Source organism: Semicossyphus pulcher, unplaced genomic scaffold, assembly GCF_022749685.1.
Source record: "Semicossyphus pulcher isolate SPU_LCO1_2020_fin unplaced genomic scaffold, fSemPul1.0.p SCAF_12, whole genome shotgun sequence".
In the NCBI taxonomy this organism is placed as follows: Eukaryota; Metazoa; Chordata; class Actinopteri; order Labriformes; family Labridae; genus Semicossyphus; species Semicossyphus pulcher.
This window is the reverse complement of record NW_027211626.1, coordinates 16897469-16968654: the sequence shown is the minus strand read 5'-3', so window position 1 is coordinate 16968654 and position 71186 is coordinate 16897469. Positions and strand designations below refer to the sequence as shown.

The 71186-nt window shown below is 40.8% G+C and overlaps 5 protein-coding genes and 1 non-coding gene across 9 annotated transcripts in view; 2 read left to right on the top strand and 4 right to left on the bottom strand.

Moving 5' to 3' along the window:
* The window catches only part of bean1 (brain expressed, associated with NEDD4, 1), a 21111-nt gene extending 20739 nt beyond the window's left edge, over nt 1-372 (top strand). The window contains exon 4 of the mRNA XM_069659327.1: nt 1-372. This exon is cut by the window's left edge and continues 19 nt beyond it. Within this exon, the coding sequence (XP_069515428.1) occupies nt 1-372 (372 nt within the window).
* Nucleotides 373-11721: 11349 nt separating this feature from the next.
* Nucleotides 11722-17577, top strand: LOC138588996 (transmembrane protein 41A-B-like). The gene is made up of 5 exons (XM_069659258.1): nt 11722-11861; nt 15511-15661; nt 16853-17014; nt 17119-17257; nt 17342-17577. The coding sequence occupies exons 1-5, from the start codon at nt 11722-11724 to the stop codon at nt 17575-17577; spliced, it is 828 nt and encodes a 275-aa protein (XP_069515359.1).
* A 3723-nt stretch (nt 17578-21300) lies between these two features.
* On the bottom strand, nt 21301-35293 carry gpr155b (G protein-coupled receptor 155b). The gene is made up of 20 exons (XM_069659185.1): nt 35220-35293; nt 34466-34680; nt 33526-33673; nt 33226-33355; nt 32952-33130; nt 32669-32821; nt 32409-32476; nt 31857-32028; nt 30245-30400; nt 30048-30131; nt 29746-29869; nt 29541-29625; nt 28720-28807; nt 28256-28478; nt 28055-28132; nt 27581-27735; nt 27183-27278; nt 26542-26606; nt 26291-26425; nt 21301-24558 (listed from the first exon to the last, which is right to left on the bottom strand). Exons 2-20 carry the CDS (start codon nt 34621-34623, stop codon nt 24006-24008), a joined length of 2850 nt encoding a protein of 949 aa, XP_069515286.1. The 5' UTR covers nt 34624-34680; nt 35220-35293; the 3' UTR covers nt 21301-24005.
* Nucleotides 35294-35859: 566 nt separating this feature from the next.
* Nucleotides 35860-35941, bottom strand: trnas-cga (transfer RNA serine (anticodon CGA)). Its single transcript has one exon. It is a non-coding gene; the product is annotated as a tRNA-Ser (tRNA).
* Nucleotides 35942-36510: 569 nt separating this feature from the next.
* On the bottom strand, nt 36511-61393 carry wipf1b (WAS/WASL interacting protein family, member 1b). Of its 4 annotated transcripts, XM_069659267.1 has the most exons (11): nt 61256-61393; nt 56490-56627; nt 52537-52644; nt 43334-43436; nt 42932-43061; nt 42433-42618; nt 41461-42181; nt 40907-41007; nt 40345-40569; nt 38633-38746; nt 36511-38105 (listed from the first exon to the last, which is right to left on the bottom strand). In XM_069659267.1, exons 4-11 carry the CDS (start codon nt 43391-43393, stop codon nt 38053-38055), a joined length of 1590 nt encoding a protein of 529 aa, XP_069515368.1. In that variant the 5' UTR covers nt 43394-43436; nt 52537-52644; nt 56490-56627; nt 61256-61393; the 3' UTR covers nt 36511-38052. The 4 variants fall into 4 exon arrangements, with proteins under 4 accessions (XP_069515368.1, XP_069515366.1, XP_069515369.1 ...); XM_069659265.1 differs by lacking the exon at nt 56490-56627; XM_069659268.1 differs by lacking the exons at nt 52537-52644; nt 56490-56627.
* Nucleotides 61394-63581: 2188 nt separating this feature from the next.
* On the bottom strand, nt 63582-66664 carry ciao2b (cytosolic iron-sulfur assembly component 2B). The gene is made up of 5 exons (XM_069658657.1): nt 66443-66664; nt 65506-65585; nt 64518-64643; nt 64304-64349; nt 63582-64150 (listed from the first exon to the last, which is right to left on the bottom strand). The coding sequence occupies exons 1-5, from the start codon at nt 66567-66569 to the stop codon at nt 64050-64052; spliced, it is 480 nt and encodes a 159-aa protein (XP_069514758.1). The 5' UTR covers nt 66570-66664; the 3' UTR covers nt 63582-64049.
* Nucleotides 66665-71186: the final 4522 nt, after the last annotated feature.

Genomic DNA, 71186 nt, shown 5'->3' with positions numbered 1-71186 from the left:
CCAGGCTCGACCCAGATCTACCTACCTACAGATGACCCGCCCCCTTACTCCCTATTGGACCCCTGTCAGAGAGGGGCCGAGCAGGAGGAGCAGCCTAACTACACCACTCTGGATCCATCTCCGTACTGTGGAGGGACCTCGGCCAGCGCCGCCTGGTTCTCTCCCTCCCACTACCCGCTGGGACTCCCGGAGCAGGAGCATCAACACATCGCATCCATCTCCTTCCCGCTGGAGGCCGCGCCGCCTTACGAGTTGGTGCTGGCCGAGCAGGGACAGCCCCTCCCTCTCATGCCATGTGACCTTTATAAACACCAATCAGAGAGCGGGGATGATGGCAACTCCCGGCAACAAGGGACAAACCAGATCTTGTAGGACAATTAATTTGCTTGTTTCACCTGCGCTGTTGGTCGTCCCCAGTTGAGTTAAATAAACACTTGTGACGCGGGGGCACAAAATGGGCTGTTAGGAGCAGCTGTGACACCAAACAATGGACACGAAATGAGATGAACACATCAGTTGCTAACAGCTCAGTGGACTGAGAAGCAGCCGGGACTCCTGTTTTCAACAATTTAACCACAGTTTGTTCCTTGTCAAAAGAAAATAACACTGATTGGGTCGACCTGTAAAGTTTCTTGAATGACAACTTCTTCTCTTGTCGTTCCCGATGATGATCCCTTGGACTCTCCTCTATCCAGTAACAGCACCATTGTCTGGTTTAGTTTCACCATATTTTGACTGTTAATCTCTCCTCCCTGAGAGTCATGTGTCCTATTTGGATTGAGGCGGAGTTACTGCTACAAGAAGTTAACATCTAGTCGTCATTGGATGATGGCAAACTGAAGAAAGACTGAGTGTAAACGATATCAATGTGGTATTTAGTGTAGATTAAGGTATACACAAGCACACAGAGACCCCTCCCACCTTGATTTCCAGTCTCTGTTGTGTGTTCTGTAGCTTCCAATGTGTTGGTCGTATCCTAGTGGTTACAAGGATGAGAAGAACAGTGAAACTCCAATCTGTCCATTTGTTTGTTTACCATCTGCCATCACCAGAGAGGTGGTCTCAACGTGTCCACTGTTGTACAAATTGTCATAACTCTTTCTATCAAGGGCTCTGGTTTTAATATCGATTCTGTAACTGGACCCAAGCAGCAAATGTAGCTCCAAAGCCCTCCTCCCGCTGAGGTTGGCTCAATGCAACAAAGACGTTACACATTAAACTGTAGACCTTGAGGCACTGTTCACTGGGGGAATGGATGCTTCTGCCTTTGTCGTTTGGTTTAAGCGTTCGTGGAGGTTTTTTCCGTATTGCACTAAAGCTGTAAAAACATTCTTAGTTAGCTTCTGTGACTGGACGTGTTAGCTGAATTATGTCACTCATCGGCTATTGGACAGAAATCAAGGATAGTGTTAACATGTTACCTGTGGCCACTGCTCCCTTTAGCTTCTACTACATGTGCAAACCACTTATTAGAGATGGGAGGTTCGACTCTTTTTACTAACTTGAGTTTGTTGGAGTCACTCACTAAAGATAGTCGGATTTTCAAGCCTCTTGAATCACTTGAGTCCGAGCTTGAATCCCCCACCAGCCCAAGCACCCATAGAGCATGCACACGGGAGACTTCCATCGTCCAGTTGGGCTAACTCCCGGTTTAGCACTCCGCTAACATTAATGGAGATTACATTTAATCACACAGCTCTTCTCGACTTGATCGATTTTGGACCTAATTGAGGCTTATACAGTGGTCTCGCCTCAAATTCGCAGTTTGCAGTAACTAGTAGCGGATAGGAGGGGTGAGTCGGTGAACGAGCTGGTGGAGATAAGGACTCGTGACTCTCTTGTCAGTAAAAAGAGTCGTTGACAGGAATAAGGCTGTATGGCTTTTTGAATATTGATTAATCTTCTAATTATTTCCTTCAATAGTTCATCTAAACATTTTAAAGACATTGAATTTTAAGAGGAAAAATGATGCATTTATACTGAACACATTCGACAGTGAGTATTTTGACTAGCCAGTATAGGGAGCAGGATATACATCACATTGTGCAAATATAATCGTATGTGCAGAGGGGTGAAAGAGGGCATTGGGGTGTTTGTGTTCAGCCCTGGCTTCACAGCTTCCCGTTCTGTTTAAGTCATGAACAGACATGTTTATGAATAATACACACAAGCTTGCTGACATTCATCGAGAGGTTTCTGTCGTCTAACCTTAACTAAAGCTTTACCATAGTTTAGTTAGTCCACTAAGGCCACCATAAGGCCACCATAGATCCTGTTACATCACCTCAAAGCTCTCAGTATTTTATATCAATTACCTTCATTTTGTCAAAGATGGGGAAAAAAGATAGAGAGGTGTTTGAGCAAGAGTTGTGTTAAAGGAAACTCTAAGGGGCCTGTAGATCACCAGTTATTGAAGCATTAAAGGCTGAGCTTCAACAACAATGCAAATGTTAGTTATCATTTTGGAACAATCTGTTGAATTGGGTTGTTAATTTCTGTTTATTATTTTTAAAAATGGTCCTTGCGTGATATATTTTGTGTTCGAAGATGTGCCTAATATCCCTCAGACTGTTAGTTTGAACACAGTAGCCATAATATGATAAATTCAATGCAACTAATCCGGTGCTTTGCACTGTTACATGTTCAACTCTGTCATGAAGTATTGGTTTACTGATGCCATGTGTGGACAAACTTCTCATTAACTCTTAAATATGACAGTGAAGCTGATCAGATTTGTGTTGTTGCTGCACAATTCTCACTCTTAGTTGTGTTGCAGCTTTACTGCTGACGATTCAGCATCAGTTTGTCAATTTCAACAAAACATTTGATCAACTTCTGATAATATTCTGGTGGACAAACAATCTGTAAAGTAACTCTTTAACCACACACACACCCTGATTTTCATTGTTTACTTTGTTTTTCTTATTTTTGTATCGATTATTTTTTGGGGCTTTTCACCTTTATTGTAGAGGACAGCTGAAGAGAGACAGGAAATGTGGGGAGTAAAGAGTGGGGGTTGACATGCACCAAATGATTGGCAGACCGGGAGTCAAGCCTGCAATCAGTGCGTCGAGGACTGTAGCCTTTACACATGGGGCGCCTGCTCTACCAACTGCAAAGTTTGGGAAATGTATTTTTTAGCTGTGACCTGTGTACCCCACAATTTCAGTTTCCAAACGGTCACTTAAACTATTTTAAACTTAATAAATTTTTAAGAAAATGTAGGTGATGCCAAATAAGCCAATTAGTTATTTAATGATAATTATTAATGGTAAGAAAAAGTGTTAGTAGAGTTTGATTGGTCGCCAAGTCACGAGATGTAAAAGACTTTAAAGAGCCTCACCTGTCATGCAGACAGGCAGACTAATGCCAGGCGGACGGGTATTAATGCGTTACATAATACATAAAGTATTAAAGCTTTGGGTATCAAGGCCTGCATTAACATGTCGCCACAAGAAATGGACAACAAACCTCTGCGTAGTTTGCTTTTTGAGGAATAAGAAAATGATGACAAAAACTTCTAAAATTCAAATGATTACTTGAAGCTTTTATTTTGAAATCCATTCCTGATGAAGCTTTTATGTTGAATCTGCAACAACTGATTGATTGTTTTAGGAGTCACTTATCTCTAATATTAGAAGGGGTGTAACTAAGTACTTGATGTGCTTGTAGTCACATGAAAAAAATCATATGAATTTATGTGTTGAATGTACAGTATCAACCCAAATTCTCCCTTGATGTTTGTTAAAAATGCCATTTGGCCCCATTACATTTGCAGAGCTTTACCCAGTAAACACAAAGGTTTATCAGGACCTACCATGAAGCAGAACTACCATATGACCTCTAGCTTCTGAATTGACCAAATTGTTATAATCCACTCCACAAATCAGTCACCTGAAAGCGTGCTCCTGGAGGCTGAATAAGAAGGAACACCTGGGTTTACTTTGCTGTTTTTGTGAGGAGTATCTTGGGGCTTGATTAGATAAGAGGAAAATAAAATGTAATGTTTGTCAGGGTTGTCAGTATTATAGTATTTAATAATTAAAAACACTGAGAACTGGGGAGATGTATTTTCAGATTGCTCTAGTCCAGCACATTTGTTTCCTTTCCCTCAGCTAGCATAGCATTGTTTTGTGGCTGCAATCTGTGTAAGTAAATGGTATGTAAATGTCTTACGTGTGTATCACCTCCCATCTCTCCTCTCTTTCTTTTTGGTCGTCTTTCAAGACAACAGACTTCATGTATATATTAGAAACTACGGTCAATAATGTTTCTTTATGTTCTATTCTGTATTAGAGGTTTTGTTAAATATTTTCTCCTGTAGAGAAGAATGAATAAATCTGAACTCTTATATGAATCTGAGTGAATGGTTTGAGAAGATATTAATTCAAGAATCAACCGGAAAAAACATTTACACCCGCATACAACACAACACAACAGGGAAGACCAAATTACTTGTTATAAAGATTCCGTAACAGCCCCCTAACAAAGCTCAGCTGTTACTCAGCCTGTATAGGCTACCTTTACTCTGAACCAAACAGCGCCATCATATTGGTGTCCCAGTGTGTGTGCTCCGGATTCGGGCGCCGCCATATTTGGATGAGATGGTGGTGCTGGAGAAGAGTGAGTGGCTGGCTAACGCCAAGTTCTCAAAGCTAAACAGTCTACACCCACTGTAAATTCATTAGCTGTGAATGAGCTAGCTTACCCTCGTGTTTCCCACAGAGCGAGAGTGGTGGCTAGCTAGGGAGCTTGTGGAATGTAGCAGACTTGCCGCTGCTATATCAGCTACTGGGGCAAAAGTATCAATCACATAATATTAGAATTTCACTCACCGAAAAAGCGTGAGACTTCTTCAGCTGTTGCCATAAACAACACAGCAAGCCATATCATTTGCCAATTATTACATGCGAAGAAAAGGCAGCCACACAAACAGAGAAGGGTTAAGTTCAGTGACTGTGTGGCGGGAGTCAGCCTCAAGTGGACCCTCGAGAAACTGCAGTTTTTTGCACTTCCTGTTGGCTTTATTCTTAACGCCGGATTTTCCTGCTTTGCTATACACAGTATTGTAAAAGCGAAAGAGGCGAGACATGCTAACTTGATCTAAATCAAAGTGACCACAAATTTACAATTCAATTTACAAAATACTTAAACTGCGAGCAAAGACGACTGTAGTGCTCGCTAGAGTTAAATATGGTAAAGCAGTTTCAGCTAGCTAGCAGCTGCCTGCTAGCTGTAGCTAACATGAGCCCGAGGCACACATAACAGAGGTAGTTTACTTTAAGCTAACAAAGCTCACTTTCAGTATCATTGCAGCTCGATCTTCCTCATCATAGTCCTCATTATCCTTTGGCGACACGATGTCTCCACCACATTTGCTTTCACATTTTTGAAATGAGCTGTCTGATGGACGCCACCAATCATCTGCTCTCCCTAGTTTCTCATGATAACTAAATTGACACAGTCCAAAATTAGCTGATTAGAAAAGAAAATACAATATTATAGAAACGACAAAGTGTCGTTAACGCTGGGGACCAGAGGACATTGTTTTCCTTCATGCCGTTAAGTCTTTCATACTGTTGAGTTACAATGGTGTTCGATAGCGGTGGCTAGCTCCGCTAATGTAAACATCCACACTCCAGGCACAACACTGAGACAGTTGTACGCCTGCACCTTTCATTGTTCTGAAGAGGATTAGGCAAAACCAATGCTGAATGATCCAGCTGGCCTCTTGCTTGCTTTTACAAACCAGAGAACACAGAGGAGGTACTTTTACAGATGAGACAGGCCGACAGAGAGACAGGGGAAGACTTCTGCGGTTGTTTGCTGAGTTGTTTCATTCATTTATTTGGCCCTAGCTTTCCTGATGGTTAGGTACAGTATTGCTTTTTAGCAAGAGTCCAGCTGGATCATTCGGTTTTGATTACATTAATCCTCTCAAGATAAATGATTGGTGCAGATGTGGAGCTGTCTCAGTGTTGACTTCAAACAAACCGAACTGTCCCTTTAACACAAGGACTGGGAGGAGCACAATGCAAACAAGATCACTTGCACGTTGTCACTTCTCATAACGGCTCTTCACTCATGTTTTGTGTTGGCTTTGTTCTACGTACAGTCATAGTGTTGCAGGAAACCATTTGCCTGAAGCTAGAAATGTACCTAGAGCAATGTTCTATACAGCCTTGTGTTACCTGGATCCATGTATGACTGTATGGCTTTTATATATGCTTGAAACTAGAAAGACATGAAATACAAAATTATAGCAGTTAATATCACAGAATGTGCAGCAGAGAAGTTTACAACATGTAAAAGCTTTATCATAGAAGTCACTGACTCAGCTCAATTCTGTGTATCTTATCTTTAGCTTTAAGTGTCAGGTTCAGTTGTTCAAATGGTAGACCTATCGCTGCATTCACATGCTTCATGGTCCCATTTCCAAGTAGTTCTCCTTTCAGCTAAGGTGGCTAGACTGTATAAAAAGATGGACCACCTGACAGCTCCCTAAAGTGAAGCCAAAACATCTCCATCGCCCCCTGCTGACTGGCTGCAGTATAGGTCATAAAGCCCGCCTCCTCCATGTTAACAGATGGGACATGAATCAAACTATAAAATCAAAATACACGCAAAATAAATGTCCATCTCAAGATTGCAGCGCCCGCCATGGGGGATATTTTGGCATCAATTTCGTACAATGAGAGCAGATGGAGACACGGCGTCCATCTATATATACAGTCATTGATCTCAACAGATTCATAAGCTAGCTGTTAAATATAAAATGATAAAATTAAATTATGTCATGTTTCTGTCTAACTATCAGGTATGTACGCAGCGCAATCTGGGAATCATGATTGGACGACTCAAAAAGCTCCCCGTATGTGATTGTCATGACTGGATGACTGGCTGTCAGTCAAACTCCTCGCTATGGCAACACGCAACATCAAAACCCCTGGCTACCTGATGTTTTTTCACCAAACAGAAGCCTCATCAGTCATACTCATTACTACTCAATACCGTCTCAGACCAGATCATCATGGCTGCTTCCACATTTTTGTTAATTCATTTAAATTTTAAGGAACATTCATATATAATGAATGTGTTAGCAACTCATACCGATTTTATAACATTTAACACTTCAACACACCAAAGTTTGCACTGCAAGTTGACACAGATGTTGCCTAGGACCAGTTCATCATATTTTATAACTACTGGAGCAGTGAGGATACAGTCATTTCATACTGGAGACAAACTGGTCACGTGTGCAGTGTGAAGGCTCTAACCTGTAACCTGCACTGCTCAGGCAGGCCGTGTGAATCAGCAGAAATGTGTTTTTACCAGTAATGCTAACACTTGAATGCAGGGTTTAGTGAAGCATTTTCATTTTGGTTGCATGTTCACAGGTTAGAGCCTTCATTCTGCCTGCTTAAGTTACACGTGTCACGTACCAATCTTTGTCCTACATGGGCGTAAATGAGTCTGCACTCTTGTTTACATTTAGGCTCAGTGGAACAAGCTTGCCCGGTGGAAGCTAAACATGAGCACGGACTTCTACACAGTAGAAGCATTGTACTTGGTGTTAAAGACCATAACAGGATGTGTATCCGCCTTCAGCATCAGCTTGACTTCATACAAGCGGCAGGTTTTTAAGCTTTTAATTTGAGACAATTACATTTGTGAAGAAATCACATTACTGGTGCATGAATTACATACAATGTCTCAAGTAATTTCAGGGATTATCAAATACACTAAGAAGTGGAAGTAGCCTTTTGGTTTAAAAGTGAAGCCAATGCGAAAATGTCATGAACATGCATTCTTTCAAACGGCCAACAGAAAGGGACCCTACGAAGATTTGATTTGTTTGTAAGTAACCAGACAAGAAAATAACCTCACTTCTACTGACTTAGTCCTTTCTTGCATGTTCAAAACTCATAAAATGCAACACCATTAAAAAGCTTTGTCAGCACTTGAACTCCACAGTTTCAAAAACAAGGCAGGGTATATGTACTTTCTACTGCACTTGAACAAAACTAGTACCCTCCTGAAAACTGACCGGGTGGGATTGTTAAGATTCTTTCGACACTCGGCTTAAGACCTGACAGTCCAGTATATAAGTCAGTCACAGCTGAGACACCGTAAACAGTTGCTGCAGCTGAAGACGAGCTTACAGACTACTGCTGCTGAGTTCAACAGCAGAGGTGAGTTATTATTTAAAATCTCTTTTTAACTTAACTGAGAATTAAAATGTATCATAAAATGAAGGGCTGAAGACTCTAAACGTGACTGTTCTTTTGTAGAAAATGAGAGCTCAGATTGTGCTCCTCCTCTTTGCTCTTGTGGTCGGGCTCAACGCGATGCCGACTGGTTCTCTTGGGGATCACAAAGGTATTCATGTGTGTCACACTCCTAAACTTAATCCGCTTAAGTCAGTAACACTTAAAACCTTAAAACTTTATAGATCTTAAACATTTATAGATTTATCACTGACATTACCTTTTCCAATGTTTCAGTTAAATCAGAGGAAACCACCACACCAGCAATTTTGGAGAATGATTCAACCAACTCGTCCGTACAGGCCTCAATGCCCAACGATGACTCCCCAGCAGATGATCATTCATCAGTAGGCGATGACTCCCATGGTGATGATCACTCGTCAGTAGGCGATGACTCCCATGGTGATAATCTCTCGTCAGTAGGCGATGACTCCCATGGTGATGATCACTCGTCAGTAGGCGATGACTCCCATGGTGATAATCTCTCGTCAGTAGGCGATGACTCCCATGGTGATGATCACTCGTCAGTAGGCGATGACTCCCAAGGTGATAATCTCTCGTCAGTAGGCGATGACTCCCATGGTGATGATCCCTCGTCAGTAGGCGATCACTCCCAAGGTGATAATCCCTCGTCAGTAGGTGATGACACCTCAGAAGATGACCCCATATCAGAAGAAGATGACTCCGTGGAAGGTGACCTCTTGTCGGAAGAAGCTGACTCTTTAGAAGAGGAACTCTTGTTGGAAGAAGCTGACTCTTTAGAAGATGAACTTTTGTCGGAAGAAGCTGACTCTTCAAAAGATCACCCCTCGAGGCTCGACGAAGAGTCCCAAGGAGACGATCCTTCAACGCTTGGAGATAACTCCACAGGGGATGATTCCATGTCAGACGGTGAGGACTCCCAAGGAGAAGATCTCTCAAAACAAAAGGATGGCCCAGAAGAGGCAGCTGGTGATTAGATGTCTTGAACATTACTTTAATGTTGTTTTCTAAAAGTCCTTACCTGTAATTAGAAATGTGGGTAGACGCAGTCTCTCTATTTGTCTCTGTGCTATTGCTGCATCCAAAGGTCTGTACTATGAAGCAGGATTTGCTAATAGTTTTCAGTACAAACAAAGCAGTTCACTACTTATCATGGTGTATCACTATTGTAACTTATACTGCACCTCTCACTTGCTCCGGGGCAGATTGTTGTGTTACAAGATTAACCTTTAAAAAAGCAAGCCGATCAGCTCTCTTGAACCTGGTGCTTGGTGAGTGGATAGTGAGATAGAAGAGGGGGCAAGAAATAGTGGGATTTTTACACTGTTGAGTGTAGTATAGTTGTACTTATAACATATGAACGTAAGGCAATTTACTGCTTTGAATGATGTTTTTATGTCTGTTTAAACCCGCCTGAGCTTCAGCCAAAAGAAAAGGTCTAATATTGTCGCACTTGCTAGAAGAATACATCTGTAGAATGGCATCCCCTGTGATGTTCTGCACTATGTTAGGAGTGTGACATCAGTATTTGAATCAATTTCCTATTCATCTAATGTTATATTGTTTTGACTGACCATTTAAATAATATGTAAATGGTAAATGGAATGGACAGCACACATTCACCCTTTCACACACTCGTTCACACACCGATGGCAGAGGCTGTTATGCAAAGTGCCAATCTGCCCAATCAGGATCTAACTATTCATACACATTCGATACACCTATGCCTATGCCTTCGGGAGCAATTTGGGGTTCAGTCTTGCCCAAGGACATTTTGACATGGGTTGACATATCAAGTTGATAACCAGCGTTGTGTGACAGTTAAGTGCGATCGCAGATGTTAGGGTTAGTGACGCCAGAAAATTTAAAACATAGCCTCTGTATTTTCAACTTGCTTTGTAGAACAGGCCCCGGATCAGATATTACTATTATTAAGACTTTATGTTCCCTCTGCAAATTCATAATCTGAATGAAAACTGACAGGTTTCAACTGAACATTCAACATGTTCTTTTTAACATGTCAAATCCCCACCATGCTAACAAATGTTAATTTACTTGCTTAGACTAGCTCATCTTTACAGCTCCTCAACATGTTAAAATCAGGGTAACTTTTTTAAGTTGGTGGTTGATAGTAACACAATGTTCTCATTTTCTTTTGCAGGAGATGATCAGAGTCCATGAGCGTGAAGAGAAACAGCTTTTAAAACCTTCCCTTATTCCCCTTTTAATAAACAGATATACCCATGATGACATGTCCATTTGCTGATTATGTTTTATATTTTTAAAGCATTAAGAATGTGATTTATTTACTGTACATTTGGGTGTCCAGGGCTCATGGACTGATAGGGCACCAGAAATGCAACTGCTGATGTTACACATCACGTTATGTTGCAAAGAACTTTTTCCACTGTGCAAATAAAAGGCAAGTTTTTTTTTTAACTAATCCACCCTGAAGAAGCAGCATTTTAAGTAAAACTTTATTGTATGAAATGCCAACATGAAATTGGCTTTGTTTTTAATCTTGCCTAAATCAAATAGTACGCTTATGCATTCAAGACAACCACACACCTTTCTAAAGATAACCTTATTTATAATGTAAAATCAGTGGTGGAACGTGCCTGTTAAAGTCATATTTTGAATGCAGGGTCTTCACTTGCAATCGATTGCCTTAACACTTGGTTGTCTTTTCTTTTAATTAGTAAAAAATGTCCCAATGACTCTTTCACCACTGTGTATAATGTAATTATGTTGTTTGGTCTTCTTTGCCTTGTCAGTATCACATGTTACTGTGTTTAGAGATTAATTTGACTCTGTTAAACCGTATTGTCCTACAGAAACATATAAACCAAAAAACAGAGGTATTTATTCAAATGAAAAAAGAAATGAAAATCTGTGAAGGCAAGAAATTAAAAAAGGGATAAACTACCACAAAAGTGTGCAAGGAGGTCTGTCTCTGTTTTAAATACCAACTGCTTGCTGTCTGGATCTTTATAGATTACCATATGGCCTGTATTATGTCTCCCTCTAGTGGTACATTCGTGTAAGTTTGCCAACTGTCCTAAACAGCAGATGTAGCGCCTCACACAGAGAGCGTTGAGTTATAATAATCCTGTTCAAGCCTCCCTTTTTGGGGGTGGATTGTTGAAGATAATATGAACTGGAAAGTGTAACAGTATGACTTTTATCTGATATATGATAGTGATACAGAAATATCAACAGAGTGTTTCCCCTCGGCCTTAAGAAAGTTGTTATTCGCCGGGCTGCCATGTGATCTCTCAGCCGAACTCAGCCAGAATGTCAACCGTCATATGTAGCCCGTTTCCCGGTAAGTGACACCCCCCTTCCTCGGTGTTGTCCAACTGAACCACAACACGTCGACTGTTAATGCAGCTGGTGTTCCCCTTCTCTTAAAGTCAGTCTGAGAGTTTCCATAGGAAGTTAACGGTGTCAGAAGTACTCAGCGGGGAGCAACATGCGCTCCTTAGCGGGACTGGCTGCCATATTGGCGGCGGCAACTGTCTACCTCTACCTGCTGTCGACCCATCTTCCGCCGGGACCGAAGCATGTCCAGCCGGACACCGAGGGAGAGGACGAGGTGGTCCAGGAGTACAGGTACGGGCAATGGGAAGGGACATTGCAACTTCAAAAACAGAATTGAAACTTGTCGTTGGAAGACACAGAAGAACAATTTCCTGCGAATTTAACGGCTCAAAACTAAAATAAAAATAATTAGTCTTTGTATTAACTGCTATTACTCATTCATTTAACATTAATCTCAGCTGAATTCAACACGATTTTACTCTATATTGTATTGCAGTCTTTGGTAATTAAAAGTATCAAAAAAATTACATATTCTGCAATTTTACACTTTTTTTGATAGCTATTTGGGTAGCTATATTCATATCAAAGCTTTAATTAGCTGAAGATTGGCGCTATTTATAAAACAAAATGGAATATATATAATAATATAATTAAATGATCTCTTCTTATAATGTAAGCTGCCTAGCAAAATATTGAAAGTTCAAGTTTAAATACACATTGATACATTTATAATTACAATCTGTCTGTCTGCCTCTCTCTCTTCCTCTCTCTCTCGCTCTCTCTCTAGCATATATATGTATATGTATATATGTGTGTGTGTGTGTGTGTGTGTGTGTGTGTGTGTGTGAGACACATTAATTATGTCTGGTTCAATCAAAGACATTTTCTCTCTTCAGACTGTTTCATTTGTTCTAGTTTTAAGGCTAAAGCCTTCAGAGAAAATAGCAAAAATACAGGGTCAAAAATGTTAGATAAATTCATGCCCTGAAGCTGCAGAATCATTGTGACCCTTCAGATTTACTTTGAAACCCCCTTCCTGAACTCCTGACCCCCCAAATTTGAAGCCACTGGACAAGTGACCTATCAGCTGTGTTTACCCTCCTATTTCCCTGTGCATGCTGGGATAAAATCCCTGTGAGGGTGAAGATGAGTAAAGGCAAATAGTAAATAAATACATAATACCAGTAAAATCAGCTGTGCTGTTGGACTGGATTGCATTACTCCTCAAACTGCGCTTGTGTGTTTTAAGTGCTTATTATAAGTGTGTCTGTGTGAGTCGTGTTAGTGGTATGTTGTAATGTGCCAGACAGTCAAGTGTGAGGATGTCTATGGATGATAGAATAACGCCGACCAAGACTCTTTGAGGCCAAGAGTAGGACCCATGTGTGTTTGTGTGTGTGTGTGTGTGTGTGTGTTTGCACCCACTAAACTGATAGTACTCAGATTATACTGTTACTTATCAAGACATTTAAACATGGCCAAAGTGCACCTAGTAAAGTTACATTTGTTTGTGCAGTTATGCGTGTGTGTTTCTGTTTGTGATAGTGCAGTCAAGTCGTCTTTATTTATTACTAAAGTCTGTTTGAAACTTAACTAGGTTGGCTTCTGTAGGATGGTCCTTAAATCAAATCGAGAGTCAAAAAACAAGTCAGATAATAGGAACAAAAAGACATTTTTTTTAAGGCAAGTAGATGGGACAGACTTAGTCAGATGACCTCAGTGGTCTGATAGTGAGGCTCATATTGGCTTAGTTATATGTTTGGTGTGATGCACCAGGGACATTGATGTCACCCATAGCAAAGCCAGGACCACTATGGTAAAATTAAACTACCTCTTTTTTTCTTTCTTTTACGTATCATACTCTTTTGAAACATCATTTAGTACTTAGTCTTTCCCTCCAGGATTTCCAGCGGCTTCTTCTGTGATTGTTTCGGCCTAAGAGGCCGGATTTCTTGTCATAAGTGAACTGTTCTTCTGACATCACTTCTGGTCGATTTCTGTGAAAAGATCCCAAAGTAAACAAACATGTTACAATGTTACAATTTCATTTAGCAGACGCTTTTGTCCAAAGCGGCGTACATCTGACAGTTAATACACCACAAGCAATGATCAAGACAGGAGGGAACGAAGTCAGTAAGCGCCAACAAACAGCTTCAAGTGCAACCGGACACTGGTGCCGACAGCCAGTGCACAGGGCTTAATTTGTTTTTTTGTTATTGTTTTTATAATAATCATCATCAGCAAAATCAACAAGGTCAATATAGTCATCATCATCATCATGAATATCCTAATCAAGATAAACCACATCCTCACTGTCGTCATCATCAGTAGCATCAATATCATTAAGGTCAGAGGTGTTCATAAAGAGCTGGGTCTTTAGCTTCTTCTTAAAGGTGGAAAAGGACTCTGCGGACTGAATAGAGTTGGTAGCTCGTGCCACCACCTGGGGACTACTGAGGAGAAGAGTCTAGTTAGTGACCTAGGGCCCTGTTGTGATGGGAGTACCAGGCGGCTTTCAGTGGCGGAGTGTAGTGGGCGAGACAGAGCGTGACAGAGCCTGCACCAGCAGTTGTGTTGCATGCTCTGAAAGGTAGGGTCTGATCTTCCTGATGTTGTACAGGGCAAATCGACAAGACCAAGCAATCGATAGTTAGTTCATCTTTTAAGCCGTTTATCTGTATCCCAGCCTCTCAAATGTAAGAATTTGCTGCTTTTCTCAGTTTTAAAGCACTAAAAATGAAATCATCTTTGAACTGTTACTTTAAAAACTACTAACAAGAAAAATAGTTGTTTTCAGCCTTAGTTGGTTTTAAACTCTCCCAACAGATAACCTGATACTAAGTTCTTAGTTGTGATGAAGTGACTTCAGAGTTAAACCCCCTCTCCTTGGGGAGTTTTTCCTGTATATTAATACTGGTGTGTGTGTGTGTGTGTGTGTGTGTGTGTGCGTGTGTGACATTCATGTTCGTCATGGGGTTATGTGTAAGCGAAATTAAAAGTGCAGACGATGACACATTTCCCTCCTTAAATACTGTACATACATTCATGCAGCTTTACGTATCAGAGCACTTACACGTCATTAACCTGCTGACCAATGAGAGAGGAGAATGTTTGTTCACTGACCAATAGGAGCAAGGAATGCTGAAAGTCAGAGCAGGTGGTAGAGGAAGTCAGCATCTTAAGTTTCAGGGGAGAGGGGGGGGGTCCTGAGTGTGTGTGTGTGTGTGTGTGTGTGTGTGTGTGTGTGTGTGTATGTGTGTGTATTGAGGAGTCTTCCTACCCTCTGCTCAAGTCTGCAGGCGGCCTCACTATTTCTGTCCCTCAATCAAATGTATCCTGTTACTGTCCCCCTTGCACACGCACAAACACACACACGCACACACACAATCACACGGCCTACACACTTTTTCTATGATGCGATTTCTCCTTTTCTTTCTCTCTATAGTGTGTTGAAATTTGCAGAAATATTTTGTTGTACTAATGTGCCACATAAATATAGCTTTACTTACTTTCCACCTAAGAACTTGCTTCTCCACAATGAGACCTGTGGGTTATTAACGGCCACATTTATGGGCAGCTAAAAACGTTTTGCAGATATATGTGCATCTGGTTATATGTAAGAAATTCCAGCACAGAAAGTCCAAAGTGTAGGTTTAAGGTCATTTGTAAACATTGTCACTATTAGTTCCCATCACCCATATGGGCCTGCAAAATCCAGTGCTCCTTGGGCTGTAATGAAAAAAATTCTGACAGATGTAGGAAATCAAAACAATGAAGGAAGCTGCAGGTCAGGGGAAACCAGGCAGAACAAAAGTTACATTATAGCACTTCACAAAATAGCTAATGGACACTAGACATCAAAGACTGGCATGTAGGGGCTTCTGAAGGATACTTTTTTGATTTACAAAAACGTTTTGTTCTGTTGTGTCTTTCCATCCAGGCTGAAGTTCCCGTCAGACCTGGATGAGCTGCGGGAGCTGGCTGAGACGCTCAAGTTTTATAAAAGAGAGCATCATCGCTACGTACTGCTGCTCTTCTGCAGCGCCTACCTCTACAAACAGTCCTTCGCCATACCTGGCTCCTCCTTTCTGGTGAGACATGTCAATCAATCTATCCATTTCTATTTAAATAGAGCCATATCACAACAATTAAGACACTAGAAGAGCAGGTCTAGACCACACTCTTTGTTTTATTAGTTACAGCGAGCACTTGACAACAGTTTTAATGAAAAACTTTCTTTTAAATAGCAGAAACATTGAGCACAACTAAACAAACTGGTGAATAGCCATCTGCCGTGACAGGATGGGCAGAGAAAGTGTGATAGCAGGAGAGAAAAAAGAGAGAGTAGGATAGTAATGAACTAATAAATAGACAGACAGACCTACAAACAGCAACAAAAAGAACAATATAGTGACTTAATGCTTATAATAATGGTAGAAATATGACTTATATAAGCTAACAACTGCATTAAAGATAATTTGAGTATAACTGATAGTAATAATTGTAGCAGTATCGAAATTATTGCTGCCACTGCTTCAGATTTCTATAACGTGTCCCGAAGTTGCAATCAATCACACATGAAGTTGTGGCAACCAAATAAACAACAGCGGGACCAGTTTACTCCTCACACTCTATTCTAACAGCAAAAGAGGGTCTGACATGGGACGCTCTCTGTCCACACACAATCATATGCAGTTCTGTTACGCAATGTAAACAATCCTATTGTGTATCTCTGTATGTCCCTACTGTAAATTCATTTGTCGCTGTTTATAAAACATATAAAAGGTGCAGATGTCATTTGGTTAAAATCAATCGATCGTTTTAAATGCTACGTCATTAATAATGCGTGGTTCATGTGCTGTGAGAACTGAATTGCGAAAGAAAATGTTCAACCCCCCCAATCCTAGAGGAAACACTGCATTGACAAGTAAAGTTGAGTATCATCTGCAAAAACATGTATTTATAGAGTGTTTCCACATGATAGAACATTAAAAAAGCATAGTAGGTGAATAGAAGAGGTCCGAGCACTATGCCTTGTGGAACTCCATGGCTAATTTTGGCATTCATAGAGGACTTACCTTAATTAACATGTTCAAACAGAGATCAATCCGATAAAAAGGATATAAACCAGCTTAATGCAGTTCTTGGACATTACTTAAAGAGATGATAGGCTCAGTGTCTGTAAAACATTGAACAGTTTTGCCTGACTGAGTTCATTTTAGAACATAGCCGTGGAAACAAGTAATTTCCCTCATTCCTTAAATTGCTTATCCGTCCTTCAGAACATGTTGGCCGGCGCGATATTCGGGCCGTGGGAGGGTCTGGTGTTAGCCTGCCTGCTCACCACTTCAGGCTCCACATTCTGCTACCTGCTCTCCTCAGCGTTTGGAAAGCAGTACGTGGTCCAGGTCTTCCCTGAGAAGGTGGCCTTGCTGCAGAGGAAGGTATCGTAGGCGTCTCTGTTCAGTATCTTGTCTACTTTTCCCCTCATTTTCTTTCACATCTTTGTCCGTCGTTTTTTATCCTCCTTCTTTCCTCCCTCTGTCAGGTGGAGGAAAATCGTAGCAGTTTGTTCTTCTTCCTTCTTTTCCTTCGTTTCTTCCCTATGACTCCTAACTGGTTCCTTAACATCACCTGTCCTGTCCTCAACATCCCTATGCCTATTTTCTTCTTCTCTGTGTTCATAGGTGAGACTACACACACACTAAAAACACACACACACTAGATACTGCCACAAACACTGATCACTCAGCTGTTGCTTCCTCCTCCAGGTTTGATTCCCTACAACTTCATCTGTGTCCGCACGGGCTCCATCCTCTCTGAGATCTCCTCTCTGGATGATATCTTCTCCTGGGGGACGCTGGCCCAGCTCCTGGCCATCGCCCTCATGGCTCTGCTCCCTGGAGCGCTGATCAAAAACTACAGCAAAGCTCATCTTAAGGTGGATGGCATGGACAGCAACGGTCCCAGCCCGGCTGAAATCAGGCGGGACCGGAAGAGACAATGATTGTGGTATAAAAGAGGAATAGTCGGGTTTGGGAATAAGATGGAGAAAAACTGTCTCCACTGGTAGGCATATGACCTTCTGTCCACTTCAGCCTTGTGATTTTTGGAAGGTCACACCAAAGGTTCCTCATACTTGCAGTATGATCTGTTCTGGAAGTTTGGAAGTGTACTGAGGTCATGTTACGCCAGACTTTAAGGCTACAGTTTCCTACAGATCTCTAATACACAGAGCCAAAGTGTTCTTCTGAGATGGGCCCTAAGAAGCCTTGGATTTACAATGAAATAATGTCTTAAATGTTGCGGCTTAGTGGTTGCTCTTGAAAGTGCTCAATAGTTGAAATTCTGGGCAAATACTGTGATTATGATTGGGGTTATGGTGATAGCGCAGCTTGAAGATTCGAGTCTGGCTGATTTATTGGTGGCTGATATCAGCCTATAACAGATATATTGGTATCGGCATATATGTTTTTGGATTGGTGCCTATATGAGATTGTTTTTATGGATTATATAATGAACAATACAATGCTTGAAGTCCTTTAAAAAACATGATGTGGCTTGTCCAATAGAACGTGTGTCTGTAGTTTACAATCCCTGTCAGTTGGGTCCTATTAAAGAGTAAATCACCCGTATCTAACATTACAGATTATGTGTATTAACCAAGGACTGTATATAAAGATGTACGACGCTTTTCCATCTGCTCTCATTGTACGAAATTGAAGCCAAAATAGCCCCCGGGACGGGCGCTGCGATCTTGCAATGGCGATGTCATTTCAGCCAGAGCTGCGCTGTAGAGATCGGCGGGTGGAGCCGCCATAGCCAAAACACACTTAAATTCCCTAAAGAAACAGCAAAGATCCGCACGTCTGCGTGTTTAACAGCAGAACAGCTTCATTGTGTTGGTCTGAAGCAGACGTTCACAGATATGTAGACTTCAATGACCGTAATGATTGTTTTAGTTACGTTTCCTCTCGCCGTTCCTCCTCTACTCTGCTAATCCGGAACAGATCGGCTGCAGGAGCCGGATTGGTCAACAGAGCTGTCAATCATCCTTGTTACAGCATCAAATAACTAATTAAAAATTAACTTTGACGTAAATCACCATGATAAGAACTAGCTATTATGACAGAAACCCTGTTTGAGAAAAATCTATTTGGCGTGTATTTTGATTTTATAGTTTGACTCATGTCCCATCTGTTAACATGGAGGAGGCGGGCTTTATGACCTATACTGCAGCCAGTCAGCAGGGGGCGATAGAGGGGTTTTGGCTTGAATTTTAAGGGGGCTGTCATGCCGTCCACCTTTTTATACAGTCTATGGTATTAACACAGAGAAAGGACACCCCTGTTTTACAGTCTGCTGTGGTTTAATAAGATCAGACAATCCATGTTTCTTTTCCTTACATATGTTTACTCGGTAACTCAGTTTGCTGTCGTTACTGCTTCAGGGTTTGCATGGGCTTTTTCAAAGCACATTTTTGACTTTAAAATGTCTCAAGATTGAGTGTGTGTCTATCTTTTCCTTAAGCACTTAAACATATGTCTTAATGTAGCTGTGGCTGAATGATCACACGTTTTTTTACTGTAAATCTGTGCAGATCGCCTCAGGATGGTCTCAACAAAGAGAAGATTCTGCTCCTGTGAATATGAGGCCTTTTACTGAGTTTGATGTTGCCTATAATGTCTGTCGCCATCAGTTTCACTGATTTAGTATTAAATAGTCTGATTAAATAACTATGTATTTTTAGTTTAGTTAAGTTTAGTTTATAGAGACTGTATATTCTTGTTAAAAAACACAATCACCGGGAGCTACTTTTTGAGTTTCTTCGCATTCTTGCAACATCCTCCGTCCTTGACAAAAAAAGCTTTATATAGACCTGGATTATTTACTGTATGTGATATTATTCAGGCGTATACAGGTGAGGTATTTCAGTAATTACCTCACTTCAGAATGATTTTTTGTAAAATGTATATGTAGTATTTTGGATTTCAAATCGTATACTGTAGCTTGACAGTAAAGTGAGGATTTCTACAGTTACTGAGTGGAGTTACATTGTGTCCGTCAGTAGAGCTGCTCTTCACACAAACAGAGAAAACATGGCTGTTGAGTGTCATGAATGTCAGATGCCAAAGTGGCAGACCTCCCTGACAGCTAAATAGAATAAATTCAAGAGGTTTTACCCCGGTGTGCCGCAGAGGCAGTGTTATGATTTCATAGGCAAGGGCATGAATGTTAATGGTGTTGGGGGGTTTGCAGGATTTTGTGTTGGCACCAGGATGAGAGGTTTGTGCTCTCCTCGTTTTTGACCAAAAAGCAAGTTAAAGAAAGAACGACTCATGAGACAACATCATAAACAAAACTTGGTAAATTCATTATGTAGTGTACAATGCTGATTTCTCTGTTGAATGTGAATAAATGTAATAAACCTGTGATTTCTGTTCACTGTTGCTTTAACTGGGCCCTCTTTCGGTTTTGAATAACCATCAGAATCATCAGGGCCCAGTTGTTCAAAGGTAATCTGATCAGATTTAATTGGATAGGATCAAATCTTAAAAACCGGTTGTTCAAAATAAAAAAAAGGATTATGTAATCGGATAAAAGCAGGTAATCCAATCTTGGCCATATCCAGATAAAACCTCCAGTTTGTGTTGTTCAAAACCTTTGAGTAGGATTGGGATAACTTTGATCTAAACAGTCAGGATTACCCTGATCCAAGCAGAGAGGTGGATTCTGGATTTCAGGAACTGAATGTGATAAAACTTTTCAGTAGGTCAAACAAAACACAATTTTTACAATGATGTTGATGATTTAGACATTTTAAAAATATATGGCTCCTAAATTTCTGAATGGCTACCATTCCTTAGTTGATGAGGTAGACTTCAGGTTGAGAAAAAAATAAAAGTTTTCATCATCATAAAATATTTCACCAAAAAGCTGTTATTATCAAACATAAAATATTCAAATAAAAGCAACCGTCAGGATCTTTTATTTTATGTGGATTTTGGCGCCCCCTGTGGATAAAGTATGATGTCCCATTGAGAGCAGTGGTAATCTCTATTTACAGATTCTACATAGTAGAATCGAAGGCAGGGACGTGGATTTCCATGACGGCAAGTCTTTCTGTTTGAACCACGCTTGTAGTGCGAGTAATATTAACTGATCACGTATCAGCAGGGTGCAGCGTATGCAAGAAAAACAGTCCGCGAGGAGAGCAAAAGCAGGCGAAATGCAATTCGCTGTAAAGCCGTCCCGGCTCCCATCAGTGTGATCTGTGTGATTAATAAGAAGCTTAATCATCGTCTCAGCCGATGGGATCCGAGATTGGAGCACTGGTAATCCAGATTTGGTAATCCCTAAAGGTCTGTATCTGGATAAGATCGATCCAATCAAATTTTTTTCTTTGAAAAAACAGGATAAAAGTAAGATGGATTATCTGATACTGAAAAGAGTGTTTCCAAATCCATATCATTCTTACGATAAACCTTTTGAACAACCGGGCCCAGATTAAAATCAGAATATGCTCGTGTAGTAACAAAGTGAAACACCTCAGGTTCTGGATGCAAACGGTAGTTTATTTGTGCCTTTCTCGTGGTCACACAGTCAGTGATCCTGATTGATTTACAGCAACACGTTTGAAACAAAACATCCACAGTTACAATGATCCTCTCTACCGACAGTTACACCTCATACTAAAATCTCTCGTTTACTTTACGCTGTATTGAACTCACACACACACACACACACATCACACAACACATTTTAGTTCATGCACACAAACACACACACCTTCACATTGGCACAGGCGGGCACTCGACTCATACTAACTCAGTAAAAACAAGGACCTGGCGTAAATTGCATGAATAAAGTGTGGTGACAGTTGGAGGAAGACACAAAGATAGACATATATGCACATAGGTCATTTGTGGGAGGCTTTTGATGAAGAACAGAGTAATACGGCTCAGGTGAAAGGTCAATTAGATATCCAAAGACGTTAAATGTAAACATAGAAGAAATGTTATCACTGGATCGACTTCACCACGAGCAAGGCAACAAAATATCAGATCATTCTGACATATGTGCATATATCACCATCCGTCCATCTTCTTTAACCCTGCCAACACAGTAAACTTCAAATCACAAACCGGCAGCAACATAACAGGCAAACAGCTGTAGTGTAGCGAGTGCTTCAGTACACCTCAGTAGTGGTTCTGACCTCGAGGGCTCGACTCACAAACTTTATTCAAGTCGGTCAGTTTTTTCATACAATGGCATAGTTTAGGACTAAATCATGACTGTCAGTCTTATCCAAATGGAACAAGATGACATGAAAAATTCAAACATAAATATGTGTTTTACATAACGGGCTCACTTGTATTTTAAACATTACTTCAAAAGAAACACTTGAGGTTGTAATAGGCTTAAGGAGTGTATTCAGAATCAGTCCCCAAAAAACTAAAATAAGTCATGAATAGCAGCGCACCGATCTGATACTGATATTAGATATCGGTCTGCTGCTGACGCAAATAGCTAGATTGAGTTTAGTTGGCAATGGGACAATCCAGGGTGGATCTTAATTCAATGGTTAGGTCTTTGTTTCAATGTCCTGTGTCCCAATTCAGGGGCTGCAGCCTTCGAAGGACGCGGCCTACTGAGGATGCGACATTCATAGCCTGCGTAGACCGCTAAAGCAGGACTGAAATGAGACGGTCTGGTCTACGGAGGATTTCCTGTTTGCGTCACCCGCTGTTCCGCCCTTACCCTTGCGTCACCAAATGCCGCTCCTATCGCATAGCAACAGGTAGCTAGCGGGCTAGCTAGCATAACTAACGACGAGTAAGTTAAGCTATTGTTTTATAGATAATTTGTTTCAAGGCCCCTTTCGTTTTTTAAATGTGTACTGCGAGCTATACGATTGAGTAAACATCAAAAACGTTAACATTTAAAAGTGTATTCCTCTTCTGCCTAAGAGTACGCCATCTTGTTTGAATTGGCACGCAATGCATCTCTGGATACGCTGGGCTCCCGAGGATGCACCCGACGGACCCTTCACAGGCTGAGAAAAGGAGGACACATTTGTCGGCCGCATCTGTAGGAGCCTTTGAATTGCAGCCCCTGGATGGGGACACAGCTTACATCTTGCGTCAAAGCCCAGGAATGGCTTTTGGACTTAAAAGTTGTACTGGTGCATCCCTTACCGAGACGTAGCTTGAGTTCATGTCTGGCCTGATCTGAATTTTAAAATCAAGCTAGCGCCAGGTTTGTCAGGAAAGGCTTCTGTGCTCATTCTTCTGGCTGAATGAATCCAGACAATCAGTCCCAAACCGAAAAAAAATCACACTGACAGCAAAACAATCACACAATGCAAATGTAACAAACATCTTCCGCAGCATCATCACAAGACGGATACCCAGTGAGCTGCATAAGTTAAAAAAAATGTTCTTCAGTCAGTGCAAACGGTTCAGTGCTGAGCAGAAGTCCGTTCTGCTCTTCGTCATGCAAGTAGTCAACATGGACCGGAGTGGTTAAAAGACACAGCGTGCAAAATATCAAATGCTGCATTAACAGGCAGATTCATGATGATGTGAGAGAAAACATGGCGACATGAAACAGAACGAGCCGGAAAGAATGCCTTTGATTTTTAGTGTGCAGCTCATTGGCTTAACTTACTATCTACGCAGATATCACTGAATAAAATCTATATTTAAAGTAATAATCTCGAAGATCTCTGTTTCGTCCTCTTTGGCGGCACCTATGGCGATAAACAGTAACTGCAGGAGCACACTGCCATCGGCTCAATCACCATTGTGTTTCCTCATTCTGCGATAGCGTGACTTAACAGGCTTTCTTTAAATGAAAATCTTCGAGATTATTACTTCAATGAGAACAGAATGATGCTAACATCTTTAAAACACTTGAAATTTGAAACCTCATTAAGAAGTTCCCCGGCTCACAGCTATCCAGAAGAAAAGATGATTAAAATCAAAAGGCTAAAATCCAAGCTGGCTCAGTTCAGAGCAGTAAAACTATTATTACTAGGGGGTCCCAAAGGAGAGAGAAATACCACTAGGGAGCGCTTGTTTCCTCATCTTTCTCCTCTGATTGCTTTCTCAGCTGTTTCCACAAAACCCTTTGGACAAGAAAGCAGCAACAATCAACACTAACCTTCAAACATACCACGAAACACATTTGTCATATTTGCCACAGACATGCACATTATAATAGATCAAATTGGCAATAGAGTAGCTCGATTCTTTCAAAGAAAATACTTTTTAAAGAAAGGTTGTGGCTCTGTTTCATAGACTCCAATATATGTAGCCTTTTCCTAGCTAGTATCAAGTGGTCGTTGGAAAAACTGCACCATAAGGCACTTCTACTTTGGCTTTGACTCTCAACCATAGTGGTAGCCGTTTGGTACCTCCCCCTCACTTCCTCTCACATGCTCTGCGACCATCCCTCCCCTCTCTCTCTCCTGTGTGTGAAGTGGTACAGCAGGCTGGGTTCATCCCTGAAGCTGCCCTGACCTGCCAGGTGATCTATGACTCCTCCCTGCTGAAGTCGACCGCCATACAGCTGAGCCTCGGCTCGCCCGGCGCACAGGCCCCGATCTACCAGCCAGTCCACCAAGTCGTTGCCCCAAAACGCACTCTCTGAACGGGACAGGGGATGCTGCTGGAGACGGGGTGAGCTGGAGCTAAGACCATGCTGGTGTAGGTGGTGAGGGTCAGCTGGGTCATGAGTTTGGTTGGATTGAAGCGGTGAAATCTGCCCCTCTGAGTTGGAAATGTGGGCTTGGGTGTTATTCTTAGGCTCAAGCAGGGGTCCGGATGGAAGTGGATATTGGTCGGAGGAATCAGCTGGATTCTTCGGCTCATGGTTCAGTCGCTCCTGAGGATCCTGATGCGAATGCAGGTGCTGGAGCTGATTTGAGGGAGAATGTCTCAAAGGCCCCGCCTCCTCCTCCAGTTCTCCTCCTCCTGCTCCAAACCTGTCATTATCAGAGGAAGGATTCACCTGTCGAAGCGCTCACACTCTCCCCTGAGCCACTAGGGGGTGATGGAGATTAAAGGAAAGGGGGAAGGGGCAGGCAAAGGGAAGCATTGAGGAAGAAAGAAACGTGAGAGGAAGGAAGGAAAGGGGGAGGGTTTAAAGAAGGGAAAGAAGTGTTAGAATTAAAGAACAGAAAAGTAACCAAGAATCCAAAACATCTGGAAACAAAGTTTTAGTTAGTAAGGTCTTTGAGTAGAGTAGCTTAATTTCCTTCCCAACTCCAAAAATATTATAAGACATCAAACCAAAACATTTTTTAGTTCAGCTAATTTGCTCTTTTTCATCCTTAAAGGAGAAGTTCTGTATTTTTAAACCTGGGGCAACTGCGCCCGATCAAAGTACGTCAACTAAAAGTGCTTGTTTTTGCCGCTGACAGGCTCAGATTGTTACTCCAACATTAAGGAAAGTCTCGCTCAAGGAGAAGTCTCACTCTGAAATCTCACGGGTGCTGAGATGTTACCTGAACAGGACGGTGGAAACATGAGTTAGAGTTGGAGAAGGGATTTGGTAGAGATTGTTGTGTTGGTGTACAGAAAGCGGAGGTTTGTGTATTTCTTTCATCCTCCTCTGCCAGTTGCCCCCCCCCTCTCTCTCTCCTCGTTCTCTCTTCAATTTCTATGAGCTCTTCATCTGTATACTCTGGCTCAAATAAATAGGGACGGCCATCGAATTCAAATGTCTCATCTTCATCTTCATCTTCATTGTATTTACAATACATTGTTCACTTCTCTTATTAGCTCTGTACATATATCTTAGAGTACACTTGTTTACTTACATACTTTTTATATGCCCTTATTGTAACGTTGCACTTTCCACTTTGCTGCTGTAAAATGTCCCTGTTGCGGGACAAATAAAGGATTATCTTATCTTATTATCTCATCTCATCTTCAAAATCAGGTTAACATTCAGCCATGGCTTTTGAAATATATTCTTGCTGGCAGTCCTCTACGTAAACAAATCCTCTCTCCAACTTTAACTCACGTTTCCACCACCCTGTTCCGGTAACATCTCACCACCCACAAGATTTCAGAGAGAGACTTCTCCTTGAGCAAGACTTTCCTTAATGTTGGAGTAACAATCTGAGCCTGTCAGTGGCAAAAACATGCACTTTTAGTTGGCGTACTTTGAGCACAATTGCCCCAGGGGATTATGTTGCAGCCATTGTGGCTGGAGGACATCTACTGGACCGATTCCAAACATTTTTGTTCCTATGAGTCATTTTGACGAACACATTTGTAAGAATAGGGCCCAGGTTTAAAAATACAGACCTTCCTTAAGAATTAGACTATTACTAAAGCCTGATTGACAATGACAAGGTTCAAATCTTAACATTGATCATGCTTGATTGATAGAGAACGTCAGCAACTGCAGCAGAACAGTTAATCAGAGAGATAACGTGCAAAGAGGATGCAGAGAATAATCATCACAAAGTCTGAGGGAATCAAAGTAAAACAGTGATACAGTCAAAGATGGAATAAAATCTCCATTGTCATTCGTTTTCGACAGGATTAACTCAAGTGCATTTCCCCTTTTAAAGTAAAGAATAAAACATGCACTAAATATGGACGAATTAAAAACAAAGCACATTGATTCAAATCTTCAAGTGAATATTAACAAGGTTCTTCGATAGAGAATTCAAAATGTACTGTCACACGGACCAATCATTTTACCTGCGTGTGTGCACAATATCTTGCACACATTGGTCTTTGTGGTAGCGGACAAACTGGGTACAGGTGAGTCTGACATCCTCTGGTACACCTGAGGGACTTAAATCATCCTCTCTGCCCTGCCACAGTCCTAGAAACCTGACACAGACATAAAGCATATTGTAGTTCTGTCGGTTGTGATTATTTGATCTCAGAGGAATGTAGAAACCAAAATAAACACTTCAGACAACGTGCCGATCATCTGGAAGTCTCACCTCTTTTTAAAGGGCAGGATGATGAGGTGTCTGTCCAGACCGAAGATCCCAAATGACAGGAAACCCTGGGTCAAGGAGACAGAGCTTGTTTTAACGTATGAAGTTACATTTGAATTGAAGTTTTAATGTACACGCCAACGACTGTATATAAAGATGGATGACGCGTCTCCATCTACTCTCATTGTACAAAATTGAAGCCAAAAGACCCCCTGCCATCTTGCGCTGGTGACGTCATTTGGAGCCAGAGTCTGCGCAGTAGAGATCGGCGGGTGGAGCCGCCGTAGCCACTTCTGCTAACCATCATACACTGTACTTACTGAAAAAAAAACCTAGCAAATAACTAATTAAAAATAAACTTGTCAGAAAAATGAACACTTGGACGTAAATCAGCATGATAAGAACTAGCTATTATGACAGAAACCATGTTTGAGAAAAATGTATTTGACGTGTATTTTGATTTTATAGTTTGACTCATGACCCATCTGTTAACATGGAGGAGGCGGGCTTTATGACCTATACTGCAGCCAGTCAGCAGGGGGCGATAGAGGGGTTTTGGCTTACTTTTAGGCAGCTGTCATGTCGTTCATCTTCTTATACAGTCTATGGTACACAAACACATGACACATGACACAGAGTGGTACCTGTCCATAGTTTGCCACGGCACAGAAGAACTGGAGCTCGAGGTAAAGCCTTCCTGGATCTTTGTTGAACAGCCACCACAGACAGCTGGACAGGTTCTACACTCAGACAGAGACATTGACCAATCAGACAGCAGGACATTAAACGTTAGAATTTACAACTCAGCTTCCAATATTAAGTTTAAATTGTTTAAATGTGCTACCTGATATGAAACCCTCCATCACACCAGATCACACTGTCCTTTAAGCAGCGCTAATACCCATCTAGTATGTGAAGAGTGTCACCGTGCAATTTCTCCATTTTCACCTGCTGCTAATTTGCTTATCACATTCAGACATTCACAAACAAGAATAGACACACACACATGCACACACACACATAATGAGTATGTGATCCTCACCGCCAGCAGGCTGACACTGAGCAGCAGACAGAGCAGAACGTGTCTGACAGTCTGTTTTTCATCAGTAGTTTGCAGGCCGGGTGGAGGCAGGTCCAGCGGCTGCTCAGAGGAGGAGGAACCCTGCGGCTGCCCGTCAAACAGCGCCCCGCTGTGGCCTGGATAGGACATGAAACAGAACATTGATTTTCGAATCAGTGCAAATCTTTCTTTACACAATCATTTGATGTTTTTACTTTAATTTAGTTTGTTCTTTTTTTTGGACTACAGGTAAATTCAACCCAGTAAAATATGGGAGCTATTTTTAAAGTACGATTGTGTAAAATTATAAGCAATTCCCTCATTTATCAAACAAAGCGTGATTGCTTTGGTTAGTGCGTTGGCTTGGCTTCATACAGGTATAACTGATACATAGCAGGTCATGCAATAAAAATGACACTCATTGAATCAAAAGAGTAAAAGATGTGTGTCTGTTACCTGTGTTGTTTGTGTGCTCCATCTGCGTGCTGGCTATCATGTCAGGTAAGGACTGGATAGGAGAGAAACTGTGGGGGTCTGAAAAACACGACAGATTTTGGTTTTATTCAGGTGAATTTGACAGAATTTCAGAAAGCTACATTTACCGACTGACAGAGGACAGCCCGAAACCCAACACAATAATAAATCAATGGTAGTTACCTGAGTTGATGCTGCAGGCAGGTGAATTTGCTGTCAGCTGTTGTTGTTGTTGTTGTGAATCCTCCACACCACCAGAGGGCCTCAGCTCATCATTTATGCCTGTTACAGCAGCTCTGTTCAGGGCCTCGTAGCCTCTCTGCTCCCTGTCTCCCTGGCTGAGACCCATCAGAGAAATAGCACCGAGCCCCAGGCTGACTGCAAGCACCACTGCTGTGCTGATGATCTGCAGTGAGAGAGATGTCAACTTCCTGGACTACTTAATGATTGTATGTGATTGTGATACTTATATATAATTCATAATAATAGGTAAAAGAAGAGATCTTTTGAAAGATTTAAATATGACATAAACACTCAAGCACAGCAGAGAAATAAGACAGGAAAAATACAAATATTATGTAATATAATTAAATATATAAAATAAACTGTGAAATGTGATGCAGAATTGAAGCTGATGTTTATCTAACCTGAGCTCTGCCGTAGAAAAAGGCAGAATCTATGGCATCAGTCCTTTCCCCTAATATCAGAAGACCTCCGACCATAATGAAGGGAACCCTACAAACACACACACACACACACACACACGTAGAATGTTGTTCATACACCCATTGATTTTGAACGCAGTGATCCACAACAAATATTTGTAAGGATTTAAAGACCCCCTCCAGTAAAAATCCAGTGTTTAACCCTGTAAGCATCTCCATCTCCTAACCCTACAAGACATATCAGGGACAACATAAGCAGTCATCTCCACGGCTGGGCCTGTCTGCTTTTAAACTGCAGTGTATCAAAGGACAGGCTGAACAACACGTTTTCAGATTGGCAGGTTTGAGACGTCATAAACCTAAGGAGCCAATCCCGTTAATGGACGGGGTGACGCTATGCATATCATTATGTGTAACCAAGCCACCTGTAACCGTCATCGTAATGTTTGCAAACTCACTACTGACTGCTAACGTTAGGGTTTCTACTACTAATTACAACATTTCAAGCTAGCTAAGTTTCAACAAGTTGCCTCTAAACAATGGCAGAGACGTGTTTTGTTTTCGGCTATAATTTTACCAAAAGATGAATGTAGCACAAAGTGCGCGGGGACTATGCAGATTAGGGAATTTTCAATGAGGGAGAAGGAGGAAATGCCATGGGAGGATTTTTACAAGGTAATTAAACATATTTTTGCATATCAGACACAATTTATTATTACAAGCAGAGCATTTTATACGTCTTAAAACATGACTGTAGCTGGTCTTTAAATGACATTCGGAGGTGTTTCAGTGTGCTGACCTACCCCCAACCCAAAATCATGAATACTCCTGGTCTGAGCCTCAACAGATCATCTCTGTTAGTCAGAGCGAGACAGAGAGGGATCAAACCTGCAAAACAGAACAAAGCCACTAAACAGAGAGCAGCAGGGTCTGCACACTAAACACAATATAATAGTCCGATTGATGGAAACTGAGGTGTTCTGAACCGCTAACTATATACACACTTACCTGTCCAGATGTAGGTGCTGTACAGAGAGCCATAGAGCATCGTGAAGGTGATCATTTTGCCGACCAAATTTCCCTCTTGTTTCACTAAGAAGTTCCACAGGATCATACTGACACACACCAAGAACTAGAGTAGAGGACAGTACAGCATGTTAAGGAGGAATAGGACAGTGATTGTGATGAGCTTATGTGCTTAATTAATATTCCTGAATAAATAAACAGAGACAAAAAACCAAAGCGACTTATAACATAATGAAACGGTAGCTGTAAGGTATTTAAAGCTTGAGTTATGACTGAAAACTCACTTGAGCCAGGAAAAGGTTTAAGGCAAAGAGGTGGGGAAGTCTGTTAAATTTCCTGCTTAGCAACATCACCACTATGGTCCACACCTGAGAGAAGCAGACATGATCACACATTTTATCAATCTATTAGCTGGGTAATCATTCATGATGGAAGCACTGGGGGACTTGAAGGTAATTGGTTTGTGTGCTAGCGTACGTACCAGAGCAACAAGGCTGACAATGCTGATGTTGAAGCTAACGTTTTCGAGTTCTGTCACTAGAGGGGTCGGGTCCATCAGGGGGATTGTTAACAACCAGGCCGACACGTACATGATGGGTGCAGACAGAAATGTACTGATTACCATCCCTGAAGTGACCTAAAGAAAGGACAGAGAGAGACATTTTAAAACATAAGGAATTACATTAATAAACAGCGATCACATGTAAGGCAAATATAAGTTTGAAGAATGTTCTTAATAATAAAAAATAAAAAAATCTTTAGAGGGTTTAAAACTATCTGGCACTTCGTCTGACACAGCACACACACACAAAAACAAGAGGACTCTCTCCTTGCTGTCAAAATGAAACAAAATCTTTACAATGTAACTGGATTATGTAATATGTAACTGGCGGAGAAGAAATCTGGGCGTTGTCATGTTGTTGGGGACAAATGAATATTGCAGAGACAGTGGAAAGAGTTAATCGCTGGATTTCTAGCAAGACATTTTTTGTGTGTTGGTTCTTTTATGGCTTATTCCTGACATGTGACCTGGCCAGGACCCCGTTGTTCATAGATCACATAATCCAGTTTTGGATTTGATCTGGATCAAACCTTCAGTATCTTTTGATCTAAACTTTTGGGTGGGATTGGGATACTTTTGTTCCAAGAAAATCAAGATTTCCTCGATCCCAGGCAGAAGGGCTGACTCAGGGTGGATTTCAGGAACACAATGTAACACAGAAATACAGTATTTGTATCATGTTGTATAATGCACATATTTATTTACATTTAGTACTAGATTTGTTTATGTGATAAGATTAGTAGTGAGAGAAGAGTAGATAAAGTAGTCTTGAGGTTCACTTTCAGTAGAGTAAGTAAAAAAAAAAAAAAGAATTTGGTCCCTATTAAATAATCCCAAAAAGCTTGAATGAATCTGGATGAAGGAGGCTCTTCTTTTAGTCCTGATTTATGCATTTGACACAGAGTGTGTGAACTATCCCTGAAGCTCTACTTTTTCATTATGTTGTGTATTAAAGGAGCAGTTTGCCCCTGGAAATAGCCACTGTCATTCAAAGCTGGTGTTCCCTGTAATTGGCAGAAACAACAATATTTGAAATTGGCGACATAGCTGTGGAGAAAGTTGTACAAACAGCTCGTGGTTTCACCCATTCTACATTCCTACAACACCCAGCGTGCATTGCGCCCCTCCCTCTGAAAGGAACGGCCCAGCGAGAGACACTGGAGTGAAATACTACTGTTTTCCAGTCAAGGACATTGATCGCTGCAGACAATGGAGCGGTACAGAATCCGAAATACGAGAATATACCGGGGGATCGTCTAAAAAATCTTCAGGTCTGCAGTCTACATTTCAAACCTGACAATTTTGAACGAGACATGACATTGGAGGTGGGCATCCTAGAAGTGTAGTTTAGCAAACTCCCTGCTAAACTACACTTCTGCCTCAGCAGATGAGGTTTTCCAGGGCCCATTGGAGAAGCGGATAGCGTCTGCGAACTGACCCTTTAATAATATTTTTTGTCTCATCTTAACATATGAAACTTATTTCTTGCAAATTTCAGTTTAAACATGGAGTACTACATGAAGGTACTTACCACCTCTAGCTCCATGTTGTAGTGTGCAGCGTAGATTGCCACACTTGGTGCTGTGGGGAAGACTCCATATAGGAAAGCAAAGTTTGAGAGACTAGTGTGGTTGGCGCTCGTGCTGTTCACTCCTACATCCAGAATATCCACCATGTCTTTACAGACCAGTGGCATCACCAGGCTAAGGAGAGAGACAGAAAGGTTTCAACTAAACCTCATTATTGATTAATTAAGCAGTTTCGATTAACGACTGTCAGTCCAGGAAAGACCATACAGTTTTGAAATAAAACCCTGATTGCTTCTGCAATTATTCAATTTTCTGATGTGGTTTTTGTTGCAATGCAAATTATAAGTCTTTCTAAAATATAAGTATTTGTAATATCTCATTGTTAGATACACCTATACTATATAACTGTATTGTATTTTTTTGTTTCTAATAGTCTTTGTATATGTGCTGGTAACACATTTTTAAATAAAAATAATTAATATATTGTCATATACGTAAGTGAGACCATCCCATCATTGTATCACACACACACACACAATCCCGGTCCCTCTTACAGTTTGGCTGTGATGAGGAGAATCAAGGCAACCCCAGTGTCTCTGGTTAGTTTTCTCAGCTGGCCAACCTGCCACAGAAACAGTTACTCTGATGATATCTTTCATAAACACATGGTTTAAATCTGTTCAAATGAAGCTTTGTAAAATAAACTGAATTTACAGTGATCAATAAAAACAAAATATGATTAATCTTTATGTACAGTAAAGCCAGACTGTATCAAAATTAAGACGGTACAAAGGACTCAACATAACAAACTCACCATCGTGAGGCCGAGGTAAAACAAGGCTGCCCCTCCAAAAGAGTTAGCCAGACCATCTATGAACTCTGACAGCACAGCAGGGATCTGCTGGCCCAGTGCAAAGTGTCCAATGATTCCTACTATCACCATGAATACCACTGGGTTCTTCAACACCTGGAGAGGTGACAAAAAACATCTTCAAAACCCTGTGGTTATCTTCAAGTAAAAACTGATGCAAGCTCTGAGGGTGCTATTGCTTGCTATTGTTTGTAATTCACATTTAAAAAAACTGTATTTAACATACCTGTAGGACAACAACCCCTGCTATGCCAGCAGTGCTGTGGTGTGAATGGCTGGCCTGCTTCCACTTCTGCACCTCACACAGAGCAAAGCCGATGGGATTCAGGAGCATGAGGGACACAGGAGCCACTAGGTAGATGTACTGGAGGTACTCTGGGTATGTGCTCCGATATAAAGCATCAACTACAAGTATAGAGCAGAGAAAAGAGAGGGATTTATTTATTTTCAATTGGCAATTTGTATGGAAAGTGTGTATCAGTGTTTTGTGTCAGCCTCACCTATGGGGTATCCTAAAGCAAAGTCATTACTCTGCGTAGCAAAGATGGCATACAGGCCAGCCTTGCTGTATCTGCTTTCTGGACTGGCCACCATCAGAGTCAGCACACACACCAGCACAAACACTGTCACCTACACACAGAAGGGGAGCATCAGGGTCAGCTCATGCTCATTTGTAAGATTATTTATTATGGTTCCATCTCACATGGCTTCAGTATGTCTGTCCTCTAAAACCATCATAATATAATATTTATGATGTTGCATATGTGTGACCATATACAAAAAGATGCACGGACACCTACCTTAGCGACCAGCACACTCCAGAGAAATGCCCAGATGACATCTCCAAAGTCCAACAGCACCATGTTTTTAAAGAGCAGAGCTGGAAGAGCGAACTTAGACACAAAGTTCCCCAAACCCTTCTCCTGGCCATCTGTGATTATGTCTGCCCTGAAGTTAGGAACAAATAAAATAGCATTTAACACATAAAAGTCACATTGGTTTCTCATATGTCCCACACCGACCACCACGGCATACTTCGGTACTGCTGTACTTTTGGTCTGTTGTTGACTTACACACACACAGACAGGCTGCAATACACAAATGCAAAAACAGGAGCTTGACACAATTGCAATAATGTATAGAGAGGTGTTAGAGCTGCTATATAGAGCACACCCAGAGCAGTTAGGGTTTGGTGCATTGCTTAAGGGCATCTTGGATCTCATACAGCCCTCAACGCAGGGGCCCTTTGCTGCATGTCAATGCCGCACTAACTTCTTGTGCAACAGAAGTTCTTACTACGTAATAACTGTCAATTTAACTGCCACCACTACTCCCTGCCGACTTCTGTAAATAACTATTGTAATATTGTTTTTCTATCAGGCCCTTTCTCTTTTGCATTAGGCCATACACCTTATATTTTATATTTTCACTTATATTGAGTTGTTTTTTTGTATTTCTCTAATTTGGACTGTACTTTTGCGGCTACCTGGCACTATTATTTCCTTCAGGATTAATAAAGTTCTATCTTATCTTATCTCTCTTCCCACATTTCCAACTCTATTCACTTTCCTATGTAATAAAGGTAAATGAAAAAAAAAAGGACTTGAACCAGCTGGCTAACCAGTCACCCCTAATACATATATGTTATGTATTCTGCATACAGCAGAATTTCACCATGCCGAATGCATCAAAAACATAAATCAAATCAGTCTTTGTGTAACTGTTTCTGCACAACCCTACCTGCCAGCTATGTAGCCACATAATATGATGCCAAAGCACTCAAGGAGAGCTGGAAAAAGCTTGTCGATGGACATGTGGGGCACCACAGCAGAGCCCGCCAGGGCATTGTTGGATATGTTCTTCCCATGGATCAGCACGTAGTTGTTGGCAGTCTCCATTGTGACTGTGGGATGGGGGTCAGAGAGGTCAGGGGATGGCTGGGGAATATCAGCTCTCTGGAGGAAGGCAAGTATGAAAAACATACAATCAGTGGCAGCAGGAGTAAGTGAAAACAGGCAAGGAAGTAAACATTATAAGTCATATCAGAGGATGAGAAAGGTAATGTCTTCCAGTTGGAGGGAACTTAAGAGACACCAAGGCAGATTGTAGTCACATATAAAGGAGATGACGATCTGTTGGCTCAGTGAGGGTCTCAGAGTGACAAGAATCCCAATTTACTCCTCTGAGCCTGAACACAACGTTAGCTCAGTTAGCACAGCCATGTCAACCAGCTGAAGTCAATGACAGGAGATTACAACAATGTAACGACACTGTAACAAACTGAAAGTAATGCTATTTCACGTTAAACAGCTTCAGAAGCTAACTGCTTTCCATGACAGCACAGTTATGACTGCCAGGTAACCGTGAGCGCGAGCTAGCTGCATGCTAAAAACATCAGGGAGCGTTAGTTTAATCGGAGGCAAGGGAGCTATACTTATACATCTGGCACTGATATATTTTTTTGGAATGATCGTTTAAGTAATTCTGTTCTTACCTTTGTGGTTCAGAAAACCATCTTTGCTCAGAAATGAACAGGATTCATGTGTCTTTCAAGATGTTCAAGCTCGTGTTTTTGCCGTTAGTGAGAAAACCACCGCTACTGCATCTGACAGCTGCCGGGGGTGGCAACGCCCTGAAAACTGACTGGCAGGCGATTCAGCCAATCATCGCCGAGATTCGCACTACACTCTAGCTCTGATTGGTTAAAAGCGTGCAGCGAGATGCTGCATTCATGTGATAAGCGGAATGATTAAATATTTGGAGCTTAGAAGAATGTATTGTTTTATCGCAACACAGCAGCTGCAATGTCAACACCAAAGGAAATCAACTAAAGTAAAGTGGTTTGCGGTAATTTGGTCATTAATAGGTAAAATACGTATATGATATCCATTGACGCTGCAATAACTCGAGTAAATAATAATTTAAGAGGACTATAGTATTACCTCTATCGATCTACTTATACTTTTAATATGTTTTTATATTTTCTCGCTGCTGAAATAAGCATTATGTAGATTTAAACTCAGAGGAATTCTCGCTACTAGACGATTTAAGTCGATGTTCAAGATACGTGATGTTGTAACAGTTAAGAAGGACAAATACCTACCAGTGTTGCTCAAACAAAGGTGAAGGCTCACCGCTGTGAGCAGGATTTGAACCTGCGCGGGGAAACCCCATTGGATTTCGAGTCCAACGCCTTAACCACTCGGCCATCACAGCTGTAAGCCTCTCCCATTTAATTCAGATCTTAATCAAAAGGTCAATTACTCTTAGATAACATTTTGCTTGCTAAGGTATTGACGTTTATTTTCATCAGATTTTGAACATACATTTATCAAAGGTCCTCTTAACTCATCATAATATGGACAATAAAAAAAATACTGTGATTCTTAACGTCTCCTTTTTCACATATATCCACAGACTGTTGTCCTCCTAGATGTTTTTAAATGCGTTGACTTCAATTACTGTATATACTGTATCTTATACACTGTATATCTTTTTATACAATCTATGGTTGACTTCAAGAGCCAGCGCAACAAAAGACCTCAGACACATTAAAGCTTCTGTGAGGAACTTTCAGAAAAACGATAAGAAACTCTTTGAGTTTCTTATAATGCAAGGTTCAGCAACATACTTATGCTTGATTTGGACATATGTTCTTAATTTTGGTTTAACAACATGGCATTTAACCACTTTTCTTCAAATCTAGAAAGTGCCTTTTTTCTTATTTTGTTAACACTGATAGATATATCCAGAGCAGCCAGTCTAATAAATATCATGACACACTGTAATATCAACGTACTGTCCAGCTTTATTGCACAAACATGTAAATGATGCGCATTGTTTATGTGAAAATGCATAATAAATCACTTCCTTTGGATGGTTGCATCACAATTCACCGTCTTTGTCTGTGATCATTCTTTGAGCGGGAACATCAAGGTAAATCTATAGTCCAATAAAAACATTTTCTGCCCATGTAGAGCACAAAAAGCATCTTAAAGCATTTTATTTATTATTGTAAATAGATTTACTTTGGTATGATTGTCTTTAAGAACGTTTCTTCGACCAGCACATGATTATACATCACATATACAAAAGACTATTCAAAGCAGTGCTGTCTAAAGCAAAAAAACAAACAAACATAATACTGCACAGTTCAGACACATAACTTAAAATAATACAGCCCTTCAGTATCGCTTGATTAAATCAAACAGATACATACACAGGTCCTTCATAGCGAGTCAAGGCAGCTTTTAACAAAACAGAAAAATAAGAATCTGTTCTATTGTAAACCAATGCTGCCGTAACACCACACAATGTCCTTTAAAACATCTCAATCAGAAACATTAAATGCATTTAACATTCAAATGAAGAGTACCGTTCAGTGGTTGCAACAGAAACGCACAGATGTAAAAATCCATACTGTGAAGGCACATGTGGCTTTGGCATATTCAGCAACTGCATTTAACCTGATGAAGCAGCAGAGGCAGCAGCTTGTGGCCATTTTTAGTTGGGTTGGTCTTATTTTCATGCTGTAATTAACAAACTCTACTACAGCACGTATTCAAGATGAGGCAAATGCGTCGCTGTATTGTTTTTAAATTTACATCAGCAGAGACAAATCGAGCTAAACAAACATTCATACACAACCTAAGGCACGTAAGGCTTATTCCCTCTTTTAAGCAGCCTGAAATTACAATCCTGAATAGAACAAGGAAAACACTGTGTACAAAATGAGAGAAACAGATGTCAACACGCTTGGAGAGCTGACATTTTAAGCCCTGCGCTACCCTGGGACTCCAACGTCGACCTGATATTGCCAAAAAATGTTGGCTGAGCTTTACATAATGCTGGTTTATTTGTAAGGACAGTTTGCATTCTCTTCTGAAAGTTCAGCCGGTAGGTAAGATATCTGACTAGCAATTAATGGCAAGCAGGAGGCTTAAAGCATGAACAAGTTAGTTGATTTAATAAAGTTAAAGTGAAACAGGGTTGACAAAAAAATACTGTTTTTGTAAGTGATCCATCTCACGGCGCCAGCATTGATGTAAACCTGAAAATAACACATTTTTTAAACACCTGGAGAGGTACTTTTTTTTTTCTTTTTATCTGTACAAAGTGTACCGGAGAATAAACATGCTTTGGTATTTGAACGCTGCTACAGTGGCACCTTATTGTGAGTTTTTCCTTTTACTTGGTCAACCATACTTGTGGTCCATTTTACACGGCGCAGGTAAGAGCACAATGAGCGCAACAGAGAGAAGGAGAGGGAGACAGTTTGGGAAAGACAGAAAGAAGTTCAAGGGCTCTGGTTTGCTGCCACCTTTTCTTCACCTCGGTATTGGAGGAAGAGGAGGAGCTCCCCTCTCCTTTTTACCAGAACCTAGAAAGAAGCACAGACAAGGAGAGGTTAGTATTTTATTTAGCTTTCCAGAGGAGATTTCCACCACCAGGTGGCACTGTGACACAGTCCATGCATGTACCTCAGATGTATCTGTTCACCTCAAAGCATATTACAAAAGAGTTTGGGGTAGCTATAGAAATGTTGCTTTAAGGGAGTTGGGGAAAAAAGGTCTCTAAATTTGATTAAATAAATTATAGCAGAGGTGCTAAGTAATTTCTGGCAAAGTAAAGGCACCGTATGTTTTTTGATTTATATATATCAAACTACATATTTGCGCACAGGACTTCAAACTGTACCTGACTCGAAGGTGCATATCATAATCATGAATAATCTAATTGTGTAACTTCAGTTATTATGATATTATTAAAAATAAAACAAAATCATGGTTATTTTACTGGTTGAGGAGATTCAGTGATGGTTTTATTGAAACTAAAGCAGTGTGTGTGTGTGTGTGTGTGTGTGTGTGTGTGTGTGTGTGTGTGTGTGCGTGCGTGTGTTTGACTGACCTTTGCCATCACTCTTGGAAATCTTGCTGGGGTAGGTTTTCTGGAAGGGCATGTAGGGCTCAGGTGGAGGAAAGTCAGACACGGGATGGAAATTGAAGCGACACTCCCACTCATCTGTTGATGGAGAGAAATGGTGGTCAGTGGGTGCCCATCAGACTGACAGCACTCCCATGCTACCAGCACTTTGTACATTTACATGGGTTTGTTTCTCGTTTGTTTTTAGATGGTGTTTAACTGACTTGTTTTTCTTGTTTTTTTTACCAAATTTTAAGGTTTTGATTGACTTACAATTGTTCTTTTATCGCTGACTACAAATGCAAAATAGTTTTTAGGCATTTCTTTTTTTGCCAGAATTTGAGGAAATCTATCAGGCCCGCTGTCGGAGCAGAGTCTTAAACATTGTCATAGACCAAACTTTCCCTGGCTACCAGCTCTTCCAAGTACTCCCCTCTGGCAGGTGATACAGGACAATACAGTTACGTACCACAATACATAAAAGCAGCTTTTTCCCTCAAGCTGTTAAAAACCTGAACATGGCACTACCTTCAGTTCAGTTTAACTTAGGGAGTGCCGGCCGATTTCGTTGTATTGTTGTTTACACATCAATTTACTGACAATAAAGTTTCATATTAGTCTGATAATTTATCAAACCATCTTTTATGAAAAGTACATTGAATGTAAAAGAAAAAAACTATAATTTAAAGTGGTAATCTCGAAGATCTCAGTTTCGTTCTCTTTAGCGGCACCTTATGGCGATAAACGGTAATTGCGGGAGCACACTAGATATCCAGACAGTGTCGCGTGTGTGACGTCATTTTCCTCGCTGACGGTCGCTTTCCTTTTTAGACTGTTTGCCTTCATCTGAGCGTCAAATTTGTTTCTTTTTCTTTGGATTTTCACTTATTTTTGAAGTTGTCTCTGTAGTCATCGATCTTTTCTTTGTTTGTTCAGCCATAGTAGATTACTGTTTACTCGCAACACTTGCAGAGACCGGAAAAGCAGCCAATTAGCTCCGCCTACCCTCTCTGGCAGACCAACCACTGCTGGGTGATGGAAAACGCGTCACTAACTGGGCGCAGCTTGTGATTTTTTCCGCGAATGTCGCCACAGACGCCTGTAATACTGCAAATGCAAAGTCTTTCATCAGTGGGCCATAGGCTCAATCGCCATTGTGTAACATCATTGAGCAATAGAGAGTGACTTAACAGACATCTTCGAGATTATATCTTTAAATCATGAAACATATCATCAAACAGTACATCAGCGACATCAACAAATACATAAAAAAAACCTGTCACATTTTTGTGGAGCAGGACATTTAGGACCTCCTGTCACTTCTTGTTACCACGGTTTTCCAAATCAAACTTTGGTTGAGTGGAATAAAAACAACACAGAGGAGAGGTCAGCGGGTTTCTCTGCCTAGCTGAACACATTAGAACTCATGTGGTAAAAACAACGACGTGAACAGTTTTCTCCTGCAGAGACAAGGAGAGCAGCTCTACATCCTCTACAGAATATACAATTTGAATTACCTGCCTGCTGTTGGGCACTGGCGAACATTTATTTTAATATCAGGCCTTTTTTGCTAGATGATAGGGTTTTTATTTCCTTAACTATACTGCATCTAATTTTACTCCAGTCCCTGTTTTCCTCAAAAATCTGTTTATCAATACTCAAAATAAAACAACTAGCAGCCTCACAGACTTACTCACCCTGTATCTGGTTGTGGTGGGAGTTTTGGAAGCCGTTACCCATGGGTGGTGGAGGAAGGGGGGGCCCTCCCATCCCCGGCCTGTCCGGAGGGAGAGGCGGTCTACCGCCGGGTCCACCACGAGGGGGCTCCGGGCCTGGCCGACCAATAGGAGAAGGGGCTGGCGATGATCTCACACTGCCCCCGCCCACGATGCGGCCTGAGGGAGGAGCGGGAGGAGGAGGCCCTTTGGAGGAAGAAATAGAAATGGACATGTTAGCTGAAGGAAAGAAAATAGATTCTGTTTATGATACTGAATATATCTCCTGAAGGAGGAAGACACTGTAGCTGTGTCCCAATCCAGGGGCTGCAGCCTTCAAAGGCCAGATTTGAAGGCTAATTGCCAGGAAATCCTCCGTAGACCAGACCGTCTCATTTTAGTTCGGCTCTAACGGTCTATGCAGGCTACGAATGACGCATCCGCAGTAGGTCGCGTCCTTCGAAGGATGCAGCCCCTGGATAAATTATTGCTGCACATGATGATGAATAGTTTAACATTCAATACGTCACTCAAAGCTGTGCACCTGTGCGTGTTGAGGATTGGTTCCTTCCAAAAGATGGTGGTCTCTCGTTTGGTGGAGGAGGGAGGGGTCCTCCCCGCGCATGTTGCGGAGCTGGAGCATGGCTGGCAAAGAGAAACAGACGTTTAATCATCTAAACATTACACAAACATCAAACATTTTTGTGGTAATATGATAAACAGAGACAATCAGTTAAGCAGATTAAGAGCAAATCACCTTCGATCCTGATATTTCACTACAACTACAAAGAATAAGGAGCCTGAATTCACAGAATTAAACTGAAGGTGAGAAATACATCAAGTACCTTTAACAAAAACATTTAACAAAATAAAAAATAACTTAATTTTATTCAGTCCCTAACAAGTCTTTAAAAAGAGACTGTGCTTTTAAGAAGGAAGCTACAAGAAGAGGTTTGCATAATTTGTGATCTGCAGGAGAACAGAGCAGCTATTAGATTTGAATCAATGCAAACTCTGTCTCCATCACTAAACCCATCAAGAACATTCAGTGTCTGACGCCTGATAGGAAATGCGGAGTAGTCACACACACATCCTTACCTATTGAGTGAGCTGTTCCTTTGGGGCAGACGAGGGTTGCTGTGGTCGTCACCTCCTGCCGGTGAGGGTGGGAGAGGAGGAGGGCCCGGTCGGCCTGGCGGAAGAGGGGGCACACCCCCACCAACTGAAGAGCGAGAGGAGGGGGAGGAAGAGACAGGGGGAGAAGGTTTGGAGTTGACAGAAGGAGGAGGAGGGGGAAAGTCTCGGGGCATAGATGGACGATGACCTCCCGCAGGTGCTGGTGGAGGTGGAGGTCGGTCATCAGGAAGAGGAGGCCTCCCTCCAGGAGCGGGCGGCAAAGAGGGTCGGCTGCTGTTTGGGGGTGGAGGAGGAGGTGCAGAGAATCCTGCTCTTGGACCAGCTGAGGAGCTTCCAGGTGGAGGAGGGAGGGGTCCGTGCCTCCCTGGTGGAACGCTAGGAGGGGAAGGCCCAGAAGCTGGGCTGGGCCGGGGTCCTCCAGGGAGTGAGGGGGGAGATGGCCCCCCACGAGACTGGAAGCTTTGGGTTGGTCGAGGTGTGTTGGGTACAGGAGGAGGGGGGCCTCCCGGAGTGTCTTGTCTGGATAAAAAACTAGGTCGGCCCTTAGGAAGATCTGGGGCATTGCTACGGACGCCAGCAGGAGCGCCTGGGAGTTTAGGCGGGCCTCCTCCTCCACCGAAGGGACTGGGGCCACAAGAGCGGCCTCCTGGGGGGAGCACGGGTCCTCGGCTGGGTGCTGAGTCTGGAGGAGAGAGGTGCAGTTAGAATCAGTGCTTTCTGTGTTTTTCTTTATAATTATTATCCATCCATCTCGTCATTAGCTACACCTGCTTCTCCTTTAAGGTGGCAGGGGGCTGGAGCCAATCCCTGCTGATATCGGGTAAAATCAAAAAGGGTACAATGTGGACAGGTTGCCTGTCAATCACAGACAACCGTTCACACTCACATTCACACCTACGGACAATTACAGAGTCATTATTTTATGGTATTTACCATTGGATTCTCTGTTGGTTGCAGACCTCAGTTTTGGCATCCCTCCCGCAAACAGGCCTCCTAAACCAGCAGGAGACCCACCACCAAAACCTCCTCCGCCACCTCCTCCTCCTCCTCCTCCTCCTCCTCCGCCACCACCACCTCCTCCTCCTCCTCCCATGCCTCCTCCACCTCCTCCTTTGGGTTCTAAGAAAAATAATGAAAAAATAATTTGATTAATTGTTAATTTACACAAAATATTTTCTACATGTAATACACTACTTCTCTGTAGATTTGTATGAAGATGTGATGCTGGTATTCAGGCCAATGGAGGCCCATAAATAATGTAGTCCAACACTGCCTTTTCTCAACTAGTTTCCTTTTGTATTTGTATTGTATTTTTGTGTTAAACATAGTTATGTGTCTACGTAACAGAGACCAACATGGCTAAAATCAAACTTTCCTCTCTGCGCACACTAAAGATAATGAGCATAATGAACGCACAGAGCTCTTGACTTACTGTCCAGTGAGGGTCCACTGCGGTCATTGGTGACCGTTTTCTTTAATCTGGAGCCTTTACAAATGTCGCCCAACAAGGCGTTCCTTCCCTGCTGCTCTGAGCGGTTTAGACTTGGCTTGTCTTTGTTGGCCTGAAACACAAACACACATACAGAGGCGTCTCATCTTTGTGTGTTAAATCAATTCAAACCATATTAGAGATCAAGAGTGTTTAGAAAAAAACACTGTAAATGAAAGACATCAGGCAGTGAGTGGAGAAAACTCAGGGTTACACAGACAAAACATTATCTTATGACATCATTCATCCACATGACGTCTCTGCTGAGTAGGGTCATGAGGACACGGCAGCGGATCACACTGGGTGGAGAGACAGACAGGCAGATGGACGGATAGAATGACTTACAAGAGCGAAGGTGGGAGGAGGGGGAGGTCCTGGGGGTGGTGGGGGAGGCGGGGCTGGCATCTTCCTCTCTCCACTTTACGCTATCTGGACTGGGCACCGCACCCTGGAGGACAGATAACACAGGCACTTAATACAAGGGAAATAAGAAGAAATGTTTAAGTAGATACACAAAATTCGATCTCAGCTATATTTAATTCACATAATTTATATACACAGTACGAACATCCACAAACAGGATAATGTGGTAATTTTAGGGGGTCATTAGCCTGATTCAGGGATGTCTACCTATAATTAAACTGAAGGGATTGTCAGAGATGGTATGCCTAACACACTAATACACTCTCTAAAAAGAAGAAATGGTTCAAAATATGTTGGAATAACAGGCAATAACTCCAATCAGCTGATAGTGAGCTTCAAGGAAATGACAGACTTACGACAAACATGTCATCAACAGGAACTTGAGTGTTAACTTCCTCAAACATGACTTTAAAAACATGCTGCATAAACAGTGTATATTTTTACAAACACAGACACCCCCTTACAAATAATTGCACAATTTATGAAAGATAAGAGCTGTTTGTTTTGCGTTCATGCAACCTGCAACTGACCCTTTTATTATAGTCCTTGCAGTGCCCCCTGTTATAAGTCTGCAGTATGTTGGTATGGTAAATTACTTGTTGGTGCTGAAGCTCCAAATTCCCTTTCTAAACCGAGTGTAGCTTTAACGGCACATCCCATCAACCGACCACTTCCAAGCCAAGAGGAGAACAATTCAGACAGGCTTCAAGAGTAACTGAACACAGATGATGCAAAGCAACTGCAGACACATCACCACTGGCTCTCGCCAAAATAGCAACATGCATGAAAGCTTTGACGTACAGGGAGCAGCATGTGATCTTACACTGGAGCTCTTTCTAAGTGCAACATAAGTTCTGCAACAAACACTAAGGACTAATGCAAGAACCATTGATTACAAAACCCAACCTGCATTAAACTGTGTGCCTGATCGCGTCATTCACATGTGAAAAGGTACAGTACAGGATGCAGCACTTCCCTAAGTGAACTGAATGTCACACACACAAGGAATCAGATATGTCGGCACTTCTCCACATCATCACTGATGTGTATAAAAATGGGAAATTGTGACTACTTTAACTGTGAAAGATGCATACATAATATCAAGATATCATGCTATAGCATTGGTTGTACCCATTTCTTCTTCATGACAAGAATTAATTGCAATGATGGAACAGAAATTAGCCAGGTGATATGAAAGAGGAGGAACAAGTTTGATATAACAGAATATAACTGATACTCTCAATTCTACACACACACACACACTGAAATAAGCTTGTTTCCCCTCACAGAAATACTCACTCAGCTCGGCCTCTCACTCTCATGAGCGTCCTCTAAGGGCCTCTTACTTCCTGTATGCTGCTGACAAACAGGAAGTCACCATGCGGCTCTAGCACCGCAGCCATCCGGCTGCCAGGATGATACCTCAACATATCAGCTACCAATCATTTTCATACTCTCCTCCTCCCTTTAACAGTTTTTTTTCTCAACCATGCATCACTCCCACACTTTTGTTCATCACCTTTGTCTTTTTTTCCCTCTTCCGTTTGTGACATTTATCCTTGCATCTCCCATCAAACGTCTTTTCTCAGCTTCTGCAAACTGCTGCCATGTTTATCATCTTATACCACACACTTGATTTTACAGTAGAAATATTTAACCAAATAATCATTTCCCAGAGCAGATGGATTCTTTGGACTCAGGTGACCCCTTGCTTTTCCTCAAGTGCCATAATAAGGGTTAGCATTCAGAAAATCCTGACATATTTGAGAGACTGCTTGTTAATTTGAAGTAGGTTCAGTTTCTGCAGTGCTGCAGTTTACTTTTTTCTTTTGAGTTATCCCATCTTGTGTTTATAGTCAGAATCAAGGTACCGTAAAAATCGGTGTATAAGACGCACTTTTAATACATTTTTTTCATCTAAAAAATGGGCTGCGTCCTATATACTGGTGCGACCAATATACCAATATCAAATGCAGAGAGATATGTTATTGTGTTACGGTCTTTTACCCAGACGATAGTGCTAGACCATAGATTGTATTAAAAGATGGACGGCATGACAGCTCCCTAAAAGTGAAGCCAAAACCTCTCTATCGCCCCCTGCTGACTGTCTACAGTATAGCCCATAAAGCCCGCCTCCTCCATGTTAACGGATGGGACATGAGTCAAACTATAAAATCAAAATACACGTCAAATACATTTTTCTCAAACATGGTTTCTGTCATTATAGTTAGTTCTTAACGAGGATTTACATCCAAGTGTTTATTTTTAGGACAAGTTTACTTTTAATTAGTTATTTGATGCTGTAAAAAGGATGATTGACAGCTCTGTTGACGAATACGACTCCTACAGCCGATCTGTTCCCAATTAGCAGAATAGAGGAGGAACGGTAAGAGGAGACGTAACTAAAACAATCACTACAGTCACTGAGGTTTCCATATCTGTGAACGTCTGCTTCAGACCAACACAAGAAGCTGTTCTGCTGTTAAACACGCCGACGTGCGGATCTTTGCTGTTCCGTTAAGTTAAGTGTGTGTTTTGGTTAGCAGAAGAGGCTACGTAAGATGGCAGCGCCTCTCACACAGGGGCTATTTTGGCTACAATTTCGTACAATGAGAGCAGATGGAGACGAGTCGTCCATCTATATACACAGTCATTGCACTAGAATCTAGCTAAAGCTTTGTCAGGAACATGCGCTGTCATCATCGCTACCGTAGGCTGAGCTGAACTACCGCACCGGTTGGTGTAATTTGTGTGTTTTGGATGTGTTTCAAATTAAAATAAATGGAAATAGTGTTTAAATAACTTGGATACACGTTTTTATTAATAGCAATAGAAAATCTTTATTGCCCTTTGGGAAACAGCCCCCCAAAACTGAAATCGTCTTATATTCTGGATTTTACGGTAAATGCTCTTCACGGGAAAACAGAGCGTCATGTTTGTTAACTTATTGTGACCAACAGCCCAAAGCTATAATGTATGAGGATATGAAATAGACTGAAATAGGAAGTATTTGGCTTTTTTTAGTCAAGGGGGTGGGGCTCCTGTGTGATTCCCTCTCTCGCCAACAACTTAAACACAAGTCAGAGAAATACTCTTGTCAGGCATGTTGCTTGGCCACTCTCTCTTTTCCTTTTCTCTCTCAAAGTCCAAAGACTTTCTACCAGAGAGCTGTATCACTAAACATGCCGCACTTTCCCCGCAAGACTGTATCTGCTCAGTTCAAGTTACATAGTGTGAGAAAAGGCATTCAGGGCGCAGAGATGCGTCATTATTCCTTTACAAGTCACCATCCAATTTAGTTTTCAGCTTCAAATGAAAGATATTGCATAGTGTTGCTTTAAATAATAGTAATTACTATGACACAATAAATCAATGTTATATTTCAGTTAAGGCAAATGAAACAACCAGGCTTAGGGTAAGGTCTTGGCTAAAGAAGAAGCTACAGCTGAACAGGAAAACGTCACTCACACCAGCAAACGTCTCCACAAGAGCTGGCTGTTGAAGCTGCGCCGGTAGATTTTCAGACTTAAAGCCACATGTGCATGTTTCCACTCTGCTAACAGATGCAGATGTTTCTATTTGGCCTGCACCATGACTGAACTCCCTGTGACAGTGAAATGTATTTATATCACTTTGTGCTGAAAATATGCTGATTTTATAAAAAAAATTAAGCAGACCACCCTCAACAGAAAGAATAATCTGGTCCTCAGATGGCTGAGAGGGACACTGTTCATTCTCACTTCAGTTTGTGGTGACATTTGTTCAAATATGAACCTTGTTGATTTCACAGTTTTCGATCTAAGGCTAACACTTTGACTCATTTCCTGCAGCAGTGATGAAATGGCAGAGAGAACTGCAGATGTAAGAGCGGCAGATAAAATCAGGCAGGAAGACGGGAGTCAAGGAGTTTCTTATGTGCTGCAGGCGAGGGGGGCTATAACGGAAAACCCCCTCCTTGGTTCTGCATGGCTGGCAGTTATCACTTCAGCAACAGTCGCCCTCACAAACACAATTTGCTCAAATCAACTAAAAATACACCAAAATGTAACAACTGGAACTGAGTGGGGGGATGATACCGACACAGCTCTGAGTGAAGGCAGAAAGACATACACTTCCGCCATAGGAAACAGGCCTGTGTGTTGAAATTCAAAATGCACGAAACAACTCTCTCTCCCCGCACTCTCTATCTCACACTCACACACACACAGGCTAATATTAGCTTAGCATTTACAATGGCTCCTTTGACAGACAGAGAGAGGAGAAGAGATGGAGGGTAACAGGGAAGAAGATATGAGGGATTCCAGGGTGGGGATCCTTTGAAGAAACACTGTAAAGGCGCACACACACACACACACACACACACACACACACACACACACAGAATAAGGCTCACATATGTTTCAGTTTACAAATGGCCATAAAAAGGCTTCTTCATCCTGCCAATGAACCTCCTGTGCTCCTCAACTTCATTAGAGGAACTGCACATAAACGCATATACACATACATACATGTATAATCTAAACACAGAAGTCAGGAAATAATCAGAAGTGTTTGAACAGCATGGCTCATTTATGTCACAGACGGTTTAAAGGTCAAACATCACATTTGTGGTAGCTTATAAGTGACAACAGCATCCACACTGTCGGTGTGTCTCCAGCTCATTATTGTCTTTCTGTAGGAGGACTTGATGACCAAAACCACATGTCACACTGGTTTAAACTGCTGCAGTGTGCACTGACTGGTGGGCCCTTTTCACTCCCTTTAACAAGCTGCTTTTGCATTCATGTGCAAATTATAGTGAAGATATACTTAAAAGTATAATCTCAAAGATTTTCATGTAAATAAATGTCTGTTAAAGCTGTAGTAGGTAACATTATTCAAACTTTCTGTCATATTTGCTCAAACTGTCACTTTAAACAAGCAGAAGTACATGAGAGAGATAATCTGTGTGGCATTTGTAAGAATCCAACGCTCCCGAAACACACAACCAATCAGAGCCGAGCAGTCTCTCAGGCTGCTGTCAATCAAACGCTGCGCAGCACCACTACTCCGCGCATGCTCACCGGTCAAGCCCAATTTCTTCAGTGTGCGCAGCATCAGCCGGTTTGTGTCCACAAAGGCTAAAAAACCACCGGGAATGAAAAAACTGCCCATCCCTCCATTGCCAAGACCATTAAACTGAAGGAGACAAATGAGGAAAAGCAAGCTAAAAAGAAAGAGTTGGACCGAGACAGAAAAGAAGCGAGAGTAAACATTGGAGCGGCATTTCCGAGGTGGAGAGAGCTACGGGACCTGAAAGGATTAAAACGTTAGACAGTTCAGCTCTAGAGGTAATTACCCCAGCTTCATTTCTTCTGTATTGGTTTCACATTGCTGAGATGTCTGCGGTTGCTGTGACGCTGTGCTAACGTTAGCTTGTTCTCAGTGTGGCTGCTGTTCAGCATTGTTTCATGGCGGAGTGGCTGAAAATATCTCTGTGAAGTGTCCAGGCAGTGTTACCGTTTCAGACTTTCTCCTGAGAAAGTTCTGTGTGCCTGTGGTTCACGGTTAAATGTTCACAACATCAGTGTGTTACTACTCAGTTGGCTCTGTCTTTTCCACAGTCTCTGTTAGCAAACTAAGTGCTGGTGGTTTTGCCGCTGGTTTGATGTGTATCTGCTTCGACAGTGTTGGCGGTGTAATACAACAGCTGCGGTTGTCTGCATTTCACGTTTTTACCGGTGTGTCCACCATATTGTACATCTGGCTCCTTCAGTTGCTGTGGTTACTAGCCTGCGCGCTCAGTGCTGCCTCCTCTGCAGGGAGGGCTTTGAAGGCAGCACTGAGCGCAGCGGAGAGAGACGGAGAGGGACCTGGAGGTTGTAATCTTTCAAATTTTGAAGCAAAGTCCGCTCTCTTCTCCATCTTACCTATCGCAGCTTTAAGTCACTATCTATTGCCGAATGAAGTAACACAATAGTGATTGAGCCTATGGCCCACTGATGAAAGCCTTTGCATGGATATCTAGGAAGTGAGCTCCCACATTTAACGCGCCGCCAAAGAGAACAAAACTGAGTTCTTTGAGATTACAACTTTAAGAATTTCGAATATCAAACCTAAATGATGAGAATAAAAAAAATTCGAAATCAGATCAAAATCAACAGTTGAAGCTAACCCACGCTACGTTAGTAGGTAGCTTCATTTAAGTAATCCCTTTAGGAATAACAACAAAAAGAGTATGATAGTAAAAAAAAAAATGTTGTGGTTTTCAAAGGGGTGATGATGGGTGGGCATTCTCACACAGCTCTGTAGTTAATGTTAGGTGTAATAATGATTAACCAAATTCAAATACAATAGACTTACATGCAGGTCTCTAGTGGAGATCATAAAGAAATAAATTATACTCATGAAATGTTCAAACCTGAGTTGATGTTGGTCATGAGCTCGGGGGGAAAAAAGGTAATTCTAGACATTTTGAATGAAGCCCAGAGTGGTCATAAATGTGTCGGCTGTGCAGGAACAGTGCTGAGTGGCTAAGCTAACATCCTGTGGTGCGTTCACATGCACTTGCTCCCACACACACACACACACACACACACACACACACACACACACACACACACACACACACACACACACACACACACACACACACACACACACACACACACACACACACACACAGCAGCTGTATCTGGCAAAAGATGTGGTTCTGTTGCTGCTGTTTTAGGCTTCGACTCAGCAGGTTAATTTTATCTCTTACACATTCTTTAAATAAAGAAATTAACGGTAACATATTTGAGGACAGTAATGGTCACGGATGAACATCTGCTGTAGAGAGGCACATGTATATTTATTCTAGGGATTTCTTATGCTTCCTCTCTTGAAATGTGTACAGTGTAACCAGATGGGACTTGAGAATGTTATAATAAGGACTCTGACAAAAATGAGGCAGACTGGATGAGGTTCCTGCGTACATTTTTTATACAGATGCTTCTAACCATCATCAAGCCTTCAACTCTGGCAGATCAAATCACTTAAATTTCATTAGATGCTAATCAGGCGTCAAAGATTTTCACTCTCAAATAAATACCAACTTGTTTGTCCAGTATTGTAAACGATGAAGTCAGAGCGTGCAGTGCGGGGAAAATCATCTGACAGATCCGTTTGTTTAGAAATAGGAACCTTTTTGGACGACGTGAGCCCATACAGACATACTGTATAATGATATAACTTTAATGTGCCAGTAATACACGCACAATATAAACACATGAGAAAGTTAGAAGCTCAACTTATATATAGATATACAACTTTCTCCACACTGATACGGTTCAGTCAGCTGATATTGACCTCTGACCTTTCAGTGGACCCGGGGGTTTGATAATGGCTGATAAAATATCATGTTTAGGGCTGCAACAACAAACCGATTACATCGATGATTAAAATAGTTGGCAACAAATTTCATCATCGATTAGTTGGGTCTTTGTTATCATGCACGGCATGCGCTGTGAAAACATCACTGGGGGCCGCCAGCCAGTGGCGCGGCTTGTGTAGCTCACGTGATGAATTAAAGGAAGTTAGAACATCTCCGGTCTCCTTTGGGATAAACATGAATTATTTTTCAATGAGGAGTGTCTGTTTGTTTTGCTGTGCTGATGATGTGTCCGTGTCCGGTAGATTAGTGTCCATTTACACTGACAAACGCACGATTACGGTTCTACCGTTCATTTAAAAACAAACATAATGAACTCCGTCTATTTTCTCTCCTCTCCGTTTTGTGATGGGATGTCGGGCCGCAGATAAAGCAGCATAGGACAGTATAACATGGTAGTAAAGCTGTTAATAAGCTAACGCCACAGGTAAAGCTAATTTAACGCTAACTCTTGATGAAGCTAATGCCCAGCTTCATTAAACCACCACAAAATGGAGAGAAAGCTGAAGGAATTTATTTATTTCCGTCACACTGTGTTTAAATTAACTTGTAATCGAGTGTTAGTCTGTCAGACAGACACAAAGCTATCGCTAATTAGCTGAAATTTGTTCGGAGAGACACATAACGTATAACATAACAATATGGAGGTTTTGACTATTTCATGCCAATCGTCAGAGTCGGGCTAAAGTTAATCTTTTATTTATTTACAACAGAAACTTGAACAATATATGGTTAAATATATATTGGTTAATTACATCTCCCTATTATACTTAGTTCATGGCTGCATCCCCTATGTCCTTTTTTATTGTAGTGGCCTTGTCTGTACTTTCCTTTTTCATGTGAAATGATTAAGTAAATCAACAAGATATTAATTACAGTTACATAATTGATATATTAACTGGGGATAGACCGATTATTGGCCGGGCCGATATTTGGCATTTTGACGCATATCGGCACTTCTTTTTTTTTTTTTAATCCGACGGCCGATAAGAGATCAATTTAAAACTGGGTTATTTTGGCTCTGATGCATATGTTTAAAGGCATTTAAACAAAGTTCAGTGTTGGAGTTTGTATTATTCAAAATTTTGACGCCAATATTTTCACTTTTACTGCAAATGAATATCGGCTTCAAATATCGGTTATCGGCCTCCTTGACTACTAATAATCGGTATCGGCCCTGGAAAAACCATATCGGTCTATCTCTAATATTAACATTGCATTGTACAAAAAAACAAGATATAATATATATATATTTTTTAATATAATGCTAATAATAAAATAGAGCCTTTTCTCTTAATTAATAATCGATTGATCGTAGAAAATAAGCAACAGATTAATCAGTTATAAAGATAGTTGTTAGTTGCAGCCCTAATCACGTTACCATAACTACTCTTCTTTATTTAGCTTGACAGAAGCGTTGACAGGCGTTTATAACTGCTGCTTTAAGAAGCACAGCCATATTACCGTAATTCCCCTAATAAATTAGAGTCTTACTTTAGAGATAGGGCTTTGTGTCTGGGCTGTGTTAAAGTAAGTCTTCCACTTATATTAGAAATCTAACATTTGTCATGAGGGTTAGGTGTTAAAAATACTGATTTCAAACAATCAATAGATAGTTGCAGATCAGTATTCTGTCCGTTGAGGAAATGTTTTGTCAACTTATCGTTCTAGAAGACGAAGACTTATCGAGAACAATACTGACAAGTCTACTTACTCAGTCTGTGTCCATAGAAGAATCAGCAGTATGTTCAGAAGGCAGTAGAAGAAGCACCTTAGTTCATTCCTCATAAAACTGCAAAACGAGAACAGCAGCCACATACAGCTGAAAACAGAGAAAAGCGGAAGATTAGCAGCATCTAAAAAATCTTTTAAAAAAAAGCACCAAGTAGAACTTCTTGATTCCTCTTCCTCTAAACTCACAACGCACATTCAGAGAAGTCCCACTTCAACACACACAGGCCCAATATACGGCACACGCCGCTTCCTCTTTTTCAGTTCCGCACCTGGGGGAGGGGGAGGAGGAGGTTTGAGGTTCCCCCTGGGGCTTGAGATGAAAATGTATTCCACAACAGGGTTTTACCAGATTTCAGGTATGTGTGGAGAACGTACAAGTCCAACAAAATATACAACTAGAATGCTTTTAGAGAGGGTTTTAAACACTATCTTCCATTGTTAATATGTACATCACTTTTCATTTTGACATACTGCTGACACATTTTGGTCTAACTAGAGACAAAGGCATAAACACCATATGTGGTTGCGAAACACTGTAATACAACAGTATTGTCATGTAGGACAAAACTGCAATGCCAATGCGTGTTTTCATGTTAAATGAAGAATAAAACTCTTACCAAGTAAATATGCTATTTGCACAAAAATGTGCATGAACAAACAGACTCATGGTCATTGCCTTTAAAATTGAATTTCTATTAAATCAAAACCAGACCAGTAAGAAGTTCTTTGGAAATGTTGATTAGAGCCTGACAGATATCGGTTGACTGATATTATTGGGCCGATATTTGTCTATCACAGATCAATCAGCATCTTCATATATATATTTATATACATATATATATAAAGTCAGTGACGTCTGAGATGCTAACTGATGACGGATCACACACAATGCTTCCTCTGTATATCCTGAGAAGAGGACAGAAAGAAGAGCACACGGTGTCAAACAGATGAGACATCAGAGCAGAGGAGTGATTGGTCATCTGAGCATGAGAAACATTGACCAGTTCAGGTGTAATATGACTGTGTGAGAAAAACATGCGCACACTGACGACCACAATGGAGAAGTGAACGATGACTTGGAAGATGTGAGCAAATTCTGACGGATGAATATTATAATTCTCTGTCATCACTGTGTCCTTGAAATTCAACGAAAATTGAAGGATAAAAATGCTAAAAACATTTTGATTTGGGCCGCGATTTGCTGCGGCTAAGACGTCACTTGTATGAATCCAAAGCTTTCAAAAGTAAAGTCACCCTAATGTTTGTTTATTGTAACAAAACAAAAAGCTGTTTCTCTCAACTGAAAGTAAATTATTCCCAGCCATTGAAGCGGCTGGACAAAAGAGTTAGCATAGCTCCACACAGCAGCCACTTCCTGTGCTCTCCGTGTCACACTTCCTGCCTCTCAACACACACAGCGGCGGTCTGCCAACACACCATCGGCTGCACTTCAATACTGTCCCTCTTGTCTCCTCTTTCCAGCCAACTACAGCAGCAGAGCTGCGTCTCAAAGAGGCACCTTGGCTTTCTCCCCTTGAGCTCAGCTGTTTTCTTTTACTCGGCTCCAGACTCAAGTGAAAGGGAAAACATGTCTGAGCTGGTACTTCCATTAAACAGAAATAGGCCAACAAAGAGGCATTTCAATTGGCTACCGCAATAAGTAAAAGTACTCTGAAATTAGCACCTGTCTTTACGCAAAACAAATCAGAAACAGGAAATTAATGTGACATGTAAAGCCACAGCTGCATTGCAGCTATTGAAATACTGTCAAAATTACTGAGAATGAAACAAACCAGACAACCTTCAACATCCTCCAAAAAGATAAAAAAAAACCCTCAGAAATCTGGATTGGTTCCTTAATAACATCCTTATTGTGAAGAAGATCCCTAAAAGTCTAAATTGATATTTTTTTACCTTGTTTAAATGTGTTGGTTGGACAAAGTGACAGAAACACCTAAAGTTACAAAACAACAAGATGCCTTTAAGCATTTAAGTGAAACTTTGGAGAGTGTGGATGGAAAGATGTGAAGCAGTTACTCTATTAGTGTTGTCAGTGTATGCCACTACTGTTTACTGTTCGCAGTTCTTTTTTTAGTAATGTTCCATCATGCTATCTGAGATCCACTTACCACATTACATCATGGTGCAGTGTTTTGTGACTGCTGAATCAGATATTCAGGCTGAAACTACAGTAAATCAATCGGTCCGGCCATCAGCTGAGGAACATTTGTGAGTTGTTTTAGCTGAACACCAACTAATAAGGAGTGCTTACATGAAATAGTGTGTCTAATAAAATGTCTGGCAGAGAATGTAAAGTAATATTTTTTTTATTTCAGTGAGCTGAAGAAGACTTTGACAAGATTTTGTTAGCTTTCGCCAGAGCAGAGCTACCTTTCTCCCCTTTTTTCCAGTCTTTAAAAAAGGCTAAGCTAACTGGCTTCAGATATAAGAGAATATAAGATATGAAAGAGAGGAATTCACCCCAACAGAAAGTAGAGAAGTGAATTTCCTAGAATGTCATAACATTTCTTCAACACAAGTCTGACATCACAATTAATATTTTCAGGGCACGAAAAGGAAAGTTTCAGAGGTAAAAAGAGACCAAGGTGGCTTTCTAAAACACTGCTTACAAACACTGAATCAATTTGTGGCAAAGAAAAAACAATCATGACAACGTCTTTCCAAATCAGTCCCTCCAGGAAGTTGTGATGTTGCGTTCTCATTCAATGTGCAAACCAATTCTCGCAACTTTTTTTGACCTTTGCAGCACCTTTTTCGCAAATTTGACCAGTCGTACTAATGTCACCAAACTCACTTCTTTGATATTCAAAATATTGATCCCCGAGGTCTGTAATGTTGTAAATAGGGCTGGGAATCGCAGCGTAACTCACGATACAATACGACACGTGGCCTACGATTAACTGAATAATAGTAGAATAATGTATTTATTCACTGCAATTTGACACAAACTGAGATGAAACAACTTGTAAGTCTATAAATTAAGTTTACAAAACAAGAGTGAATGTACTGTAAAGACAAATTAGGACTTTGTCAACTTCTTTCTGTCCACGTTACCATCATTCTACTCAGGGATAAGGAAAATTCCACCACACATGTCATAAGCACCACCGTGAGGAGTCATGAAGTAGTGATGCCGTGAGTCAAAATGGCAGGGAAATCTGTTTAGAGCCCCATATATTTGTAAATTAAAATATCAATATTTGGCACCAACGTATCAGTCAGGACGACGATATATTGCCGTATCGAGATTTTGTCCCACCTAGTTGTAAAAACATCTGAGGGCATCTTCCCCCGTTTCTTTCATATCATTGGAATGCTGCATGCTAGAGAAGTACTTTGTTTTTTGCTGTGATGCAGACGGCTAGTCCGCTCTAATGAGGCTCCGATGTGATGATCTCTCTTTCATGAGCCTCCTAATCCGGCCTCCCATAATAATAAATCCAACATTCAGCATCTACTTGTCATCACATATCCATGTTTCTGTGCTTAAACTGTTAGCCGCCCATTTACATGTAGACTTTCCTTTGCGCACATCGACAGCATTGTAATGCGTACATGCAGTGCCAAATGAGCATTTCATGGCTATTGACTTAAGTGTCATTCATTTGTTGCATATTTTATTTGGCATCTTGACACAGCAATAGACAGGAAGTGATGTCAGAAGACAGGTGACTCAGCCAATAGATGGTGTCATTGGAGTGTTTGTCTGTAATATGTTATGCAGAGAAAAAAGCAGAGAGACTTGCATTGCAACTTTTTCAATAATGACAGAAAATGGCCACAAAATCCTGAAGGGACTGCTGTATGAACTAAATGCATGATTAATGGCTCTGAAAAATTCAACAAAAAAGCTTCACAAAAATTGTCCTTCCGGGCTGTTGTATTGAATTGTGTGTTTGGAACGTTACTCACGGCCTGTACTTTCCTTAGACTCATGTCAATGTGTCTCAGGTCTGTTCATTTTCCTTAAGCTCCAGCCAACGACAGCAGCCAGGTTGTGTCTCATTATTTTCAATATTTCCTCTTTCCCCCTTAACATTAGCTCCAGCCCTAGAGAGTGTTTCAACAGAAAATATGTCAGACTCCAGTGCTTCCAGTTATTTCCTTGTCTCACCACATGATCTGGAATGTGGTAGTCCACATCTTTAACACAGATCTACAGGTCAAACAGTTATTAGATTCATGACCCTGTAAACAACTATGACAGCAGAATGAGGACAGAACAAAGAAGAAGAAGAAGAGTATTGATATTCCCCCCATCCTGTATGTCACAGTCACATGAACATTAGTGCAGCTCGCCTTCAGGCTACTCAGTCACATATGACTCATAAAGTGTAGGCCTCGCAGAGAAGCCACAAAATGTCATTCAAAAGCTTCAACTGTCCAGAAGACTAACTTAGAAAAAGTTTAACTCAACTGCCTGAATGAGCCTTAAAAATTAGTCAACAAACCCCCTTGTCTTTGCTTTTATATTTTGGCTTCATGAATATACATCCTAAATTAAAGATTTTCTAACCACACTTATAACATTTGTGACAGACTTTGACCTGTTGCATTCAGAAAACATAAGGCACGTGGTCATGAGTTTCAGTGTCAGATGGACTGAGATATGCCAGGATCACATGCTTCACACAGGAAACAGAGGAGCACAAAGACAGAGCACAGCATTGCATTATGCTTCTACTACGACCCACGCACGCTAAACAAATGCACATGCCCTCTTCTGACCTCGCCGCATACTTAACAGCTTTTTTTTTCTGAATTTAATGAAGGAAATGATGATGATTCAAGTGTGGAAGCACAAGAAATTTGAATAAATGGAAGAGCAGGGACGCACAGCACTTCTAACGAACGCTGAGGAATGCCAAGAACTCAGAGCTGCAAGGACCTAAAACGAGTTCTGTGACAAGGCACATGAATGAGACACAACCAGATGCAACATGAGCACGTAAACAAGGCTCCTCTTGGCTGTGTAATGACCAAAACCTCAACACGTAGTTTATGAAACCCTAACATAAACTGATGAGATCCAAGAATGACTGCACAACCTCTTCACAGAGCTGCTGCTGGGTGACAGCCAGAAACATTAAAGGGGGTATTATGCTGATTTCAAGCTTCATATTTCACTCTGTGATACCTGTGGAGTAGCTTAGCATAATTTACAGTTAAAAAACAACTCAGTCAGCTCTGTCCCTTTAAGAAACCCCACCCCTACAAGCTCACTTTCTTTTGATTGGACAGCTCTCTGAAGCCTGCTGAGGCTGCACTTTGTGATGTCACTTTGTGCAGCTTTGTGACGTCACAAAGTGCAGCGTGTATAAAAAAAAGAAATGTGTGTAACCTGGCGCTCTCAGCAGCCTGTAGACTGAGCTGAGAAGCCTGGGGATTACTCCAACATACTTTTACCTACAGATTTGAAACTTCATCAACGTTTAGTCTGAACATCCAACATTGTAAAAATATATACAGTATATGTCTTAAAATGTGAAACAGCATAATACCCCCTCCTTAAGGAACATGTATGCAGACCACAACTTTTACTTTACATCAGTGATCATTTGCCCTGTCCTCTGTTTTAAAACTGACACGTGTCTTATATGATTTATTAATATTAATTAATAACTCTTCTTTTTGGTAGAATATACATGACTTTAGTTGAATACTAGTAGGCCCGGATAGCATTATCTCCCCCTGGTTCCTCTATTCTGCATGTCAAAGTGACCTTGAGCAAGACACTGAACCCTAAACTGCTGCTGAAAAGCACGACATAGCTGTGTTAGCGCTTGAGTGTGTGTGTCTGAGAGAGAGGGCGAGAGAGAGATTTTGGGAAGTGATTTTAACTCTATGCAGGTAGAAGTCACTAGAAGCAATAAAAACTGAATCTTATTCAATTGAATCTTTGTTCAGTCTAAATGGATAAATGTTTGTAAGAAGAACCGAATTAGCATGTGTGACACTGACGCAGAAACATACCAACTGTACTGGAACCGCCCATACAAATGTCCACACCCTTGTTCGTAAATATCAAACTTCTCTGATTTACATGGCTGCTCAGAATGTACTTGTTTAAATACACGATTACACCTACTCCACTTCCTCTGGCTCAGGATTATCCCAATGTTAGCAGGGCAAACGGCTCTTGGGTAGTGTTTAAAGAAGGTCTGCTTTACCTAAATGAGATGTTGGAGGGAATTGGTGGACTTGGAGCTGAAAATAGATGACTCATTTATTAGGGAGAAGTTAGCGAAAGATCACAGGTGTGAAGTAGATCAATAAAGAGATATAAAACTAAAAATCTCTGACAGGGATGAGCAGTAAATACTTACTGAATTATATTAAGAAGACCCCAACTCCATATTCATATAGTAACATCCACACTTAGACGTGTAGTATGGAGACGGGAGGAATTTGTAGCTGAGATGACAAGGAGTCGCAGAAGTTACCGATAGAGCATAGCATCGTGCCGGAAAGGGGGTGGAGATTAGCATGTCGACCTGGCTTTTGTGTTCCCACCAATACCGATCGAACCAAGGCAATAATTACCCGGGTCTACTGCAGAGTCAGTAGACCTGAGTCTGAATGCCAATTGTTAGCGGGTTTTTTGACCAGTGGGAAAGGGGCTTAAGTAGTGGTCCTTAGGGGTGGGAATCGCAGGGTAACTCACGATACGATATGATACGATATGTGGCCCGCGATAACAATAACACCATGATACAGTGATTCTACACTAATTGATACACTTGCAGGACAATCATGTAATGATACATCACGATATCTGATTACCTTCTTCTTTGGCCAATTAATTTCCGTTCACGTTACCCTCATTCACATCTTCAGCACCATTGCAAGGAGTCATAAAGTAGTGATGCAGAGTCAAAATTGCAGGAAAATCTGTTCAAAGCGCGATTTATTTGTCAATTAAAATATCAATATTTGGTGCCAGCCTTTCGATTATTGTATTGTACAAGTTAGGGCGACGATATATTGCCATTATATTTGTCACATCTCTAGTGGGCTACTTTGGGAAACTGAATTGAAGTTGTCTTTTAACCACTCTGAACAAAGTCACGCTTAGTGTAGTTCCCCACACCAAGAATGTAAAACTGCACAATAAAAATGTCTTTTAAATTGTACAATGATTCATTTATAACTATAAGGTTCTTTAGTTTTTTAAGAGTCAAATTTAAGAACTTTTAGAGCACTATCAGGGTAACTTAACTAAAATGTTCCAAACTGTACGCTTTAGCCTACTTGCTATTGCGAAAATAAACCTTGCATGATAGTTTGGGATGGCAGATGCTGAGCTAAGTGGAACACCCCCCTATGTCAGTTCTGCTCAGTGTTTGGTATGAGCCACCAAAAATGACCGTATTGTGATAGTTAATATTTGGCTAAACTTTCAAGAATTTGTATAAACCCTGTTTCTTACTTTCAGTGCATAAAAAACTGTATTAAATTAACAAAACTAGTTCAACATCAAGTACTATTATTATATGGGGTTTTGCCATATTGTGTCATACAGGATATCCATAAATATTCTTAGATAAAAATATATAGTGAATCTTATTTAAGCCTGTAGCCCATCCCTTGACTGGCATGTTGCATGATTGCATCTCCTACATGGCCCCCATTCTGCAAAAGTAGAACTATTCAAAACATGTTCGACACGCACACTTGCACAATATTAAAAAAGTAAAAAAACAAAAAACAAACAAAAGCTAGCTACAATTTAGCTTTAACAGTTAAACCAGGTCTAAAACAATCCAGCTACAATATCTGCTCAACTGGTGTGTAAGACAGCGAGAGGACAGAGAGGTAAAGCTGTTTCATTATTATGCTGACCTTTAGGTTAGTGTCATAATGGCATGTGTCAACTCTAATCAATTAAAAGTAAGCAGTTCTCCATAAACATTTAGTTTATGTTAATATCAGTAAACATTTAGTTTATAGTAGCCCAGCCTTGGTGTAAGCGTGTGTCTCTGAAAGTGCATTAAGTGTGACTGCTTACAGCCAAATGGCATTCTGTCAAACAGGTTGCACACACACACACAAACATTCTGTATACAAATTCCTCTTCCCTTTCTGACTTTATGCCACTTCAATGTTGTGGATGATACGCCTAGCTGAGAGCATTTCGTTGTGTGTGGATGTGTACCCGCCACCGTCAATGGTCCCTACTTCCTACGAAGCTCAGTGAAAATAAAACCCAGATATGTGAAAACAGTCCTCCTCTTTCTGCAGCTCTCCAGGCAAAAACATTAAACCTCTGTTTAGCTTTAATCTATGAAACAAGCAACATCCTCACAACAGACCAGTCCATGAAAACACAGGGAGTTTGAAAAGAGAAAAAAAAACAGTCAATACAAGACTCACACTGAACATTATTTATGGGTGGAAGAAAAGACAAATCCTGGCCTGTCGCCAAAACCCTTGCCAGAGCCCTGTAGCCCCGTACCCGACAAAACGCTTCTTTAGACGGCGAAACAAACAGTTTGTCACAATTCATTCGCCATCACTGCTGGAATCAGTCTCAGCTGCTTTCTGAAAGATGACAACTTATCTTTGCTTGTGAACCGAACTCGGGTCTCACGAGTTTCCGCTACACTCAAGTTATTTTCCACACGCGCACACAAACACTAAAACTTAGACCAAACATAGATAATGTTGGCTTAACTTACCTCTGTAAGTATGAAATGCTGTGCACGGCTAGTAAGCTTCCATCGACCGTCAGTATGATTTGGTTGCTGTTGAGGACCTCTGTGCAACCAATCCTGTATCTGCAGAGCAGTAGCGAACAGGCGAGCAGGCCAGCTACACTGGCTTCATCCAGAGTCGTATACACAGTGGGTTGAGCGAAGTCTCCTCCTGCTGACAATTATGCGAGTCAACAATGTCACTTGGGAGAAACAGGGGATGTAGTACTGACGCGATAGGATATAGTTCAGCAAAATGAGGCAACAGATAACACACAGCCCACTTCTTGTACAACTAACTATTACTGTTAGCTAAGTTAGTTAGTTAGTTTGAAAGCTAACGGAAAATGGTAACAGTTAGCTTGTTAGAATGATAGCTGTAGTGATAGCTAAAATATTGTAAGGAAAGGCAACATACTGTTTAGCAAAGATGTATTATTGATAAATACCAGTAGGCCTATATACCCTAGCTTATTTTATATTATAGATGTTAGACCCTCTATAAATGGCTAATGCTACATTTTTACTCATGTTGCCAAGCAACAGTGTCATCTAAAGTTGCTATCAGAGACTTAAAACGACTCAACCGGAGCCTTGAGCTAATTTTAATATTATTAGTAACATTAATCTTAGCCTTCACAATATTTATCATAAATTGAATTTGATATAGATACTTTATTATGATTTTTTGACAGATTCCTGAGCCCCCAGTCAAGACCGGAGGCTACAGCAATTTCCACTACACCCAACACTATTGTTGTTACAAACAGTGCAGACTTTAGCTGTTGAAGAAAACATAAATAGCTGTATTTTTTTAAAATTATTAATGAATTAATTAATTCATTAATTTTTTGTCTGTGGGCTATGTTGCATTACATAACATACATTTCAGAAACTGGCCCCCTGTTGCTGTCCTGACTTGACCTTTCGTCTTTTTCCTCTTCTTCTCTGATGACCGTTTTGATTGACTTGACTCTCTGTGTGCACGGCTCTGGCCTCGGCTCATGCAGCTGTGCCGGCTGGGTCTCTTATCCGGGGCTTTAGCAGTGATGCAATGTTTCCAGATGTGGAACAAGAGTGGAAAAAATGTTATTTGTCTCACCCACTGAACAACTGTTATCTTCCCCCAACAAATATACATCTGTAATACTAATGCAAAGCCTCACTGGTGAGTAATGACACTCACTGGAGTTTACACAGTGCACCTTTTACATATTTATCTGTGTTGAACATGTTTCATAATCCCCACTTGCCAACGCTCATAAAGATATTTTATTTGATTTCTTTTAACTTATTTTTTTAATAAACTTTTAACAATAGAAGTTGTATTATGATTTATTAACATATTCAATTCTCACAGCAATGGTGCATTTTGACAAGTGTTACCAAATAGCACACATTGTTAACAGTGGAATTACATAACCATCTTTGCCTACTTCTGTATATTTATTTCTCACAGTTAAGGTTACACAATAAATGCCTGTCAGAGTAGGGATCTTATGGTACTTTGTGAAGTCTTAAAATTACATTCTTTAAAAGATACCTTTGTCCAATGTGGCTCACACTAAATGCATTTATGCTTTTTAAGAACAAGAGATGATTTTTAATATAATTTGTGTGGTGTTTAAGACTTCTGTAAGGCAACAATCTGTCTGACTAAAACATAAGAAGGCGGCCTCAATCACTCTATCCTTATATTTGTTTATCTCTAACTTTGAAACATCCTGCAATGTTATCCAGTCAAGAAAGATCTGTGGCAGGATTACTTTCCTTTCTCTGTACGATCTTTGTGAGCTTGTCAGGTTCAATGAGCCTTAAGGGGAAGTTGTTTAGTGAGTTAAGTGAGGTGGGAGTGGGTGGACAAGCATGTTGGACAACACTGCTGTGGTTTGTTCTGCCAGATTGACTCCTCATAATCAGCCTCCACCTCCCTTTGAGTTTGCAGAAAAAGGATAAGAGCACCTCCTGCTGGATTAAACATCAAAATAAACTGTTTCACTGAGTGGATAGTTCAGGACAGTCAGTCATGCTTTTGCAATATTGTTATGTGCACAGAACAACCTCAATTGTTTTATTGGCCTAATGATTTAAATTATTTAAATGGATTAGCAATGATCATATACTAAATTAGAACAGCTTTGGCCTGAGCAAAGATTTCTGTTAGCTGAATTTAACATTATACATTTAAAAAAACAGCTACACTGTCATTCATTAATTTTTTTCAATAAGGTACATCAGGAGCACTTGTTTTTTATGTCTGATAGTTTTTTTTCTGTACGTTGAATGAAGAAATGTTCTGGGGAAAAACAAATATCTTCTACATATACTTTTTATTATTAATCTGTATAGTTTCAATAATATGTAAAAGCATTCTTTAAAACAGGACAATTGTTGCTGCAGTCATAGCAGATGTTGCGCCTCAAATATTTCCTCTGAAAATCATTAGTTCCTTATCTTACAATAAAGATTTCATGATAATAAAACAGGAACTTTTTCAACACAAACTTCACATAAAGAAGTATAATTTTCTTTTAGGTCCAACTATTCAGCATTATTGGTAACAGTTTTTATTGCTTTCAATAGGTGAAGATATTATTCTCTCCAGTAACACTTGTACAACAACTGCTGCATCAGTGTCAACTCGCTGCAGCTATTCACATCTGGATTTGTGATCGTCGGATAGAGAGCTGGGCAGATGTTTTTCAGTAGTTAAAAAAAGAGCCAAATGTGATTTCCTATTCGGAGAGTTTTGCAGAAGATGATCAAGCGGATTGGCTGCTCAGATGCTCCTGGTGGACAGACACTGGTTGACCACCTCCAGCAGCGAGGAGTTCTCCAGAGCTGCTGCCACTCTCTCTTTGTCTGCCAGCTGTTTGTTCACTGCACAAACAAGAACGTAAGAAAATAACATTGATATTAACACTTTGAAAACAAAGCCCTCACATTTAAGAAATGGCAGTAACTCTAGTACTAGAGTGGGAAGTATGCTCAAATATCCCATCAGGCCAGTTGTCTCTGTTTGACAATTCATACCTGCTTCCTCTGAGGCGTGAGTCCCGGGCGTGATGTGGACATCAATCTGAGCACAAACAGATAAACACATTGTGTTTACACTGAAACTGACAACAAAACAATCACACAGATATTCCACATTGTATGAAATGCTCGTAATTTCAGCTAACACTCAATAATCAGAGGGAATTGATGTAAATGTGCATCCCAGGTACTACAACACACATGCACTTACTTTGAACCTGTCTGGCAGGGAGCGTAGCAGCTTGACTTTGATTGACAGACCAATGAGTGTTGCCATGCTGCAGTGAGGGATGGTGGGTGTAAATTCAACACCCACAACGCTCTCTTCATCATTAACCTGAGAGAAAGAAGACAGATTGATTGTTCCTAAGAAAAAAAAACACATTAAGAATTTCTGCCCAATTTCCTTTACTTGTAAGGGATGACGTGTTTCAATTTCCTTGTCGAATATCATTTTACAATAACTTCTTTTGTAAGTGCTGGAATAACTACCTCTAATCCCTATAAAATGAACTAAAGAGGTTAGTGATGCAAAATCCAGTTTTACATTTTTAATCACTAAATTTAAAGTTATAATCTTGAAGATTTCAGTTTTGTTCTCTTTGGCGGCACCTTTGGCAATAAACAGTAATTGCGGGAGCACACTTCCCAGATATCCAGACAGTGTTAAATGTGTGACGTCCACAGTTGGCTCCGGTTGTGACTCTTGATTTTCCTCGCTGACAATCGCTTTCCTTTTTAAACTGTTTGCCTTCATCTGAGTGTCGAATTTGTGTCTTTTTCTTTGGATTTTTACTTATTTTTGAAGTTGTATCTGTAGTCATCGATCCTTTCTTTGTTTGTTCAGCCATAGTAGATTATTGTTTACTCGCAATATTTGCAGAGACCGGAAAAGCAGCCGCTTAGCTCCGCCTACCCTCTCTGGCAGACCAACCACTGCTGGGTGATGGAAAATGTATCACTAATTGGGCGCCGCTTGTGATTTTTTACGCGAATGTCGCCACAGACACCCAGTCTGTAGTTCTGAAAAAGCATAGGCTTTCATCAGTCGGCCACAAGCTCAATTACCATTCTGTTACCTCATTCGGCGAAAGATAGTGACTTAATAGACATTTATTTAAATGAAAATCTTCAAGATTATTAATTTAAATATTCAATTTTAAGGCATCAAAAACAATCAACAATTTGAAGGTGCGTACCTTAACTCGGACTTGCTCCACGACATTAAGTTCCTCCAGAGACAGTGGATGCTCTGGGTCATTGATAGATCTGATCATATGTTACATTAGTTAAAGAATTTGAGACATCATGACAGGCTCTGCCTACATTAACTCTAAATTATTCAGTTCCAAATAATGAATTATGAGACACACTGATATTACAGTGCACTTTTTTGGTTAAAATCAAATGTAATTTAATTGAACAGTTCCTGTAATAAAAACTGAAGTAATGACGGTAACAAGTGAATTAAGTAAAATGTAAATATAGCTACGTTTGTTTTAGAGCTCATCCTAACAATGTCCACCATTCTGTTACATATCAAAGTCTTAAAGACAAAATGCCACAAAAACTACAAAATATTCTAAAGCAGTTTGGCTTATCAATGCATATGCCTACCAAGAAATGCTCGAATAACTTTGATGATTAACCATTTAAAAATGTGCTTATTAATTTTCCACAGGTCAGCGGATCAATGTATCAACCACTGCTTTTAATTGGTCAAATAAGTTATAGGATATCTACAAGACAAAAAAAACCCAAATTGCTCAAGATTGAATAAAACATGCATGAAAATATCTGCGTACATGGCTATGACATGGCAGTTTTTTTTACTAAATGCTAACTATATGTTTCCTTTATGTAAGATAATATGCACGCATGTCTGCCAGTCACTTGTACTTTTGTACCTGAGAATAAAACCCCTAAATTTACCTAAAAACGCACTTTTAACTATTATCTGTATACTAACTATATACTGTTACGTGACAGTTAACCTCAACTTCAACATGATGCAACCGCTGGTTAAGTTAGAGCAATATGAAAAATATAATCATGTGCCCAGAGTTTCAGCTAAAATATAATTTATTTAGCACAAAGGTGCTTGTCGGGTGTAATATCAGTCAAAATAAAGGATATCGAATATTTCTCTGTCATCAATTGGATCGTGGATGTCCTCATCCGCGTCAGTCGCAGCCTGCAGCCTCTCCCCCGACCGTTGGAAAATCACAGGGTTTGCGTTCTCCAGAGTGGTTCCTCCAGACATTTTAAACGTTTTATTTAGTCCACTTTAGACAGTAAAAATCCTGATGAGAAGAAGCAGTGATGCACCACACACAATACTGCGCAATACAAACATTCACAAACACTTCCGGGATTAGCGGAAGCGAGTGCGGAAAGTCTTAAAGGGACAGTCAACTCCCCTCCTTAGATGTTTCCTTGCACACAAGCTTTGAAGTGTAAAAATACTCTCCAACCCTCTAAAAAAACTCTAACCCTTTGTTGATCATTGGTTTCATGCATTAAAACGTTTTTAAAAATGGTTCAAAGGAAGCTTGAAGCACTCCTCTTTTTCTTTCAATGAGAAATTATAAATCAGGCCTTGTGCCCTGCGTACCACCACTGCATGAACTCAGAAGAGCAGTGCCCATCAAGATGGCTACATTTAAAGGAATGAATGGAAATATTTAGTTATACATATTTGAGCCTCTGTCAGACCAAGACACACAGGAAGAAATCTGTTGTGCTCCAGAATCGGTGAGTAACAGGGGGAGTTAGCATGTTTGTTTGTGTTGTTTGTTAGCTTATGATTGATTAGCTTGTTAGTGGCTGAAACATACAGTAATGTCTACTGCAATGTTTCAATGTTTAGTAGTAGTTTAGTTGTTGTAGATGGCAAATTAAAAGCTTTAAATTGCACATTCTTTCATGTTTGTTGCCCAAACTTTTCACTCTTCTAATGTAAACTCTCTCTTTGTATTGACAAGTCCACTTTAACCTGTGCTGCAGGTTTCAGGTTTATTTGCCAGTATTGTTGCATGATAGCCCATGGATTGAATCTTAGCTTTTAGGGAAGTCTTCAGTTGTGCATGTGTGTCACATTGAATTGTGAACATTGAATATGTGATATAGGCCAATTGTAAGAAGTCTTGTGTGCTTCTGGGTCGAATATCCCTTTACTGGCTGGCTGTGACTTCCTGTTTGTCCTGCAGATGGCAGAAACTGCCCATTTTTGACCTGTACACTTCCACCAACAAAAGTTGTACCACTCTCACCTTCAGTACTGAAAAGGGTCGAAATTAGCTCGAGGCCAAAAGTTCCTGGTCGAAATATTTTTTGTATTACAGGTAAAGTTCCACGTTGTGATTAATTAAACAGCCCCAACATCATCAGCGCTAAAACCTACATTGCACACAATCTGTATTATAAATGTCATGCAGAAGGGCAATAGCAGAGGAAAAGGGCAAAATATTTCCCTAACTGTGATTATTTAGACAGAATTGGTGTGGTAGTTCTTGCTTCGTTAAAGGATTACAATTATAAGCAGTAGTAATAATTTGTTACCTCGATGGCTGCAAAACATCCTGATTGTCTCATTCCTACAGGGATTACCACCAAAACACAGGTGACCAAATTAAATAGGAGTTGTTATTTGACAAAGAGAAAAAGTTATTGATTAAAAAAATCAAAACATGTCTCTGAAATTTAATTTGTAAAGTAATCTATAATATGATATTACAGAAAGTATTCAGAATTCAAAGCAAGGTGTCCACATAGTGCAAAATAACATCAGATGTTGTGCTTACCCAGAAGAACAAATAAGACTTTGCTGCTGCAGGCTACTGAGAGTCCTGATGAGCTTCTCGTAGCTTAACATGGAGAGCCAGTACTATATTCTGTCTGAAGTTGCAACATTTGTATAAAATGAACAATGTTAGCGCTAAGTTAACAGTTAGAGTGGTACTACTTCATTATATCCGAAAACCAGTCTTTGTAATAGTTTTAACAATATCGATATCAGTCGGGCTGACTACATCTTCAGTACACCGTGGGTCCCATGTTTACGAAGATCAAGCCTCTAGTCTTCAGCTAAGACTGCTCGTGATGTGCGTCTAAGGGGACCATGAAGCTGTTCACCATCAGTGCTGCACTTGTGATATAAATAGCGTTTGTGATTCATTCCAAAACTGCTCTGTTTTTGTCTGTAGATGATGACAGAAAAAAAGTTACTTTAAAATGGCATTAAAGTTATCATATCCACGTTAGATAACTGCTTGAATATAATGACCAAGAAATTCAAAGGCTAAAAGGTTAGCCATTCCAGCTGCGGGGTGTCTCAGAAGACTGCAGTAACTCCAGAGTGCAGTCGGCAGTCGGCGGCGTCTCTGGAAAATATAGTAAAGGAATGAGTCAGGCAGATCTAACAAGCCTCCAAACACCTGTCAGATCAGTGAAAGGGCCTTTCTGGTTGGCCAGAAAACCCAAGGGAACAAAAGCACACACACTAAGCTACATGTGTGTATTAACAGTATAGATCTGAGGCCAAATATGGAAATACGTGAATTTTAGCTTGAAGCAATTTCCAGAATCTTAATGTATCAAACCTGCAGACTGACGTTGGTCTAATGATTAATAAAGTTGCATATGTCAAACTGGCAGGTGTAGTTTGTTTAGTATACGCTATAGCAGGATTAAAATTAAGCCCATAGACACAGCTTTTGGCCAGAGGAGGACTACACAGAAACACATATTGTATTTTATGTGTTTGCTGTTTAATAGAGAGGAAAATAGATGGATTCACTTTTTCAAAGCAAGACCCACCAGTAGAGCAGTGACAGTGGCGTTTGCAAAAATGAATATGAATCTGCATGGCGTGTGTCCAGTCACAGGAACAGCTACTGTCCATCATGTATGGTTCACTAAATTGCACATGCATATTCTATCGCAAGGTCAGGTTAACTCCAGCCATTCAAATTAAGCTCATCTCTTTGTCCCCAAATCTCCTCTCTTGAGCGCACCGTCACATCAGGTCACATGTTTTCCGCTTGAAGAGGAATACATTTAAATATTGATTGCAGAAAACTTTTCTGAACGCATCATCCTGTCAGTACAGTTAAGATTCATATTAATGTGCACTCTACGAAACACTGCAACAACTTAGAGGAGAGAGCAAATAATGACTCTGTTAAGAAATGAGCTAAAGGATTTTTAGTTAAATAAAATGTTTAGTTTTTTTACAAAGAAATAATTAGTTGAGTGATTATTTATAACCATTATCTGCCTTAACGTCTTTCATGGTTATAAATCTCTTCCCAATTTGTAACCAGCTCTCCAACATTTCGACATATGCTGCGTGAGGGTTGGATGGGATCCTGCAGTGAGACGGGGTTTCCTCCTGAGTGAGTGTTGATTAATAGTGTCGTGATTTTTCTGCAGGAGACGAGCAGCAGAGGCACAGAGAGTAACCGAGAGGTAAACACACAGGGAAAATAAACCGGTTGTTCATTCAGGCACTTGTCATCCCTCGTAAAGGTTTAGGTTGTCATCTCTCCCTCTCCTGTGGGCAGGGCTGAATGTCAAGAGAGCTGATGAGACCCACTTGAAGAAGAAGTAGTAAACTTCAGACAAGCCAACCTGCTATGTAGACAGAAAAACACATCTATATACACATATATCAAATATTTTCTTTGGATCGCTGCTATTTCATTACAAGTTTAGTGAGTGACTTGGCTCTTAGGAGCACCCAGTCAATTTGAATCACTGTCATCTTCTCAAGTTTTTCCTTTGCTCAAATCCCACAGTTTCCCAGCGGAGAGCTGTCAGTGAGCGTCTGTGGCACTAGTTTTTGTGGTGTGTTCCCCACTATTGACACTAGTTGTCTCATTACTTCAGCTTTTTTGGCACTCCAGCGTGCTGATTCGGCAACAGAGTTGGCTGTAAAGCTATGCTAATCAAGGAAGGAAGGTTAGCCCTTTAGTTTCTCACAAGCAGAACACCAAGGGCTGACAACACTGCTGCCATTTGCACCCTTTAATCAGGCATATAAATTAAACAAATTCCTCTAGTTTGGTCACCTTCTGGTACCTGCATGGTAGTTGACTGATTGTAGTTTTGTTCAAGTTCACTTTTTGGCCTTGAGTTATACACATTACGCTTGGAAGGACATAAGAAATATTAAAACCAAAAGGCACTCCTTTTAAAGTGGCCCAAGACACATTGGCGTGCACACTGCTGAAAGAATGTGGCCATATGCAGCCTAGATCACCTCTAGATGTGGTCAGTGTGATTGGACGCCCTCGATGCATCTGGAGCTGTCCACCTGCTGTGAGCAGCTTAGCCAAGATGCCTAGGGGTTAACATTTCAGCAGCTTCATCGTCACATCCCCACCACACTGGTGTTAAGCTTCAACATGTCAGGCTCCAGATGTTGGTCTTTCACTTCTACTGGAGTCTTTTTTTTGCACAGTTTCTCTCTTAATTTATTAAATGACAGTCACATCGACTCTAAACGTTATCCAAAGCGTCTGTCTGCAGAGCTGGGTGTTTGTTCGCTACTGGATGGCGCTGAGGGGAAATGAGTAATGCAGTTCTCAACACTACATTTGTTATATTCATTGTGTGGGAGAGAATATGAGATCATTTACTTAATTAATATTCAATTACAATTACAAGTCTTTCAAAAGAAAAAGATAAAGTATAGAGATGTATTATAAGTGAAATACATCAAGTATCAAAAGTTATATAACATGTATAATGGACCTTTTCAGAGTGTAATTATTCGTTTTTTTTATATTATTGTTGGTTCAATCCAGGGGTGAAACAAATAACTGATACATGAAAAAACTCAGGGACAAAAGGGAGGGAGACTATATGAATATATAAT

Excerpts from the sequence above, each read along its gene's own strand:
- ciao2b (XM_069658657.1), bottom strand. The coding sequence starts at position 66,569 with ATGTCTGGAGGAACCACTCTGGAGAACGCAAACCCTGTGATTTTCCAA. Across the intron at positions 65,586-66,442 it reads TGATGACAGAGAAATATTCG|ATATGATCAGATCTATCAAT; the intron begins ATATCCTTTATT and ends AACTAATGTAAC. Across the intron at positions 64,644-65,505 it reads TGGAGCAAGTCCGAGTTAAG|GTTAATGATGAAGAGAGCGT; the intron begins GTACGCACCTTC and ends TCTTTCTCTCAG.
- gpr155b (XM_069659185.1), bottom strand. The coding sequence starts at position 34,623 with ATGGAGACTGCCAACAACTACGTGCTGATCCATGGGAAGAACATATCC. Across the intron at positions 30,401-31,856 it reads ACAACATGGAGCTAGAGGTG|GTCACTTCAGGGATGGTAAT; the intron begins GTAAGTACCTTC and ends TCCTTTCTTTAG. Across the intron at positions 27,736-28,054 it reads GGAGCACACAAACAACACAG|GCCACAGCGGGGCGCTGTTT; the intron begins GTAACAGACACA and ends TGTCCTATCCAG.
- LOC138588996 (XM_069659258.1), top strand. The coding sequence starts at position 11,722 with ATGCGCTCCTTAGCGGGACTGGCTGCCATATTGGCGGCGGCAACTGTC. Across the intron at positions 11,862-15,510 it reads GAGGTGGTCCAGGAGTACAG|GCTGAAGTTCCCGTCAGACC; the intron begins GTACGGGCAATG and ends CTTTCCATCCAG. Across the intron at positions 15,662-16,852 it reads TACCTGGCTCCTCCTTTCTG|AACATGTTGGCCGGCGCGAT; the intron begins GTGAGACATGTC and ends TCCGTCCTTCAG.
- wipf1b (XM_069659267.1), bottom strand. The coding sequence starts at position 43,393 with ATGCCAGCCCCGCCTCCCCCACCACCCCCAGGACCTCCCCCTCCTCCC. Across the intron at positions 42,619-42,931 it reads CAGTGGACCCTCACTGGACA|AACCCAAAGGAGGAGGTGGA; the intron begins GTAAGTCAAGAG and ends TATTTTTCTTAG. Across the intron at positions 38,747-40,344 it reads CCACCACAACCAGATACAGG|ATGAGTGGGAGTGTCGCTTC; the intron begins GTGAGTAAGTCT and ends CTCCATCAACAG.